Consider the following 72,089-nt stretch of genomic DNA (forward strand, 5'->3'; position numbering starts at 1 on the left):
ACCAACTGGTTTTAAAGTGGGGGAAAACGGCAAGCTCATTCATATACACATGCATGTGCGTACACACACACGCGCACGCACGCACACACACACACACACACACACACAACCGCACATTTGTAGATCTGACTGTGGTAATCAGGGTGTCTCAACGAGTCCCTCTGTTAGGACGAGGGGGATGAGGACAGACAAGAGGAAGAAAGAGAAAGAAATAAAACAACAAAAGACATGCTCCTTCAGTGCAGCAGCAATACTGTAGGTCGCTCTTGTTAGGGCTGGGGACAGTGATTAGGAGAGGCCACAATAAGACCTGCTAGGAAACACATGCCAATTAGGTTACCAGGAGAACCACAGGCCCTCATTGCTATGGGAAACCCACTAGTCTTTGCACCACACAGACCCCCTCACACACACACTGGCACCCATGGCCTCATGCACTACCTTTTTCAACCCTTTGATTACATTATGACATTGGTAAAGGGAGGCCAAAGGGTGGAGAAAATAAGGTAGAGAAGAGGAGAAGACACTGCCGTGCAATGGACAAAATGATTGTGTGAGAGCAAAAGGTTGAGGCAAAAGGAAAAGCAGAAGTTGATGTTAGAGATCAAACGTTGGTTGCTAAGAGGGATAAACTTTGAAAATCCCCCTGCGGATTGAAAGTGTGCCGTCTGGTCAGCCCAACTTTACTGAGACAATGACTGTGGGAGAGAAAACCAGAGAGGGGGGAAACGGAAAAGCCACAAACAGGCTGTGGTGGGATAACAGGGGCGGCACTCCAGGGAGCATTATTAGTGTAGAGAATTACAAGCTCATCCATGGGTGACATGTAAGCCTCAGCTACACACTCAAATGTTTACAACACTGATATTTGCTCAACCGCGATGTTATCGGGCCTCGATGTAATACTCAAAGCTTTTGTTCTGACTTGCACAGATGCAATAACCAAGACGCAGATAGCAGCAGCACAATGTCCTCCGGCACTGTTGTCCTGAGAAGCTGTGACATGACCCAGGCAGAACAGAGAGAAAACTCACTCTGGAATATTTGCACTAATGTGATGATGGCGGAGATGTTGATTAATGTGCACGGTCCCTGTTATTAAATAAACAGGGTGAATACACAAAATATATTGAATAAATTAGAGCGTGAACCGATCTCCTCTGCAACATCCAGCTCATTAGAATGCATGAGGAAAACGATGTTCTGATTGCAACAAGAGTCACTCATTAAGCCATGTTTGTCCTCCGCCACCACTCCCTGCACGCCACCCCCCGCTGCCCCAAAACACTTACCCCTCATGCCTGCCGCACACTCCACACCAAACCCCCCCCCACTGCACACTCTCCTGCTAAAAGCTCCCTGACTTAACATCACCCCTTCCCAATGGACGTCACCAACAAACCACTAACCCTCTTTCACCTCGTTCCCCTTCCTCCCCCTCAGCGCATATCCCTCATTTTCCTCCACCTCCTCGTTCTCCTCTGCTGGGATCTGTGTCATCATTTTAATTAATTTCTAATCAGGCGAGAGTAAACTAATCAGGGGAGGCGTTAAACAATGACAGCTCTGCCTGCTCAGACTCACACTGGGGGCCGGCAGGCTGCTCTGCATGCCGAGAGGAGCTGCACATTGATAAACAACTCGGTGTAGACGGGGCTATCTGCCTCCATCTCCTCTCCCGTACATGTTAATATGGGCCGCAATGCAACGCATATGTGGCTCATTTGCATTTGCAGATTGGGCATGTCGTGAGCTGTTGATTGATACAAGATTAAATTACCACTATTTCACATTTGTAGCCTCTTTTATAAGATCACTTTTAGGTGCATTATGTGGAATCCAAAACCATACGCATTGGAGACTGAATAAACATATCAGTTTATGAACATATGATGGAAATGCATGTAAATGATCAGAATGGACAAATAAATAACCTAACCCTGTCTGAATGGTACAGTATGTATCAGCTTAGAATGGGTTGCACAAAGACTGCAGTTATCTGTAGGCGGCCAGATCCCACCAAGGCTGAGCCATTGTGGAAAACAGACAGAGAGAAAGAGAGAGAGAGAGGAGGGAGAGAGAGAAGGGAGAGAGAGAAAGAGAGAGAGAGCACTTTTGGTCAATACATTAACTGAGACAATGTAACAAGAGAGTGTTGATTAACCTCTTCCAGCCTTACCCTGTGCCTAAAACACCTTAAACCAACATAAGTGAATCATAATTAGAAAATTCTAACTATATGATTGCATGACAATGAAGCTGATGACGGATAACGACAAAAAATGAGTTCGTGACCACCATCACACCGGTTGGTGAAGTGAAATTGTAAAAGTGAATTTTGAATCTGGAATAAGTGTTTGATCAGGGCGAGCCTTCAAGGTGCTTTAGCCTCAGATACGTGTTGCAAACTGACAGATGCAGCCAAGTTACAACTCTTAGCGTTCGTCTCGGTGTTGTGAAGAAAGAGGCTTTCATGTCTCTCTCATCAAAGCTTTGTAACCGGACCTGAATTCTCCTCCTGCCAGCGCCATGGCAACCGATGACCATCGACCTCTGGACCAAAAACCATTGGCATAGTTACATGACACAAGTAAACAGATGGACGCGTGCACTCGGAGATTAGAAATAATCACTCGCACGTACACTAGGTTTATTTATTTTCATCTTTTTAACAAGTTAAAACACAAGAAAAAGAAAGCTGCGGTGAAATCAAAGTTTAAATCAGATGCACGGCTGGAAACGAAGAGGATATTTGAGTGAGAAAAACTACACAGAGAGTGTTTAAAACGATTTTTTCTTCTTTTTTTTTTAAATCACCCCCTCCGCTCCATCACCACCTTCTTCCTTGCCCTCTTTGCCAAGTATTAGATTCCCATGCCAACCGCTTCCATGGGATAGAATAAGGATTGCGGAGGTGGGAAGCTGAAACCCTTCCATAACATGTCAAACAACGCTGGAATCCAAAATGCAAGAGTGAGAGAAAAAGGGTTAGAGGCAGATTTTCTACGGGGAGAAAGAAACTGTCACATCATCAGATTGGTTATTCTAAGTGGAGGGATGTGGGTATGGGGGCGGGAGGGAGGGGCGGGGTGGCAGAGGCTTGGGCTGGCAGAATCTGGCAGCGGTACACGATGGCGGTATTTCCACTAAAATAATCAGCCCCCAGGCAACGGAAGGGGGTGGGGGTGGGGGGTGTATAAGACAGACACTGCGAGGTTAGGGATTGTAGGGCTTGCAGAAGAAGACGGGGTGGGTGAGGGAGAGGGAGGATATAAGGGAGGGAAATAGCATGATGGAGAGAAAGAAAATCTGGGAAGCTAACCAAGGAAATCCTGCTTCTCAGATATGCAGCTGTGGAATTAAAATTGGTGTAAAAACACGAGAACAAAAATATACTTCACACTTCACAAGCCTATTGAAGGGTGGGGGGAGGGAGGGGGGGGATGTGCCACTCTACGCTGGCACTGATACCTCAGGCGCAAGGGGTAAACAGCTATTCTCCTCACTTCACTTCGTCTGGTGCAGTGGTTTCAGGGTGTGAGTGAGTAAGCGTGTGTGAGGGAGGGGGGGGGGGGAGGGGTCTGAGTTCGGTGCCCGCAGGGGTCTCATCAGGCTACAGGGCGAGCTCAAGAGAGAAGACAAGAGACCCTCAAAGATCAAGAAACACAAAATGCCCCATGAAACAATTTCTACACTTTCGCGTCCCCTCAAGCACATCGCAACGAACAGCGAGGCATTGATTCATGATCAAACGACCGTGATCGTCACTCAAATTCAATAATAACAACCTTCACAATCAAAATCGCTCTGAATATACCGTACCTCCACTTCAGGCCAGGATTAGGCCTTTCTGTGCTCACATTTGTGTTGATGTGCTGCATTACGGAACAAAGAACTATCAGAATCGAAAACATCCATGCAAACACACAGATAAACGACAAATCAATTAATTTTAAATGTGGTGAAATAAACTGCACAAACACCACTTTGTGTGATTGCTAAAATATGAATGGTTATTACAAGGATATTCTGCACAGGAGCGCGAGACTCCCTACGGTGTACAATGCACTCCAAGACAGAACAGTCACAAAGAGCAGGAGGTATCCGTACGTACACGCGCACTCTCTCACAGACGCATTAACAGAAACTTAAAAGGACTTGAAAGAATCTTTAAGCTGCATTTCACTCAGCAAAACCAAGCAGCTTCTTTCATGATAGAAGAAGAAAAAAACTCATTAATGACTATGAACTCTGAGAGTAATGTTATCAAATCTAGCCTACTGGAGTGTGACACCACTAAAATAATACAATCATTAAGCATAATGAGTGAGTTAAGAAGTTTCTCTTAATGCATGCATCGGAGTTAATGGTTGCAGCTGAGCATTGTGTTATTTCATCTCTGTAGAGACTTGATCTTAATACAAATCTCTGTGTAATACAGGCCTATTCATGCAGCCTGCCTTTTCCCTCTGGTTCAATTATCATGGCTCCTTTGCAGAGATATTCAATTAAAGAAAAGTCTCCTCGTTTAGTTTTATCAGAAAATAAATTTGGCAATGTATAAATAATAATTTCTCAATGCTTTGTGCACACAGGGTTGTGCATGAAATGAATGTTTTACTTAATCAAAGTAGAAGAAAGTAATATGCAAATAAAAGGGAGATGTGATTATTTTCTGTTATCTATTTTTATACTTTTCTTTTTTTATTCCGACACACTCTTTTTATTAAGATAGTCGTTGAGGCAAAAATAACTCTCAATTACAAGATGAGAGTGGAATATCGTAAATAGAAGGACATTTAAGCGACCATGAAATCATGAAAGGAAAAGCGAAAGACGGACAGCAGCAAATACACCTCATTCAGCGAGCAGCGTTTCCGTTGAGAGTATTCTCTACTGAATTTGTATGCTTTCATTTCATTCCTCTGACATTCTCTCTGTCTGACCATCCAAGTCCTCTCCTGAGACTGATGAGTGGAAGCAGAGTTCCAGAGAGAGCTATCAGGATTAGGATAATTAATATCATCTCATTTCACTGTGATCCTCTCCGCGGCCCGCTGCACACACAAGGACGGGAAGCAGTGAATATTGAAGCAAGAGTATCCAGTCAGCTGTCAATCTAGGCCAAAGTCCCCCCTCACAACACACACACACACACACACACACACACACACACACACACACCTCACACACAAACGCACCCTCCTCAGCGGCTAAATTGCAGTTTGAGAGACGACAGGGGAGAGGCAGCGATGGCAGCGATGGTGGGGGGGCTGCCGGGGCCCGAGGGACGCCATACAATGGAGCGTGCTGCTGACCAGCGTTCAGGTGAAATTGAATTGGAAATCTTCCACGGCTGGTTAGCATAACAAAGGGCCTCGTGGCTTTAGACAAAAGCTGCTTCTCTAATGCACAAAATCAATCTCTCTACGGGCTCGGTGCATTGTTCCCTCCCGCCATACAGGTGTTCCTTCAATGGTCCTTAATCAAAAGTGTCAAAACAAAGTTAAGAGTTATCTCTGTTCCTCCGCAGCTGCTTCGGCAGAGCAGGAACGAGACCAGACGCTCAGGATAGCGAACAGCACACAGTGTGTGTGTAAAGGCAATGGATGCATTCAGCGCGTCCTACGCCGTGATCTGTTGGTGCTAAAGTTGAGCCACTGAGGAAGACTAATCTCATTTCTACCGCAGCCCCGTCCAAATGTGAGCAACTCTCTGATGCGATCACTGAACAAATCTAGACATGAAAAGGAAGAAAACGTTTGACTTACTGCAAGCGGTGATGCAGGGAAGGAATCCGTTTTCAACATCTAGTCTTTACAAATGCAGCCTCACAATTAGTTCTAGTCTCTACCTCCAATGTGAGGCCTGATTGGTTATATTGGTAGTAGCTGCAATTCTCCCTGAAGGTTGTTTAACAATGGTAAAACACGAGTACAACTTTTATGAGTGCGTACTCCTACTTACACAGAACTTAAAGTGCTTTAAAATGACACTGTGAAAAACTATACAAAAACTTGTATTTTTTTATATTTTTTCCATGTTTTTCAGATCAGTCTCCTTAAGCAGGAGCTGTGTGAGAAAGAGGGCTGCATGCGTTATATTGCATGCATCATCTGCTCTCTATGGCAGTGGTTCTCAATATTTTTTCTGTGAAGTACCCCCTAACCAGCCAAAGCATTCTTAGTTGAAAAAAAAGATGTAATACACAGCGCTGTGCCATCAGTGTCATATAGAATATATCAAATTCAGTTTATGAACTTTCACTTATATTGTATTGAATATTTATTAAATAACTATTTTAAAAACATTTTTGAATGGATGTTTCTTTTACATATATATTTTTTAAATCTCACGTACCCCCTGCAGTGCCTTCACGTACCCCATTTGAGAACCACTGATCTATGGAGAGTAGAAGCATTAGGTGGCTGTATGTTTTGATAAGGTGAAAGTCTCTGTTGTCGCTCTGTCTGTGGATTACCACATAAATAACAACATAAATAATCTGTAGACTAATCCCACCTCCTAATAAGTAGCATCATAGACTCAACGCCTCCACTTTGACAGCCGCCAGATGACAATCCATCAGTGCACACTCCCTTCAACATTATACTGCGCCACGTGGTTTAAAATGTCAGCTGTGAGTGGAAGGAAAATCTCTGCATAATACACTTTAAAATGACATATTCATAATTGTGCCAAGGGGATGGTAATGTGGATAAAGCCATCTATCATTTTACATCACTATTAGCCATATGTATTATGACATACTCCATTTTCAGATGTAAATGTCCATTTTCAACTAATACCTGACAAATCCTATCACTGATTTGCAAAAACCCCTGCAAGGAGAGATATTAAAGGGATATTTAACTCAATCAAAACAGTATAACAACTAAAACGGTGCACTCAGTAGAGTGCAGGTCTCCACCAGGTGTGTCTTCATTGGCCACTGCTTTGCTGTGCCAACGAATGAATACAACCCACGATTGGTTAATAACTTGTCTAGACGGCAAGTGCATCGGATGTGTTTTTCACTTGCACACAACAGATGCACTACATATAATCGTACCAAATACAAAGGTAAACTCACCAAGCTGTCTGGCCGCTTAGCAGCGGCTGACAACAGCAGCGAGTGCACTAGTGGTTCCATTAGCTGTTAGCGGTTAGCCAATATCCAAAACAACTGTTTCCACCCCAATGTGTCTCTGGGGGCAGAGCAGCACCTGGGTAGCGGTTAAGAGTAGTAAGTGAGGAGTGAGCAGGCAGTCAATGGCGATATAAATCCGGAAAAAAAGGGGTTTTGAGAATGTTTGAGTTGCTGCAAAGGAGAGATGTAAGAGATCACACCCAAAATATTGTGCAGTTTGCTGCAGCAGAAGGCGAGATTAGCGGTGAGCAAACACACAAGTGCAGACAGACACGGACTCACACAGTCATAGTCACTGTGTATATAATATCATGGCCCAACTCTAACTAGGGCTATTGGTAGGACGTTAGAAAAGTTACTTACGACATTAGCAGCTAAACATGAGTTCCTTTTCTTCAAAGGTTGGCTGAAATTGTCAATGTAATGGCAACCCTGACCATACTGCAATACTGAAAAAAACACCAGAAACAAATTAATCCAACGCTGTTTAGTTTTTTTGAAGCACCACCTGTTTGTCCCAGGCCTGCAGCAACCCACAATCACCCTTCAGTGCTTTACAGCCACAATAAGGCAGAATCCAAAACACACACATTTAAACTAAGCCACAGCTTTTCTCCTCAAAATCGTTTTTTTTTTTGTAACCTTGCGCAGAATGGATAAATCTTAAAATGGCAGCTGCTTATGAACGTGGAAAACCAAGCTTTTTGTTAACGATAACCTGCACAAATATGGTGGAGGATTGTGAAGCACCGCTAAGTTTTTGTGAATAACTTTCTGTGGCTTCTAACTATATCTGTGTTGATTGGTAATTCAGGTGTTGTCATTAAGCTTTATTTATGTTGATCTTGCAAGATAAGTCGTAATATCAGTGCAGCAGGAAGCTGTATGAACATGAACAAATAGCTGCTTTTGCTTCTTCAGTTTTCCAAAGGTGTGATCAGACAGAAAGCAAACAAAATGTGTGCCTGTCCCGGGGCTTTATGAATCTACTCCATAAGAGAAAAGAGAAATTAAAGAAAGAATAGTACCGTGTTTCAATTTGGATACTTCCATGAACACGCTTCTATGTAGAACACCATGTACTTACTTAGACAGTAAGTTCATTTCAACAGGGTAGTGTTGAAATTCTAACTCTAGCACGGCTGTTGTGTGCTTCCCGTAAATGACGATTGCAACATTTTGAACGCTTCTCCTACCTCTTGAGGGCATATTGCAACTGGACGGAGCATTACTGCCAATATTTAACCCTCATTTGATTGTCACCTGCCAAAATATTTGCCGCCTTATAGGGGGGAAAAAAGACACACACGTATAACTTCCATTTGTTTGGGGTGGTGTTAACTACAGCAACCGCAACTCACATTTGCACATGTTTGGTGGTCCCTTGCCTTAAACTGTAAGTAGGCAAGATGGCGACCATTGAGGGGGAGAAGTGTTTCATGCTCACTGTTTGACCGTTATGAGTATACTATCCGAGTAGTCATAGTGCATTACATGTTGCCATACTAGTCAGTGAATAACAAGGCTAAGTGCAGAAGAAAGCAAATTGAGACACTGCATTGGCGTTCCTGTTGAGTGCTGAGATCAGTTTGATGCCGACACAAACACACCAGAGTTACTAATGCAAACTAAGACTGAACACTAAAATAAAATCAAACTGTGAAAAATACGGTTACAGACACCAGGATGTGGAAGATCGCATCATCCAGCTGTGACAGTAAATCTCTGCGTCATGGGAGCTGCCACAGTTTCCCAGGTCAGTTTATGTGGTCGAACGGATGATTCTTCCATTTCTCACCAACTACTTTGGACTGGCACATTCCACCCCATCCGGTGAGGGACGCCTCAGTGCACACTGATATGTGTGGTAGGACTCTCCCCGATGACTGAACATGGAGGGACTACTACGTGGCTTGCAGATATCATAGCAAGTGCATCAACTGTCTCCACCCTGGTGGGCGCAATGTGTGACAAAAGTTAAGTGCACCAAGCCAAGTCTGACACTGGTGAAAATATCACCACTAACTCTCCCCGGGTGGGAGGTGGTTTCTAATTATTTAAGGCCAGTAAGGCACATATTAGGAAAAAAGGAGGGAGTCTGAGCATGTTGAGGCACAGTTGTCCATCCAGCAGCTCCTGTCTGATCTGAGGATGAAGCTTCTACATGTGGAGCAAGCTGTTACGGTGCATCATCATTTGCCATGCCATCATTTTGGAAACTGCCACCGTCGAAGCCGAAGTGGGGGTCAGAACAGCCGCCACAGCCTGTCCGATGTCCTAGACTAGGTCCTAGCCTGTCCTAGGCTGTAGGGACAAAGAAATAGCTCTTGCTGGCAGACGTCTATGAGGATATGAGCAGGTGCAGATTGTTGCTTCTGTCAGCATTGGGATGCCTCTCAGATCTGCCACTGTTGATTTAATGAAAAAAAGTTCCTTAGTGGCGGGCAAATGATCTGGAAAACTGCACTGCTCATCACTGAAGCTCCTCCAAAGGCAAGCAAGCACAGACTGGCAAGCGGCCTGCAGGGTAGCCGCTAACTGGGCCCGCACAGCACAGAGGCAGCTTTGCAGGTGAGAGGTTCGATGGAAGGAAGTAGCCGATCTGGAAGCCGGTATACCCGACACACACCACTGGACGTCTTCATCTACTTCACTTCACATGGTGGCACAGCTGTTATATATATATCGCAAGTGCAGATGAAAGAGAGGCCCGTGGAAGGCACACGGTTGAGGAAAAAATAATTCACGACTGCACATGCGAGCAGGGATAAACCCAATAGCAACAGCTCTGAGAGGGAGAAGCCGAAATAACCGAGATTCTGTGCTTTCTTTATGTAGCCGCACATGGTTATAGAGCATGTGCTTGCTCATGGCGCTCTGCAATGCTCCCGCCTCTGCCTCCCCTTCACGTAAACACTGTTAGTGCCGTTAGCTGCAAGCCGCAGGCTCAGCTATATAAAAGTCACAACACATAGTCAGTGTCATACAAGTGTAATTTTTGTATCTATAAAATGCAACACATTCTATTGTGGGATTGTTGGTAGAAATGTCTGAGATATACTACTTTCTACTTTTATTGTTCGATTTTTCTGTTCCGAATTTTTTCAGGACATGATACAGTTTAGTGCATATATTTACATTAAGAATTTGGACATTGAAATCAAATGGCAGAGGGTATATATAGTGCACTATTTAGGGAATAGGGAGTGATTTCTGGCACAGCATATATATATATATATATATATATATATATATATATATATATATATATATATATATATATATATATATATATATATATACTGTGTATCAGCTACACTCGATTTATGATTAGGTTACTTACTGAGAGGCTTAATGTTGTTCTTTCAATAGTGATATTTTCTGACATAAGAGGCAATGTAACAAATTTAGCAGCTTGTTTATACTTTTGGGAATCCAGGTTTTTCGTAACTGTATAAACCTTTGGTCTAACTCAGTGGTATATGTTTTTTTTCTGAATTTGAATCAGCTATCTAATGCTGATTTCGCCACAATTTTGAACAATGGGCAGAGATCAAGACAACAACAATCTGAAAAAGCTAATGTGGATACACTTTTTTTCATTTTACACATAAACAGCATTTTCAAAAAATTAGCCGGCTTCCATTGCTCTTCTCACCTCCACTATCTGCCGCCAGGCATCCAGCCCTCGGCTCAATCTCTCACAGCCTCTGCTGCTCCGGCCCTTGGGAGGACTCATGCAGACCAGTTGATTAAAAATCACTTAGTGGAGAACACAAACAAAGCTGTCAGCCTTTGGCTTGCCCTTGGGATTGGAGTGAGGGGGAGCATAGGAGGGGTAGAATGAACAAGAAGAGATGAAGGGGAAGAAGAGGAGAAGAGACACTTAGCGGGTTTCAGTTAAATTTGAAAAGTTGACAAATGCCTCAAAGTGGGAACAAGCAAGGATTGTGAAAAACTCATATCATTACCGCATTAAACATCTTTTGTTCTGTACGCCTTAAGCCTCTTGCAATCATGTTTTCTTCTTTATGCCAAGGATGCTTGACTGACATAGAAATTGTGCAGTCAAAAGTAAGAGGTGATTGGGGTGCTGGATGGCTTTATTTGAAGTATTTACTTTAAAATCTGATGGCCATGGTTCATTCCCACTAATGCCAAGAATATGTGTCTTTTGATTTTAGTTACAATTGCCTGAATCTTATCCTAAAGGACCACCCCATTAGCATGCCCATTGAATGCTTTTTTGTTAACGTTGTTTGAGCCTAAAGGAGCTATATTTAGCATTTTGAAAATTAATATAACTAACTATTAGCTATATAAGTAAAGACATTGTAGAGTAATGTATACCTGAGCAGAGAATGAAGTCCTTCTCTCTCTGTGTGTGTTGCAATCCGAGCTCCCCTTTGATGGGCTGGCTACGTATGCTTTTAGTGCATGTTAGTGCACGTGAGCGTGCTCAACGGGTTAGCGCTGTCACAGAAGCGTAGCACGCCCCCTCAGGTTCACCCTCAGCTAAACACTGTTAGCGCTTTCTTGTACCTTTAACCAGTAATGTAAACATTTGATTTGCTTAATTAATTTCAAGATACACTATTGTAGTAACATTACTGAAAGGGACATCCTTAAATCTCTCTTGGTGGTGTGTTCGTGGAAACTGCGACATTGTGGTTAGTTTTGTTGGGAAAATCCAACCCAGGGGACAGTAAATAAACAGAGGCTCATATTGCATTGTAAGTGTCCCTACTCATGTGTACAAAATAAAGTTGAATCTCTGAAGGTTGATTTTTACTGAAATGAAAGAAAATCCTGTTGATGTGGGTCAGTCCACTCATAGCCTTAAACATGTTTTATGTGGCTCAATTTACCCACTGGCTGATGTTTCCAAGTTACAAATAGGTCAGGACACATCCGATTTGTGCACATAAAAATCATATAATCTGGTATTTCCATGAAAAGGGCTGCAGGGAGCTAACAACGTTTTTTCTTGCTTAACTAATCGCTCGTTCCACAAAATGTCAAATAGCTTGTTTTGTCCAACCAACAGTGAAAAACTCAAAGATACTCATTTTATAATGATATAAAAAAATGTAGATAAAAAATTACTTTAATTATTAATACATTATCACAATAGTTGTTTATTAATTGTCTCACAATTACTGAACTATTTAATTAATCAACTCCTCAGGTTATTCATTTCAACAATAATTAAATCTGTGATCGAGGTTCTGCCACCAACAGCGGAAACAATCAGTCAATATTTAAATTAGTGGAGCAGTAAAATATTGACAGCTAGTTTGATAGTAGATTAGTTGTTTGTCATTTTAAAGCAAAAATGCCAAACATTCTGTACTTCCTGTTTTTTTAGTTGTGAAGATTTTTTCCTTTTCTTTGCCTTTTGTGATCATAAACGGGACATCTGTAGGCTTTTGGTCGGACAAAAGCAGTTTAGAGCTTACATTTTATGGACAAAACAATGATTTGATTAAGACAATATCATTAAATTAAGCAATAATGAAAATAATTGTTAGTTGCAGTTGAACATCACACATAAGTAGCACATGAAGTTGGCTCCATGGTCATTACTGTGCGAGTCAGTCAGAGGTTCCCCGCTGCAGAACCACATGAGGCAGAAGCAGATCAGTTGGTGAGAAACTAGATGTGTCAACACATGATGACCGTTACTGGTCTGATCGTATTGTGACACCCATGACAGCTGTAATTAGTGAGCACATGTGAGAACACACACACACACACACACACACACACACACACACACACACACACACACACACACACACACATAGACATAGTGTTGTGCATACACAGTCACATACATGTGCAAAAGACACACACAGACACAGCTGCCACTGACAAGGGTGGAGCAGCACGGCTCCAACGGTCTACTGGCCTTCACTACCAGATGGTAGTCACCACTGATTCTCTTGGCGCGCACACACACACACACACACACACACACACACACACGCACACACGCACACGCACACACACGCACACACGCACGCACACACGCGCGCACAGAAACGACAATGTGATACGACACACACATTTCTTGTGTGCAAGTCCTTAGTAATACTCACAATAAGCCCAGAATATTCTGGTGCAACATGTTTGACAAACTCTGTAACACAAACTGATCGCAACTGCAAAAACCTTCACCTCTACAGCTCACACTTTGCTGACGTTACTGAAATAATTATTACTTGATTGATTCGCACTATACCACAATAAGGACAGGGCCACACAGGAATACCTAAATCCGGCCAGCATAAACATCCTCAGCATATGTGAGTAAGGTGAGAAGTGTCTCTGGGGAGGAAAGTTGAAAGACAAATTGCGCATACACCGTAAAAGAGAGAAGTACAGACAGACAATGAAAGAGAGATAACAGGTATATGAAGAGAGGAAATAGGAAACAATGAATATGGAAGTCTCATAGGATGCAGAAGCAAAGTCACCCCCTCGGTATCCCCACTGGGGCTTTTAAGGGTCAACTGAGAACTAAGAGGCACATTGGTGTTCAGTACATTGCCTTTGCAGACGACTGGAGAAAGGATGGCAGAGACACAACCTTGTTTGGTGAATTATACATACATTCACGTACACACACAGGTTATACGCTCTCTCGTGTCGACCCCTGTCTCCGCTGTTGTGAGTCTTCCATCTTATTTTTGCTGACCTGTATGTGGAAGGGCTGACAGAGGTGAGCACACAATCTCCCAGCGCCCAAGCACAGAGAATTGAATCACCCCTGGGATGACCTCCTCGGAGCAGCGCCTCGCCTATCTGCACCCAGTGCTATCGAGGGGACCGTTTAGGGCAGACGGTGACCCTGGCGTGACCCCCAGGTCCGTGGCTCCTCTGCCTCGGCTGCCGGGCAACATGACAACCTATACAAGGCCCTGTCAAACACATGATTGACATGTCCCCGCCCATCTCAAACAACATTCACACCCGCCCCGACAAATTACCCCAAAACCCAGACAGACAACCATATCTTGGCTCCCTATTTGCTCTCTTGTCGTCTTCCATATGTTGCATGCATGTACACTCCATTCTGTCTGACACAACGGATTAATTGTGTGAAATAATGTAAAGCTGGCTGATGCTGCAGGTGATGAGAGCTGCATGTTATTTTCTACTGGCAGTAGAAGCTGAACCAAGGCCACAAGACTGGCTCAGTTTAAATGGGAGACCAGGTTATGTGGTGACGAAATCAGAACAAATGCACTGTCTGTGATTTAGTCACTTTTTGTTTTGTATTCCTTTTGTGATAGATTTACTGCTGCAGGGCAGTCTGATCACGCACCACTCTTCATAAACCACAATGTCTCCCATGCTTTTGCCGTACCTGCGGTGGAGAATGGCACACACACATACACACACACACACACACACACACGTACACACATACACACACACACACACACACACACACAGCAAATCACACATACAGAAAACCCACACACACAAACACAAAGAAAGAAAAAGAGCTACAGTACTCCCTACATCAACAGTGGCCTAGATAAACACAATACATACAAAAGAGTCACCCCATGAAAATAACCCTCCATCTGAGCATCACTGCACTTATCTACTCATAAACATAGGGATAAATCAATTCAGTGAGAAACACACATTTTTTTCTCTCATTTTAAATTACAGCTGCGGTACTAAAACTAGCATGATAGCATAGGTCAAATTCACTAACCTCTTCTCTCCATGGCAACAGTCTGCCTCATACAAAACAAAAAAAGGCTCAGTGCGGTTTGTTGAAGTCATTGTGAGACGTTTTTCCATGACCTGTGAACGTGTGTGTCATGAGTGTGTTGATGCGTCTTTGCATGTGTTCCACAAGGACGCAAAGCATGCGTAGATGTAGATGTGTATATGTACATGTGTATAGGTTTGTATGAAGGTATATCTGCCTATCAGTGTTTGAGAGTGCATATGTGTGTGTGTGTGTGTGTGTGTGTGTGTGTGTGTGATGACAACCCTGTTATCATAGCGTCTGCATTAGCATTGCAGCGTTTCACCGCTTTGTTTTACTCTGACCTGTATAATCAGTGTCACATTAGCAACACAACAAATCAAACGCTGCGAGTTCCCCCTGCAACCTCTCGCACACGCGCACACACACGCAAACACACACACACACACATACACACCGCATGTCCTCCTTCACGCTCCCAGCTGGCCACCACACTGTGTCAAACAGATGCTAATTAATATGAAAACTAATACCTATTACACAACATACAAAGATCCCAAACCACAAATTTAATTAATTTTTATTCAGAAGCAAAGAGATGAAATGAATTAGGAAAACTTCTTCCTGTTCGCATCACAGCTAATACAGCGTATATCCGTGAAGGTGGTTAGATTTAAGTGTATTTTAAGGTATATAAAAACAAGATCCAGCTATTTACATATTCCAGTTAAAATATCACACTATGATCACAGTTGTTAAATTAAACCTTTTCTCCCATTTTCTACTACAGTAAATGTTTCTTCTTTAACTGCTATACTATAAAAACAATGTAATATACTGAAAATAAAATTATTAGTTGATCAAAAACTACTTCGATAAGGGAATATATGTTTCATCTTATAATTTGTAAGGATTTTGTCTGACGGTGAACTGAATATTTTAGGTTTTGGAGTGCAATGCAACTGGACTGGACCTGGAGAAAGTGTAGGTATTTGTACCTATTTTCTGATATTTACACACAAACACAAAAAGATTAATTGATTAATCGAGAAAATTATTTGCAGGTCAACTAATAATGAAAATTATAGCTAGTTGCAGCCCAATAATATACTAAGAATTAAAATCTTCTTCAAGCATTTTGTTTCTTAAAGGTGAAAGAAAAAAGAGAAAATACATTTTCACTCATAAAACGCATTGTTTTTTTTGTCACTTTGCCCAGTTTCACTTGAAGCCAAGGTCTTAAAATGTACGTTAGCTTGGTATCAGGCACTTCACAGACATCAGGTTTAGTTTTTTTCGAACAACATCATGTCTTTTTCACCGTTTAGAACTGAAATGACAAAATTAAAAAAGGAGTTTTCCGTTAAACAAGGTTATTAAACAATTAAACTGGTTTTGGGTGGCTCATAGGAAGGGTGAGGTATTTCATTTGAAAAGATTTGAAAAATAATTGAGACACATGAAAAGCTGTACAGTAAGAGTAGTAAAACATAACGTCCGAGTTCACAATTAAAACGATAAAGTACGTATTGCCCTTATGCATCAGCAGCAGGACCGACTCTTGTTCTTTTTTCCTGATACACAAAGAGGAAAGTCAGCATCCGCTCAGCTCCTTCTACTGTAAACCCTCCAGTGTTGAAAGAAAAGGAGAAGAAAGGAGAAAAGAGGAAGGAAGAAATTGAGAAGAGGGGAGAAAAACAGAGGAAGGAAGGGAGAGAAGACAGACGGAGACAGATGGGCAAAAAGACGAGTGCGGAAAGACAGACGGGAAGAGGGAGCTGAAAGGAGAAGGAGAGGAGATGGAGGGATAGATTGAGCGAGGAGAAGGAGGCGTACTGTAGGAGATCCAGCTGACATTAGCGGGTGAGTTTATGAGATGTGATGATTAGCCAAATCCTGCTAATCAATGACACATTCACATGGGTTCCTGCTCTGTTGCTAAACACTAATTGGTCTATTCTGCGGCAAATAGGGAGATGCTGTTTCCCACTTCACTGTGAGCAATGCAAGCTGACACGGGGGCACATGTGAGTGCACACACAAACACGCACACACACACAAACACGCACACACACACAAACACACGCGCACACACACACACACACACGTGTCGAACGTTACTTGCATGCACATACTGTACATCTGTAGTAGATTCTGGTACATAAAAGGTCAAATTGAGACTGATTCAATTTGAGAGGAGATGAGGAGGAGAGGATCCTGCTCGACTCGCTCTAACAATAAGGAGAGAATGGGATCCTAGAGCGGGCCAGTTGAACCAGCAGAGGGAGGGGGGGTGGCTGGAGACGGAGCCCTAAATTCAATTTCACTTTGTTGAGTATTTAGATAATGTCTCCTAATGTAATGCCAGGCTGTGAGTGGATCCACAGTATAGCAGCAGCAGTCGTTAATCACTATGCAGCAGCAGCGCCACCACTGTCCGAGGACGGGCACTGCATTACCCAGCTGCAGGCGGGCACCATGCACCTGCAGACTGGATACAGGGACTGGACCTGGACCTGTATTGGAGCACAAGTCTAAATGTTATGTTTTTCTATTCAATCATCCACGGAACCGACAAATTACTAATATATACTGTATTACAGTTTAATATATAACTTGTGCAATCACATTTACATGTAATTCATTACTGTCACTACTATATGTAGTATATGACCAATAAATATTATAACTTAATTTAAGTTCCTGAAAAACATACATGTTTTGTTTACATTAGTGCATCAATAAGTCAAATGAATATTTATGTCAATCAAATAATCCATTAGGTTTTTTAAAAAAATCTTCCCAATTCCAACCTTTCCAGTGCTTTTTTCTGTTTTATATCAATGAAAGCTAACTCCTATTTTTGAGGTTTGAATGGTCAGTCGGACATAATAAGCAGCTTTGGAAAATGGAACAGTTATTTTAATTTTATTGATTAAAACGTTAAAATAATTTTAAAAAATGTACTCCCTTGGAGAATGCTATTGTCATAATATTTTCACATACAGAGCTCTCAGTCTTTCTCAACCAGTACGCACGCCCACGCACACATACAACACATCCACACCAACAACACGATGAGTGCGGTCAATGCGGGTGTATTCCTCTTTCGGTGAGTGCCAGTGGTTAACAGTGCTTTAAGTTGAAGAGGAGGACAAGAGGAGGGTTCACTTAAACACATGACTGTTACTACCTAAATATTAGTCCAGGGACTCTCTCTCTCTCTCTCTCTCTCTCTCTCTCTCTCTCTCTCTCTCTCTCTCTCTCTCTCTCTCTCTCTCTCTCTCTCTGAGTGTGTCTCAGTATGTGATAGTGTGTCTGTGTACGCGTGTGTGTGTGTGTGTGTGTGTGTGTGGATGTAATTATGTGCAGAGGAGAGGCTGTTTGGGGTAAATAGAGTTGCAATTATTCTTTTAACCTGTTAGATTGTCAGCCCCACTAACACATAGGCCTAGAGGAGACAGGACCAGACAGACAGACAGATAAGTCTGCATTTAGAGACAAATAGTGGCACGCACTTAACTCAAAACTAAATGCCTACATTTCCCTATGACATTTATAACCAGAAATGTGATTTTTATTTTTCAGAATGAATAGGTTCTAATGATGTCTGCAAAAGAGACACTAACGTGTGCAATGTAATCATGTTGTTGTTTTATTTCTTTATTTAAAGTGACAATAAGTGTAGCACCTGTGGCCCTGAAGAGATTAAAGTGAAAAACGATGAATGAATTGATTTATGTGACGACATATTTTGTTGATGTTGCTTGTGTTTGTATTTCAAAACCTCTCGGATGTACAAGGAGTGTTTAAAATAAGTGATTTGATTGCTGTGTGTCAAGACATGATATCACTGAATTGATTTAATTTGCGATACACTCGCTGTTGACAGCTGTTTGACTGAGCTGAAGTGTAATGCTCCATCAGCAGCAAATAGAGTAACCCATTCAACATCACTACTGCTATATAAGAGACAGGAAGTATATTGTATTTTCCCCCAATACTTTCTAAATGGTCTCATAGCTAAAACGATGAATAGCTTTTGAATTATTACATCTTCCTGCAAAATATTCAGGAGGAGGAGAGTGTAACTCAGACCTATTTTTTTAATATACTCATTTTATCAGGTAAGTAAATAGGAAACTTATAAACCAGATGCTTTAAAATGTACAGATTGCTAAACAAAAAAAAGAAATGCACATTAATATCCACTACTACCTGATCAATTTGATAATCTAAAATTAATTTTAAAGAAATATTACAGCCATATTTTCCCCTCTTACTCTTTTTTGCTATATTTTGCACATACACACACAAATTGACACACACACACACACACACACACACACACACACACACACACACACACACACACACACCGCAGGCGTATAATGTTATCGGCCCAGATCACCAACTCAGCAGATCGCAACCGCATGTCACCTACGATAATTCAGCGCATACACTCACACACACACACACACACACACACACACACACACACACACACACACACACACACACACACACACACACACACACACACACACACACAGATGCAGAGTTTGGTGCCCCTCGTCAATAGGACGTTAAGGGTTTTGGCACTAATGACCAGTGTAGAGATAAGAGAGGAGAGGTTAATGTGTTGCTGTGGGTGATCAAGATAAGACCGATCCCTTTAAGCCAGCGGACAATGAGACAGTGAGAAGAGGAGAGAGGATACAAAAACTAGAGTTAAAAGGTAGAGAGAAAAAATATATGGAAATAAGCAAAAGCCTAGTAGACTACATGGTTTGTTTCAGACTCACCGCCACATGGAGGCTATTGTTCATCTCATTTGATATAGGAATAACTGAATTCAATCCATCAGGGCTGCACACATAAATATGCACACAGCACAGCAGAGCACTAAACACTAAAAACTCAATAGCCACCACCGACCAATCCAGTTTTTCACTGAATGGTCATCAGTGCAACTCAAAAGACAAACCAAATATACGACCCTGTGTAGCATTTAAGAGGGGCTTCATTTCGGAAGTCTTTGTGCAGCCATGTGTGTATAAATACAACATATATATCACTGGTGACTTGTTTGTTCAAAGTATTCCTAAGATTAGGGGGTGGACACAATGTATTGTGATTATTATGTTTAAGTACAAGTTCAGCCTCAACACTCAATGCATGCATTGTATCTACATTGTATAAATGCACTATATCCCCCCCCCCCCCCCCCCACACACACACACACACACACACACACACGCACGCACGCACACACACACACATTCATACCTGTGAGTGAATGTAACATAAAATCCCCCCCACCCCCCGTCCATCTGTGCCGCCGGCTGGGTCGGCTGACATTTGGACACTTGTCAATCATCTCTTTCAATAGCCAAGCGGCAGGAAAAATGGAGTCGGGGGGTCAGCAACTCAGAGTATCGCCATGGCAACAACTGCACTGAAGTTCATAGCCTGCTGGGACTGCAGTTCTAAGTGTGTGTGTGTGTGAGAATGTCCATTTTTGTTTCTGGTTTGAGTGTGTGTGTGTGCCTTCTTGTGTGTCCAATTGTTCCCCATCAGCCAGAGGCAAATACTCCTCCCATTTTAGCTCTCACCTTGCAACCTCACATGCAGCTTTAGCCTTTTCTCCCCCTTCCCGCTCTCCCTTTTTTTTCTTTTTCTACCTTCCTCCCCTAACCAGCGGGTCAAGGAACAAGGCCCTGCAGGAAGTACAGCATCCCAAAAAAAAGAGAGTACTTAACCTTTCCCCACCCCGGCCTCTCCCTCTCTTTCCCCTCAGCCTCTCTCGGTTTTGCTCTTCCTTGCTGGTGTGTGTTTCATTGTGATCCTCCATTTGCACCGGCTCTCTAATTGTTTTCTCATCTTCAATAGTTGTGCTTTCATCTGTTTGCCAGCGCCGCATTTGGTCTTTGTTGTTGAGGCAGTGAAAACGTGCATGTGTTATCCCATCCTGTGGTTCACATGTACAAGCGGCCCTGTGTTCAGCCAAAGCACAAGAAAACAGGATGATTGAGCACAAACACAGCCACAACAAACTATGTGGAGTCTGCGCCACTGGTGGTCGGTTTATGGGATGAATACGAAGGATAATTTGTGTTCTCAGTCAGGGAAAATAGCTCAGATTGAGCCTCCGAGGACAATCCACTGACCCGTTTACCGAACACTTATCGCAGAGAGGTTCACCAGCACTATTCATCCTCCTGGAGCTTTAGCAGACACACGCGAGCAGGCAACTAGTCCCTCCTATACCCAGACGATAATGACAGCACGATGTGCAGTGACAGCAGCCACACAGATATGAATTTAATACAATGCTCCAAATGGCATGAAAACCTTTCGCTCTGGGAATAAACGCCTCTCGTGAAAATGTTGACATACACATTTACACAGCAGCTTATTGCAGATTTTTAGGGATTTGATGATAGTTTCGTTAAAAGGGCCGGACGCCAAACTTCTGTTGCATTATATTTGAGCACAATTGTTTCTTTTTGGCACAACAAAAAAATGCCTTTTGAAAAAACAAAGCACTGGCCTACAGATTTAAAAAATACAAATTAAAAAGTACATAGGTTGCGACATGTATGTTAATTTTGTGTCCTTCCTCGTACTGTAAGTAAAGCATTTTATGAGTAAAATCTACTGCTAATAGCTGTTTGATGTGGATTAACATGCTTCATTACCCCAATGTACCAACACTGCCAGAGTCATTACAGAGCACACACACACACACACACACACACACACACACACACACATGCACAGAAATAAACGCTCCATGACACAGACACCAACACTGCTCCATCCAAATCTCCCCCTGACAACGCATGCAACACACATTCGTCCAACACTCTCCCTCTTCCCAGTCCCATCAACGGACAAGGCCTGACTGGAATGGCGTAATTCTGGGGGATAATTCATGGATCATTTTGGGATAATCTCCAGCAAACCATTCGGAGTGCTGCCACCCAGTTTGCCCGCAGCCTGATTACCAGGCTCCCAATGCCAGCCACTTGTAGTGACCAGCACCGCCAGCAACCACTTTGCTGCATGCAAACAAACAAAACAAACAAGGACCTCCAGCAGGAAAACATCCAGCTCTGCTTGCAGATACAAAATACTGCAGGTTAATGAAAAGAAACACGCGAAGGACTGAGGCAAACAAATCCAAAACACCAATGTAAAGGCATCTTGTCATATGCAAAAGCATACGTATGGAGAGCATACACACCGAGCATCCTCCATGCATGACAGCTGAGGGGATTTTCATTATGTGTGATTGCCATCTTGTGGTAGGAGTAACTAGACGATTAAAAATAAATGTATAACCTTTACTGTGCCATGCAATTACATATTAAATTCCAGTTTTAGCCAAGGCCAAAACATAAAGACAATTTCTACATCTTTCTTTTAAGGACTTCAGACCAAGAGATTAAGCAAGTGACATTAGAATTTAAAACAGAAATGTATTCACTAAAGCATTAAAAACAGCAGTCACACTAACCACTTACATGATACCTTAATGTTAAGATTATATCATTACATTGGTAGGATCAATTAATTTGCATAAACATTGTGCGCACACAGGCAAGGTGCTGCACCTCTGGTTCATATGTTGATCAATACTGACATCTAGTGGCTCAACCTAAAGACTGCGCATGGATCATGGGTTTGAACCTGAGTAAATACCACCACCTCTTGGCCAACACACCCCTGTAACAACTAGTAAAGAAAGGCTAAACGCGTCTATTACACAATTATTTGTTTCAGTATAACACATATTTTTTTCAGTACATTTGAATATTCTCATATAAATCATAACCTTGAAAAGAACTCAGATACAAAGTGATGTTAACTCTCCTGTAACACTTGCACATGTTGACCGCTGCTAAACTACTTTGGACAATATTGCACTTGAAATGTACATTTCCCTCTCTACTGTGTGCACACATGCAGATCAAATGTTCCCTGTCTGTGCAGGAGCATGCAAACTCCCCCGAGACGCTGTAAGAGACTCACACAAACACAGTTCAAGTCCACCCAAATAAAGTGCCATTTCAGGTTTACTCACCATAGTTCAGACATCTATCTCTTAGGCAGTAACATCAAAGCAAACGTGTTTACAGTTTCAGTTTTTGAATTCAAGTCATTAACAGCATCTCCCTCTACTGTCACACAACTTTGTCCAGGATATAGTATCAAAAGCATTTGACAAAAAAGGATAAAAATCAAGGAAGTCAAGGTTTTCCCGTAGCATCCAGAAGAAAGGGTGTCTCCAGCCTCACAGTTTGTAAAAAATAAAAATCACTCCTCAATGAAATGGTGAAACTGTAACAGCTGCTTAAAGCAGATGCAGGAAGCAGGGTCCATCTGCAGTCCATCACTCCACAGAGCACTTAAGTCCAGCACTTTTTTTTTTAGTCCCACTGTTTGAGAATGTCAGACAGAAAGATTCGCTTCTTTAAGAGTGTGTCGACTCAGCTGAGGATCATCTCACGGAAGCAGCTGTGACCTGTTCGATTACAGATGATGGCAGTGAGCGATCCAAACTGATGCGTCGAAGGGGCGTGAGAGCTCACCTGTTTTGCTCAGCCACCCATCCTGTCTCCAGGCGGTGAAAGCACTCCTGTCAGTTTTATACCACCGGTCTCCTCTCTCATCTTCCCCCCTCGCCTGTTAGACATTCACTGATTTGCTCTGCTCCATCTCTGCACTTGACCAATCCCCTCTATCAGCTCCACCGCTCTCAACTCTACACAGATTTGCACTGTGCAACCTATTCCACTTTTAAGATACTCTCACTCACTTGCCTTCTCCACCCACTGCTGCCAAACCAGTCACCTGTAGACTTAGAAGTACTCAAAGCCATTTCCCAATCTCCCGCCCTCCTCGCCTCATTCTTATCTTGTCTATCTACCCTTTTCCCATCATTTCCCACCCCAACTCGGTTTTCACTCCTATCCACTTTTAGTCCTTTCACTTCCTCTAATAAGTCCTCAGCCTCTACCCAACCATTACCAATTTTCTCTGACCCACTATTTGCTATTAGCCCCTCGTCTTCCTCCTCCCCTTCCTCTTATCCCTCCACTCTCCATCCTTGTCTCTGCCTATCCTCCTTATATATCCTCAGCCTTAGCTTTGCCTTCTCCCCATCTCCAGCAGCATGAATATATTATTATCTACACAATGGGGCCCTGCTTATTGTTTATGAATTACCAGCCTTGCGGCCAAACAAAGCCTATTTTCATAAGAAACCTCCATTTCATTTCAGCTCCAATTAGATTGGGGGCTAAAGAATAGGAGTCCTCAGGCCTCAGCCCCTAAGGATGGCAGGTCCATTCAGCTTCATTCAATAGGGCCTTATTGCTTTCCCATACAAAAGAGCACGTGGACGGGCTTTCAGACTGAAACACCAACCAAAAATGACTGGGAGACAGTACTGTACAATAACAAATCTTTAAAGAAAAGACACTGAGTGCTTATCCTCCCATCCATCAATTCATCCCTCACTCTTCGCTTTCTTCTTCTCCTCTGTTCATATATTGTAAGACCTGGACATTAATGACAGACAGTTGAAAGAGAAAGGGAGAGAAAGAAAGAGAAGAAGAAAGAGGCAGAGCAGCTCAGTTTTTCACAATACATGTCAAGTCTAAATGATCACAGGCTGCTGAATAGACAGATGGAAGGGAAAAGAGGTGAGTCGTATGTATGTGTGTGTACAGCTGATTGATTCTTTGCTTTGAAAAGAGAGAGAAAGGAGTGAACGAAAGAGAGAAGAAGACCTTGATGCTTTTTCTGAGCTCCACAATGGTCGGGGAGTCTGAGCCGTATTGTGGAGCACCCACAGTGACAAGCTGTCACTCCATCCTGGGAGGAAGAAAGAGGCAGCGGAAGTGAAGAGGGTCTGGGCCAGGTCAGAACACTGATAATAAACGTCTGCCTCTTCAATTCAAAAGTTTCTCACCAACCAGACCCTTGACAGGAAGAAGAACGCTCTCAAGTTTGCCACGGGGTAGCGGAAGTAGAAAGAAAGGAAAGTTAGTGTGCTAATGTGCCTCCACCTGGGAAGAAGATCAGATCTAGAAGCCAAGAGAGCCAGGTAAACTTCCCAGTAGCAAGGCAGTGGCTCTTTCCATTCTCTGCTTTCTTTGGGACCGAGAGGCTGTCGGCCAGCCAAACACTGTGAGAGAGGCAGGCCGACCGGGTCAGAGCATGACACCGCTGGCATGGCTTTATCTGAGGAGATCTGCTTCACGGGATGAGTGTGAATTGTGCCTTTGTTTTGATGAAGTAATATTCAACGTGAAACAAAAGGAAACTGTGTTCATTACCAGTGAGTGGACAAGGTGAGAATCACAGTGAAAAGGTTGACATCTGTGCTTATTCATCCAACAGCAGCAGAATGGGTTCATCTCCCTCCACAAAGCTCGGCGCGATTATCCTGGTTCACAAAAGATTTCAATAGGTTGGTTGCTTCAAAAAGAGGTGGCACACACAAACTCAGACAACCGAACACAACAAATTATTATTTTTGTTAAGTCAACGACAAGATGCAACCAATATCATTGCCATGAAAACCTACTTTCTGCCCTTTTAAGTTTATTTCAAAATGCCACCACTTTCATGTTTCAACGTGACCACAAAACATGTATTCACGTCGGTCTAACCGTGCCAGCGTACGCCTTCAGCACAGCAGCGATTGGGGAGTGATGATACGAAAACGTAACAACTTACTAACTAGCTAGCGGGGGCCGAGATAGGACGCATGAAACATGAGAAATAGCTTAATTTAGTCATCGCCTCTAATTCCAAATATTACAAGAAAAAATGCAGAGGCTGCTGAAGTGAAAGCACTGTCAGGAGATACGCTAATAGCACTGAACATCCGAGCACAATAGTATCACACACAAAATAAACATAAAAAATAAAAACATAAACATGAGCCCGGAAATATTAGCAACAGAATAAACACACTTGTTAACAGACGAGCAGAAATGCTACTTGGGCCGCAGCAGCATTAGCATTTGAACTGTTAGCATATCACGTTTAAAGAGTGCAGCGGCAACATGGCAGACGGAAACTGTACTCAAACCAAACAGACCGCCTTTTTGCGAAGGGGGCGTTGGATACTAGTGGCGGTGTATCACACGTGGGTGGAGTTGTACAGCTAATTCACAGCCTGAAAAGTTTGGTAAAAAAAATAAAAATAAATAAGAAGAAAACATGTTATACGCACATTACCATTATAAATAACTTCTACTTTTGATGACAAACACTCCTTACCTGAGCCGTGAAATGTCTTGTTTCCTCACCAGTGGAACCGCACCAGTCGCATATTATTACTTTTAGTACCACAGCTGCCCTCACACACTACATATTGTTGCATATGCATTCAATTGGGACATACTACGTTGTCATAAAATTGCCAAATCTGCAAAATAGGCTACGTTCATGACAAGCCATATGGTATTAACTGCCATTTGAAGTTGCTCTCACTTTGTTGTTGATTACAGTAAGCAATATACTGTATGATAAGTATTAATAATAATTAGGCTGACAGGCATAACATTAGTTTATGTTGAGAAAAATTGCCTTGTATAAGTCATGTATAACCAAATCTCAGGTGGGATTTGGGGTTCTGAGGCCCGAGGACAGTGTATCCAGCCATGTTGCTTTTGAGTGAGTGCGTCTTTGTCTGAGAGACTAAGAGAGCAGAGTCTCCTTGTTGGAGCAGATTCAGCAGCAACTCAAAGTCATTCTTGTAAGAACACGTTTATTTCTCCCAATGGACAAAGGCTCATCTTTTAGCAGTATTTACATTATACAGTACAACTTCAATATCTGTACAATTCCCTAGGATCCCTAGAAAGAAAGTCAATCCGCAAAGTGGTCAAACAGTAAAAAGGACAATAAATGGCAAACAATAATATAAAAACACAATCTTCCCTTCCTCCTGTGTTAGGAAAAGATCAAAAATCAATTCATACAAAATAAATAACACAAGAGAGGTTCTGAAATGGTATAGTTCAAGTTCAGACTTGTCTAAGACCGTTGTGACCATTAAAGTACCATATATCACCATTAAAGTACCATATATCACCATTAAAGTACCATATATGTAGCATTGGACAGCGGACCGTTAAATGATTGTAGACAGAGGGAGAGGACTTCTCTCCACTTGTCTTCCAGCCACGCTGAACACCGCCGAAGACACCGATGATAGATGTTGAAGTTGTGGACACACTCAGGGTCAAAGTGTGTAATCTCCTCACCATCCTCGTTGGTGTTGGAATGTTACCGTGGTGGTAGACGGGCGACCCTGTTTAGCATCACGTCGCAGTAACGGCGCTCCTCGTGGAGCAAACACACACATCCATCTCAAACAAGCACACAATTACCTGCTGACAGATTCACTCGTCCTCTCACTCACAACCAACCTTAAATTATGTTTGTGATTGTGTGGACTTCACTCACTCTCTCTCACATACACACGGAGAGCAAGGCCACACATGTTCATGCTTTCTTTCTCTTTTTAAGCTTCAGGTGGAGATCGTGCACAAGACCCTCAGAGGTTTGTCTCATCCCATGTTGGGTCATTCATGCTCTTTAACACCCTCTTCACAACTTTTTCCAGATCCTTCCGCGCTCTTTGCTCTTCCTCCAGTGACCTCTTCATTTTCTTATTATCCTGTGTGGAAAAACAGTCTTATCATTCATGTCATTCACCCAAATAATGGGAAACACATTGATGTTTCAATCTTCGTATGTGCCAGAGAACAGAGAACGACTCCAAATGCATTTAAATTCTAAAAACATTATGCCTACTCTTCACCATTACAGCTCATTTGAACTGAGTAATATATATGATAAATCACACCATCATGCTTCTTACATCCCATTCATAAACATTCACCTGTTTCAGCTCCTGAACCTCATCCCTCAGGCCGTACACCACGTCCACCAGACTCCTTGAAGATATGTACAAGTTAGCACATCAGTGATGACCACAAGGCTGGCTAATAGAGGATAGGCTCATACTTTTCAAGTCCATATTAAAACAGCCTTTACATAACAAAGGCTGTGAATTTGGTCCCCCATCGCTTACATTTGATTCACATGAGGAATGGATCACTTCCCAAGTAGTAACATAAAACAAAGTTGAAAAGATGAATGGAGTTTGCCGTCTTGGTTCGGACTACAGAGTATTGTTTTATAATCCTTTTAAGCACAGGCTCAACTCATAACCATCAGCTACACTATAGTGAATGTTTTCAATATGTCTGTTCCGCACAGCATGATTGGTTGATGCCTTTATTCACGCTGAAAAACGCTGAAAAAAAATGTCCTCTTTTTTGAGCGTTTGCATGAAAGTCATGACAAAAAACGTTTGGGGAAAAAATTAATTGATGTCTGAAAATAGTCCCAGACAAATGCATGATTTACTCCTGTTTAAGTGATGTTTGCAAAAAATATACAGTGCCCAGCTGATTTAAAAAATGACTGAGCTTTTAAAAACATGAAGTTGTACACTTGTGACAAATGAACAAATCGGCTTTGGGCATCGTTGGTTCTGGACTTTACGAAATGTTAATAACGTGAATCAGGCAGATGAGAAGCACGAGAAAGAGATGTTTCTATTATCTTACTTTTCTTCTACAGTACTTTGTCCATTGCGACGGGGATCTTCCACCAGGATCTTCCTCTCACCGGGGATGATCACATGCAGCCCCGATTCCCTTTGCGGCCCTGTTTCAAAACACAAGAGCACTCAACACTCGGTACTGTTCTGTCTCCTTAAATCGAGTCAGTGCAGAAGTCCTCACTGGAGCGAGTTACAGTCAGCATCAAAGAGAACCAAGCAGACCGAAATGTGGTAGTAGTGTGTTAGTCATGCACAGAGGAGACATCAGACAAGAGCCAGACAAAAGTGAATAGGAAACAAGAGGCTGTGGAGACATCTGGCAACAACATTTCATTCATTCACATTTCTTTGTCAATCAGAAATGAATGATGACCCCACCATGTACACACTAAACACAACCAGATTTGCTGTTCTCACAAATCAACCAGAATGCCAGCGTCTATCAAATGACAGATTTATTCAAAACTCATAATACAGTGTATTGGGACTTGAACACTTCAGCAAAGTAGAACAAATACACTGAAGGCGCTGTTTGCAGGTAAGACATGGTCACATGTGAACTGAATACAGCATCAGAGCACACAGAGGGCGCTGTTGGTCGTAGACAGTTGGTCTCTTCTCACCCTGCCTGTTTGACTTCTTAAACCACAGAATACACCCGTCACAAAGTATAGCACATGATATAAGGACAGTGATATTCTTACTCAAATACTCATAGAAGGTAGAATGGACTTTATTTTCTTGCTCCATGACAACTAATATGTACAGAAAGGGAGACTATGTGCTCTTATATTTCAAGTCCACTCTGACAGTCTTCTGAGATTGAATGAGTAGCTCACGTAGAAATGTTCCTGTATAATCACGGTCTCTTGTTTCTATTTTTTTTTTTTTACCCTCAATGCTTTCAAAACACCAAAGGAGAGCATTTACACTACGAATGAGCATTTACTTTACAGTAACACTGAATACTCAAGGCTACCTTTAGGACTATATCATACACACTCTAGGCAGACGACAAAAAGTACAGATATTAACAGATTCTATCCCCCACCCCCACTGGCCCGTTACATGATTGTGCAAAATAATTCGAACACTTCATGTTATAATTTTCAGTGTAAACTTTGATACAGAGCAATAAAATTGTAAAATAGAAAATAAATGATTCTTCCAGGGATCATTTTGTAAACATTGACATACAGAAATAAAATGTAAATAAATTAAGAAAACAAACACCTGTAAACAAAATAATGAATACAACAAAGGAATCATTACAGAAACAGTAAATAGTACTGTAACATGGACCGATATATTCCATCTGTCACCCACATTGCTTGCTGTAAGAGGAGATACACTCTACTGTAAGTGGATGCCAACCTGTACTTGTAATACCAACACTGGAAAAATACTTCTTCATAAAAATAGTCATTAATGCAAGAGATAGCATGGGAAGCCTCACAAGCCAGACACCACTAAGGCATGTCTGGCGTATGAGGCCGCAGCATAGGTGCAAGTGTTGTGACACAAAGGGGTGTTTGTTGTTACATTAAGCTAACTTGGTCAAATTGTCAGAGTTTAGTAACAGCTACACCAGTTCAACAATTTGGGAAAATAGGCTTATTTGTTTTATCGAGTATGATGAGAAGATTGATGCCACTCTTATGTATGTACAGCAAATATGAAGCTAGAGCTAGCTACAGTTGCTTTGGTTAGCTTAGCTTAGCGTAAAGACCGGAAGCAGAGGAGCCGAGCTAATTTTAAGTAATTTGTTGTTCTCTTGGTACATAACTAGAAGATTGAAACATGAAATTAGATTACACTCATTTGCTTAATTTTCACTGTATAATCATTCCCGCTTGGTCTCTTTCGTCACTTTTATTCATTTCATAATTAATTTCTTAATTAATCACATTGATTTTTTTGTTCTTATTTATCTTGGTGGGTTTTTGACTCTTACATACACAGGGATAACAAAGGTGTATCGTATACAGTGAGCTCGAGAGGTGCTGATAGCTGCACACATCCAGACTAACTGTTTCCCGTTTCCACTCTAAATGCTGAGCTACGTTAATCTGCTCCTGGCTGCAGGGTTGTTTTAAATGGACAGATCTGTGGGTGATACTGATCTTCTCAACGAACTCTCAGAAAAAAAGTGAATAAGTGTTGTTCCAAAATATTAAACTATTCCTTTAACTAGGAGTCATTAAGCAAAAGGCATTTGATTTGTATTACAGTACTGTAGCTGAGTTAACAGTAGTTTACACAGTGGTTAACAGTGTATTCGTGTCAAGCTGGTATGTTCTGCCTGGTTGAAATTAATCTTTGTATCTTGTCAACACACTAACTTGAGGTTTCAAACTAAATATAAATGCAACCCTGTAGAACCACTGACAGACCGCAACATTACTGGATGGAAGATCAGACGTTTAAGGATGATACTTAAGGGACTACACAATCCAGTGAAATCTCAAAATGAATGACTTAAAGTGTCATTTTACCAAAAATCTAAAACAAACGACTTTCTCATTCTGTGACAGAGAAAGTAATCCAGGTGACTAACTGAGATATCTGCATCCACACCAATACAAGGAATTCAGTTTCTGGTGCTCACAGGATAGAAGAAATACACTTCCAAAAGGACGTGTTGGTAAAGCCGTTAACAGTTTTGGTAGTGACAATTTCAAACTAGTTTGAATTAAACTGTTGACATTGAGATCTTTGGATTGTCCAGAGTCATGGGGAAAGACACAATGGTGTGTAAATACCATTTTTCAAAGCTGGGAGCACCACAAACTAGATTGTATTCAAATCTCAGAGAAAATAGGCAAATAATAGTGTATTTTTGCTAAACTGACCCTTTAAATTCACCATCTTATCCTAGCTCTTATCCTTTCACAAACTATAACATTTTGCAAATAATTCGTAGTATTTAGTAGCTTTTGGTCGTGTGGTACGTTAAATCTAAACCTGCTTAGTAACATGTATAAAGATAAAAAAATGATGAAAACAGCAATGTTATTAAGAATTTGGAAGTTTCATTTGCATGCCGCTATATTATCAGGCAGCAGGGGCATGTGTGCCTGAACCTGTGCGTGTGTGTATGGCATCTGTGCTATATTTGAGCATACATGCTCTGGAAACACATACTGGAGAGAAGTAGTACTTGGTAAATTGAATACACTTGTCGTTCCTGAATTACATCTGAATATCAGACAGGAAAAGCTCAGTCCCCATCTGTCCCTCCAATAGTTATCCCTCCCATATATTCCACTCCAACACCCCTTTACTCCCTGCTGAGAGTCTGCCACATGTATGGTCAAACAAGGGGAGTGGTCACATTCAAGATAAATTAACAAGAATTACCAAACACTTACTGCATGACAACTACACAAAGAGAGGAGGCACATAAAAGGGAAAGTGGTAAAGGCAACAGGGAGATGCTTAAAACATCTGGAAATAAATAAACCAAATAAGTTAACAAAAGAATTAACAAATATATAATAGAAAATAAATAGATAAATTAAAAAAATGAAGTTCCTTTGAATACATTGACGTAAAAGAGGTAAGCGCGCTGTACGTTACATTACAGTACAGCGTGGCAGTACTGTACGTCCTTTAGTTCTGGTGAGAGATGCAGCTCTTACGCGGTACTGAACCCATCCTGTAACTGTGGGTGGTCCAGATGGAGTCATAGTCAGAGTCCTCCGAAAGGTCAGAGGACAACTCTGGCCTTGACACGCTGCTACGGCGGCCTGGCGAGTCCGTACAGGACCGGTCCGCGTCGGCCAGCACGTGGTTGTGCATCAGGTCGGTGCCTTGCCAGGCTGGTCGGAGCGGGGCGAAGATTGGTCGGTGACGTTGCGAATGTAGAAGTAGGAAATGGGAGAGGAAAAGCGGAATGGTGGTGCAGAAGGAGGAGGTAGCATATGTAGCACGCAACAAATGATCGATCATAAAACAAAATAATAATAAAAACAATGAGAGATGCAGGATGGAGAAAGCAAAGAATTATGAGAAAAAGAAGGAACTCCAGGAAAATCAGATCAATGCCAAAAAGTGAGGAGTGGAGGAGAGACAGACAGAAGGAGAAGATACTGTTAGAAAGATCAGTTCAGAATACCAGTGTTAAAGAAAGGCTTTGAGTTAAAGAATACAGGTAGTGCAGTAACAAAGACTGCAAGCACCAGTATGAACCGCTCTTCTTTTGTGCATGCACATACTCTATAGAAGTAAGAGTTGGTGTTTTCTTACTGGAGTTAAGGGTCTGCCTGGTTTTAGCGCTGGTGCAGTATGCCTCAATAACCTTTAGGATCTGAGCATCTTCTTCTAGAGCAGCTGTACCTGAGGAAGAGAAAGTGAAGGGGAAATCATCAATTTACATGCTCATGCCCCTCAATCCCCTGGAAGCACAAATAACAGCGTCGACAAACATTTAAAGAATAGTTTGACATTTTAGGAAGTACAGTTCTTCTATTTCTTGCCAAGAGTGAGATGAGAAGATCAATAACACCCTCATACCTGTCCATGTTTAACGGACATATACATATCAGTATATTTTTCCAAAAAGTGTTCCATTGATATGAAAAAATAAAATACATTTGGTATATTTGTTAAGTTAAACACAAACTCTGGAAAGAAATAAGAAATATGTTAAACATACTCTTCCTCAAAGCAAATTCCTCCTCAGACTGTTTCCTCTCAGGCTTGCGCTTGGGAAGGAGTTTCTTCACACTCTTAGGACTTTTACTAAGATCCTGAAAATAGACAGACGTGAGACAATTATATGACAGTTAACACAAGAACATATAAAGAAGTCATAACTACACAACAACACGGGCCCTCACCTCCTTGTAGCAGAGGGCTGCAGAGGGTCGTAAAGGGGGTGCGGGCCGCAGGCAGCTCAGGCTCCAGGGCTTGGGGGTGTTGGGTGGTTCCAGTGGGCCCCACATCATGGTGCTGTGAGACGACCCATGGGAGGAAGGGTGAGGCAGGGTGTGGTAGGTGGGGGCCACTGTCATGCCCCTCCCCTCAGAATGCCGGGACGGGGTCAGAGGGTGAGATGGGAGCTGAGGCGGGAAACACAAGGGATTGTGTCATCACATTTATCACAAAAACTTCTGCTCCTCTACCAAACGTTTTCTCTTGAATGCTTAATTAACACCCAGTAGATGCATCACCGTATTCTGCGTTTAGTGTGTACTTTTCAGAGAGAAACTCTGAGTCAGTGGTAGAAAACTAGGCAGGGGTGCATCTCCAATAGAGTGGCAGCGTAGTTATAGCCAACTGTTTCTCAAAACTGTATAATATTCAGTCTGTTTGAGAAACGCAGTGCTTAGAAGCCAAGATGTCTAAACCCCAGCCACATCCTGGGTGCTGTGACTCTAGTTGGCCTCTACTCCCATTTGAAGGTGCCCAAAATACCTCTCCAAGGAAGCCTACTTCAGCATGTGGCACCTCCCTGTTTTTTTTTGTTTTTTTTCCTCATTTCCTTTGGCTCCGATTTTAAATAAATTAAAAAAATCAAACAATAAATTCAAAAGTGAAATTGTCTTGCTCTTCAAAGTATTCTTTCATTGTTTGAGCCATCACATGCAAATTATTGTCGCGGGGTTGTTGTTATTTTTCACTGTCTATGACTTTACATGAAAGATCAGAAAGGAATGTTATGTTTACGGTACATGTAACACATTGCTACACATTTACTGTATTCATACACATGTGCATATCCTTGTTCTGTGTACTACAGTATTGTACAGTATTGACTTTTCCCAGAAAACATATATATTCCGTTGAAATCGTAATGTAAAGAGCTCAGTGCGATATATATTAGCCTTCAGCTTGTAAAACTGACATTCTTGTATCGTACAGTAAGCAGTCAGTGTAACAAGAAAGTAGAATAAAAACAAAACAGAGATTTGTAAATGAGAAACATTTCCAGTGTTCACTGCCATGATGAAACACGGTGAGTTTGTACCTTTTGCAGACATACAATAGAGTGTTGATGTTCCATAAAACAGTTTATAGAATGTTAATACTGTTTGTTTTTTTTAATTGCAGAAGTGATTGTGAAAAACTGCAATAAGCATAAAATCATACAAGAACATTACATCCCCTTTAACTTAATAGATTTTAAATTATTTTTCAGACAGCTACCATCGTGCAGCCACCTACATGCAAATGCCCTATTGTCGATAACACGATCATTATTGTTGATTGTTTATACAAGGAAAAAGCTGAATGTTGATTACTACGTATTCGTATTCACTTCATTAAATTCAATTGTGCAATTCAGCCATTCTAGTGAGAGAAATAAGCCACTTCACACAGGGCCGTCCAGTAATTGTAGATGATTGCTGGGCATTATGCGAGCCGGGCTGATAAAAAATCTGTGAGAAATCAACATATATAATCACAGTGTTCACACCACGTTGGGTTCAAATGAACAGAAAGAAAACCATCTGTATGTGGGAATGTAATCATTGGCTTCTGACCGTGTGGCAGGGAACAGTGAGTGGTTTGTGGCTGGGTCCTGTGGATGCAGTGTGCTTGATCTGTCTGCTCAGGTGCTCCACCCAGTCCTGCAGGTCCTGCTGGTTGGTGCACACCACCTGGAGACGGTCAAACATTGTACCTGCAGGGACGGAGACAATCGATTAGAAGGTGTGTTGTGTAAAAAATAAAAATAAAATGACACCCTTGCTCGTCACACTTACTCTTCCCGTTGAGCTCAAAGGCGTTTTTATGTGCTTCACAGTCTTCTAGTTTGGTCACTGTCATGCTGGCCAGGGGCAATTTGCCCTGTAACAGAGAAATGACCGTTCATCCACTTTATCAAGGTTTAAAACTAGACAGAGGGATACATATCTAAATCGCCCCTCCTTGAGGAGATTCGGGTTTATCTGACAAAAGGTTTACTACTGACCTGGAAGATGAAGCCACTCATTCTGGGGCTCGCAGACAACATGAGGAGGACGTGGGGGAAGAGCATGAGGTAACGCTCACTCTTCTCCTGACGAATAAAAATGAGATGGAAATAAGTGTTAATGCAAGAAGGCCAGTTCAGATGAACGATTTGACATCGTACCACACATTATTTAGAACTTGTTTTCCACAAAGTGCACCTTTAATGTGACATTGACAACCACCGCAAACTCCAGGCCATCGGTGCAGTACGCATTCTTACTTACAAACGTACGTATATTATAATAGGCGCGTTTGTTTCCCCCACATCTTCTCAAAAGGCTCTCAAGCTCATTTAATCACCTCGTAAAGTTAGCTGCAACAGTAATATGAGCAAAGAACAGATCGACCACGGCAAGTTCAAAGTAATTTGCTCAGAAGTCTATAAAGTTATACAACTATTACTCAGATTCATTGATAACTCATATAATTTGATTTTGTATGCAGTAGTAGCACAGAAAAGATGTACGATTTTTACCTTTTACAAATTTGTAGGGTTGCTTTCACTCAAAATAATTCCTTATTGTCAATCTTTGACATGAACTAGTCCACCTTTAATAATTCATGCAGTCACTGAAAAATCTCTTGTGTTAAGCAAATGACATTACATTGTTTAACTACAATATACATCTTTGAGTTTAGTGGAGCTACTATTGAATGTATTGAATACCTGGAAATGTCCCTTTTGATGAATCTTTTAAAGAGCGGTGTTTTCCAGTCCACGGTCTTGTGGAGTAATTTACTTACGATTAGTGCATTCAAACTGGAAAGCACTTTTATCGCTATTGATGTTTCTGTCCACTTAAGATGCCACAGTTAAGAGATTAATTTTGCTCTTCTCCGTCACAGAGAACTCTAACTGAGACTACTAATGATTTCTGGGTTGATCCGTGCCCTTAATATTATTGATTTTGCTTTGTTGAGTTTACCAAAGCAGTGGTTAACTGTTATAAAGCGAAGATGTATAATTGTGATTATGTTAATATAATTCTTACTAAACTATAAAAGCTCCTTTGATGAAATCTAAAGACTTGTTGCATGTTGTTGCATTACATTTCTACACTTAAAATAACTGATGTGTGCTTATTAGAAAGACGTTTGTTGCATTCATATTACACACTCTTGTTTGATAAACTTGATGTAATTTTCCAAAAACATTGAATATTTATGATGATAGGAAAGGGTTTAACCCAAATGTGCTACAGCGTAAAAAAAACTGATGTAAATGTATTAATTGACTCTAAAATACTTATATTTATAATGATTAATTTAAAGTTTCAGTCAGCAGTGTGCATCCTATCAGCATAACAGAGTAGCAGGTTCGGCAGAATTGAGTGGAGACGCTATTTTTAGATGGCGTTGGTACCTCTGAGCCAGGACTCTGGACTAAGACCTGGCTCATGTAGAGCACGGAGCCGAGGGTCCTGATGTCATCACCCTCCCACAGCCGGATGGACTCGCTGAGAATCTGCAGCTCGAGCTCCTTACGCTTCCGCACCTCCTGGCACTGAGCCTGACACAACGGAAACAAACAGGCTGTTAAAGACCTGCTATTAATTCATTTATTGAGTCTGGTTTTAAATCTGGTTATTTGCTACATTGGACAGGGGAGGAAGTGAGATTCTTCTTACAGACAGATTTTTGAAAGACGCCATGCACTTCTGAATGTCTGGCCGGTCAGGGTGACTCTCCTGAAAAAACAAAAAGAAACATGTTGGCTGTGAACCACACATCAGAACACAAGTGCTCAAGACACATGTTTAGATACACACCTCCATGTGCCGCTCAAGCTCTTTCAGTAAGTTGGGGTATTTATCGAGTCTCATAAAGGGTTTACTGAGGCCTGTGGTTAGGGTGAGAATCCCAGGACTGACGGCTCCTCGGCCCTCCATAAACTCGCCCAACACTTCACTGCAAGAGGACGGACAGACAGAAACAGGGATGCAAAATACATTATTAATTTAATCACCATGACAAACCGTCATGTCAGACCTCTGATTAAAGCGCACACACGTTGCCAACAGGTATGCAACGTGCTACAACGCGCTCACTTGCTGCCTTTGTCTTTGCAATGTGAAGAAATTAACTTTGATGGACAAAGTTATAAAGGCAGCTGGATACGAGTCAAATTGTGTTTTTCCAACATGGGGGAAAAACTACGACAGTATGTGTGGAAAACAGTTCTGGCAAAGGATAAATAGCCAAATCACCTTTACAGCACCACAAACTACATCCTCCAAAATTATCATAAATTGTCATAAAGTTGTGATCATAAGGCCTCAAAGGCAGTGTATTGTGCTTCACAATAATAGTCCCTGAATACTTACATTAGAATAATAGATAGTAATAAAAAAAAAGATGCATCCCAGCTCAACCTCTATCAGGTGAATTATAAAGTATCCCCTTCAGTCGGCTCAGGTCCGAACAGAGTCCCGTTTTCAGGCAAATATGAAAGGTTTTGCTGCTCTTTTTCCAATGTAGCTACCCATTCACTGGTGGAGGGAGCATCACGCTCCAGTCAGAGCCGGTGTAATCGTTCTCTATTTGTGATTGTTGGGGTTAACTACTCGTTTAAGTAGCTAACCCCAACACTTACAAATAGAGAACGATAACACCTGTCCTAGTAGGTAACCCAACTGTCTTTGGGTTACTTTTGGCTTGGGGATCTTTTTGTAAATTATATTTATGCATGTCAGGAACGGGAAGGTTTTGCACGTGTATGTTTTCAGTTGGGTTAAAGATTTGGACCATACGCTACAGTAATTAGCTTTTAACCTGCGAACAAATGTTTATTTCACTCCCTCTCCTTCAGCTGTATTCAATTGTGTTGATAACGAAAAGCTGCCTGCCGAGTATGCACTTTCTCTTCCTAGTTACAGCTCCAACATGTAAAATAAAGATAAACTTCAGCAATATAACCAGACCCCTCTTCCTTTTCTAATACACGCTGTAACACAAAACCCCTGCTCTTCTCCCTTGTGAACTGCATGAAAACAGGTTGAAAACACAGTCAAATAAAACCTCATGTAGTTGATGTGCAGACGTACCTGTGTTGAGTTAGCAAACTCACTGCAGACGGGTGGTTGGAGCAGTAACCAACATAAAGAGCCTTCATCTGTGGCATCAGGTTGAGGAAGAAGCCTCCCACCCTTTGCTGGCCCTCTGGAAGCCTGAAGACAAAAAAGGTCACACAAGAAAAAAAAATCTCATACACAGACAAGAAAACAGAAGAAGTATATGGAATGTGCATCTGTGCTTTAGACCAAAAGTGCTACAATATATGACAAATTCCTTCGTCTATGGTGTACCAACATCCCTGTAGTACATCCAGCCCAACACTAGATGTCCCTCTACTTATTATGCAACAATGAGGCTGCTGCTGCTGCATTGAGGCTGTGTGTGTGTGGGAGGGACTAACTTGGTGCACTCCTCCAGCGATTGGACGAGCATCTGCTGGAAGGTGCTGATCTCTTCAAGGTTTCCCAGAATCAGAGCCACTTCTGAGCTGCACAGTCTGCAGGAAAAAGACACGATGGGAAAAACATGTGTTGTTAGGGAAGTGTATAATGTAATTGATCCAGGGTTCCTGTTGTACAACAATCATGCGAGAATAACCGGGTTCTGGTTCCAGCAAGCTGGATGTGTAAATGAGTCATACTTGTCAATGCTCTGAAGAGGGCGAAGGTAGTTGGTCAGGAGGCTCTGAAGGTCCTTGGAATATTCTGTCTCCGTTTCTAAAATGTTCTGCAACACCTACAATAGAAACAGAAAAAAAACAGCTGACAATTGGAAAGCTCTGTTCATTATTAGTAATTTCTTCAGGAATTAGTTTCATTGTCGTGTGTCACACATGTTTTGTTATAAATCCACACATAACATTATAACACGCACATGTTACAATGTAAACGTGTCTTTGGTCCAATTCCCTTCGCTTAGTATCCAACTGTGATGACAGTTTTACAAACATGTAAAAATAAGGAAAATAAGACAGACTTCAAATAACTGTTGAGTTGCGTCCTTACCAGGTTATAGTACGTCTTGCTGATGGCAGAGGTGTCAAAGCCTTTAGGGGGGCTCTTAAGAGTGCCAGACTTGGGGGACACTTGTTTGTCTGCAGCCAGAGACAAAAGAAATTAATTAGGGCGCATACGTCTTACCGAGCATTATATCTGATGAGACAGGAAAAAAAAAAAAAATCAATGAAAACAAAGCCTTAATTTATTTATTCATGAAATATAAAATTTTGTACAAAGGTGGACCAATTGGCATTAATATCATAAATGTATCATAACGTTTTTCCCAAATTATGTGAGGATGAGTTCTGAAATGATATTACAATCAGTTAAAAAATCTCAACCATTATCCTGAGAAAAAGGCACACAACAAATGGTGATTTTCACTTTAGAGATGAATCTCACCATTGGAACATTCAAGTGTTTGTTCCAACTGCTATGCCAAATATAATTGGCTGCGTAAAGATATATTTACGGCTATTGGCAATAAATAGCAAATTCCCTGGAAGAAAAGTGGATTGTGGCTGTCAGTTTACTGCACTGTATGCTTATGTGTATTGTATGCGTGTTAAAATTTGCACATACAATGATATCAATTGAGAAAAAAATAATAACAACAGCTCAATAATACATTGCTTCAGCAGCACCGTTTTGTCCTCTTTTCCACTTAATCTCAGCATTTCATGTATCCCATGTGCAATATAAGAGCTCTAAACGCTCAGACACTAAAAACTATCTCCTGGTTCACTCGTCTTATCCACATGGTTTTGCTCACATGAACCGTATAATGTACTCTATACCGTTTGTTCTTACACTCACCAAATATGATCATTAAACTGTTGAAGCAAATAAATAAAATGTCATTCAAACAGAGGACCGATCTTAAGCTGCCCCCTCTCACCAAAGTGGCACATTGACCTGTTTTACAAGCGGGGAAACACCAGAGCGCAGCAGATGTGGGGCTGCGTTACTGTTGTACGGCCAGATGGACTGACAATGGCCACTGTGATGGGCGTACTGGTTGTGAAAACGTCCGTTAAGAAAATTATTCAATCTTTCAAGCTGCTCTGTGATCATTCACAGACACACACAGGGGGGGAGGCTATTTACAATTGATGTAGGTTCAAGGGGAAATTGAAACAAGAAGAATATCATGTGATGAATCCCTACACGACTGCGTTAAGGTTGAAATGGCCGACAGAGGTGGGTGAGGTACCTACCAGACCCCTTGATCTCGCGGACATAGTTGCTAGGAAACCAGCCAGTCCTGCCGTTCAACATCCCCTCCCACCAGCCGCCGTCCTCCTGGCGAATCACGCCGATGAGGTCACCCTTGTCAAAGGTGAGCTCATCTTCGTTGTTCGGCTGGAAGTTGAAACGCGCCCTCACCAGCAGCTGCTGTCCACTGTTTTCTGACATGTCCTGAAGAACGTGGGAGGAGTGTCACCAAGGAGGGAGAGAGAGAAAGGAAAGTGAGCAGAAACAGACAGGAGATGAAACGCTATATAAAGAGATGTGAAGCGAGTATTATCATATCGGAACTGATCAAATTGATTGATTGTTGGCTTGACTGAGTGACAGACAGCAGGCGGGATGAACAGCATCACAAATAAACAAACTACTATGGATGTGGATTTAGGACACGCTGGTTTAAGGCACCTTGTTCATCTTGATTATGTGCATTCAAGAAACTCTTAGTTGATTTTCAATCTCATTTCCAGAAACAACTGAAAACACGTGTGTGGTTATGCAAGACCTTTAACTATCATGTTTTTGTGTTATAACTAGGGTTGTGTACCGAAAACCTATACAACCGGTGCCTAGCAGACCGAAACGCAACGCAGATTTCAGCGCCTGAGCCGATTGAAATACTTTTTTTACACTACTCCGTCCTGGCAGCAGCAACGATAGCCTACCGCTTGTATAGCTACAGTAGCTAGCTAGCATCACATTTTCAAATCATTTTAACAGAGAAAATGACGAAAGGTAAACGGTCAAAAGTATGGCTGTATTTCGCAAAAAAAGATTTGAACAACCCGACGTGCAGCAAATGCAACAAAACAATTGCGTGTACGTCACATATTGTTCACAGTTTGAAGTTAAAAAGTTTGAAGCTGTAGTTTGAAGTCAAGTGTTTTGTATTTATTTATATTCATAGTATACTTTAAACAGTTAATATAGTGTACAATTTGAAGAAAATAATTTGCATTGGCAATAAAAAAGGCTTTCTTTAATGTCTTTAATGTTTTGTTTTTTTAAGGTATCGGTTCAGGCACCAGTATCATTTTAAAAGTATTGTTTTAGCACCAGTATCATTTTAAAAGTATTGTTTTAGCACCAGTATCATTTTAAAAATATTGTTTTAGCACCAGTATCATTTTAAAAGTATTGTTTTAGCACCAGTATCATTTTAAAAGTATTGTTTTAGCACCAGTATCATTTTAAAAATATTGTTTTAGCACCGGTATCGGGAAAAACCCAAACGATACCCAATCCCTAGTTATAACAATTGGCCAACACAATATAAAGCGTGAACTGAAATATCAAGACACAGTCTCATCACAAACTGTCCATTAAAAGCTTCACAAAGGCAGTATTGTATTTGACAGTTGGTAATTGGTATTGTGTGGGTTTCTTTCAGCGACTCTGATCTATTGTATCCCCGTACTGTGCTGTTAGTGAGTGTTGACCTTACCAGACTGCGAAACTGGTTCTGCAGCAGCTTGGAGGACCGGCCCAGTGAAGCCTGAGAGGACAGCGACTCAAAAGACTTAATGCGAAGGGCTGAAGAGTGTCGGGCGCACACCGAGTCACTGCCCACGCCGATATCTGGACCGAGAGAGAAGACATAAATACACCAAGACCTGGTTTCTGCAGTCAGCTCCCACACACTCATGACTCCTCGCCTTGTCTTTCATAAAAACACACAAACTCACACACATTGCATCTATTTTGACTCACCTGCAGTCACTTTATTCAGGGAAACCAGGCTGCTCAGCACCTTTGAGAAGTTCAGCCCGAGCAGCAGGTCACTGGCCTCAAACGGCTGTGGGGGAGAAAAACATGAGCCAGAGAGCCATCAGCATTTCTCTTTTTAAAGCTAATCGCTAATTCCAGCACAGTAGGGCTGTGTTGTCACTTGGCCACACTGCAAGCGCTGAGCAGTCAATCAACAAGCCTTCTTATCCTCGACAGAAGTAGTGGTCGAAACGAACAAGCTACCGTACTGGCTGAGTTATGTGCACTACCAAAGTTCCCTTCATACAAGAGCATCAAAAGATATGGTCTGCTATATTCTGTATTTTTATTATTGCCAACCAATCCCATGAAAATACCATAACTATCAAGGAATGTATACTACTGACAAGTGTTTCAAGTATACGTGAACGAGAACATGCATTAAAACGAAGTGTAATGTACAATGGATGACATGTTTCTTTATTACAATGAACATGGTCACTGTAGTTTATCTTAAGGTAATCCAACGCACACCAGCCAGTGCACTAAATGCTCACTACTGCACTAAATGTGCATTAGTCCGCAGCTGAAAATATTCCCCAAAAAATGCTCGTTGAGTTTGGCTAAATGTGTCCCCAAGTTAAAAAATGTCGAGCACCGCAAGTTGGCATTGAACGTCTGGTCAGACGGATGTATCTGACGTTCAATTATTAAGGTAATTACGGTATGAGATTTTCATGGTATAATAACCATCATAGAAAATATCACGGTTTCAAGGCATACAAGGCGTACACTATTATTGTTATTACTATCATCCGTTACAGTGACCCATAAAGGAAAAAGAACAGAATATCTTACATAACTAAAGCATATCATTTGACATGTTAGCAGCACTATAGCGTGTTAAATTAACTACTAAATGAAAAAGCTGTGAAATTTTAAATTAATGTCCTTTGATTAGTTACAATTAACATATACTGCCTATACACACTTTCTGTGCCTTTGACTCACACACACAAACTCACTTATGGCAGTTTTTTTTTTCTTCAATTGCGTAGTATAGTATGATAACTGTCCATTTTAATTCAGTGGAAAACTGTTCCAACCCTAAATAGTTACTGACAGATTTTATACAGCTGCTTGTGCCTAAATAACCTTTTTCCGTTTGAGATGTTGGGCTTCTGTTGTTAAACGAGAAAAGGTGTGGGCAGAAAGACATGTTTATATTTCCTAAAGTTAAGAGTAATTCTGGTATCGGCAGATAAACTCAAGTACTGCATCGGCTCGAGTATCAAGACAACTCCAAATGATACCCAGCTCTATGTCAGAGTAAGGTTCCCTAAAAACTGCAGGACCCATCCGTTTCAGAAAATGACTTTGCCTATTTATTTATTTTAAATCACAATAATTTTGCATCCACGTCATATGGTCTAGGTATGAAAAGATTCCCATGTTCAGGACATTTTAATATCACTCTATTACAGTTATGATGGACTGTGGCTGTTTGCTTGCTTTCAGGCACTTCCACATTACGAACCGCTAAGTCGGATATATTGGAGCTTTCAGAAAAGTCAAAGAGGTTCTTACAACTCGGGTGTTGATTTAAAAGTTGGAAACTTGTAATGACAATTACATAACAGGGCATGGGTGTCACAGGGTAGGGAAGTCAGAAAGCATCGAGATACAGACTGATGCATTGATGCCTCTCTTTCTTTTTTTAAATGGGATTTGTTGACAAAAATGCAGCCAGCCTTCTCCCTTAATTGCAGTAAAAGTGCACGGTCTGTGTCAACGTCAGTGTGACCCTCACTAGCCTCTCGGTTGCTATGAATGGCAGTGATTGTATCTCTGTTGATGACTGTAGCCGTCCTCTCTCTTCCTGTGTAACAGCTTCATGTGATTGGTTACTCTCGCTTCAGTTATACTGAGGCTGAGTGGCTGTGAGATATGAGTCTCTTTCATCTTCCGCTCTGATTGCAGATACGTCCTCAGGGAATATGTGAATGTGTGTTTGCAAGAGCGTGCTTGTGTGTGTATTTGAGTGTGTGTCTATGCACAAACTACTGGAAGGCTTGCTCTCCTTCAGGAGCATTCATGTGAAAGCGTCCTCTTCCTCACCTGTCAATACATCCACTGGGACTGAAACTGCAAGTAACATTCAGTATTTGTACTTAACTTTTCTTCAAGTCATTCTAACAGATCCTCAATTAGCTAAAAAGTTACCAGTCAACAAAAGCACGACGGATGATGTATATCATACATTTATGCATGACAGGCTTCGACATGTCCGCCGGGCCTCAGCATCACATTCAGGTAATGATCCCTCTGAGTGGGCGGAGACAGTCCTGCTCCACCTCTCTGTGACTCAGAAAGCTGCCACAAAGTGCTGAACTGCTCCCATGATTGAGTCACAGGAGTGTTTACCGGCACAGTGTACTACAGCTACTACGACATGTACGCTGCGGTTAACGGGACATGGTTATTTATATCCGACTTCTTAGGAAGAGATTAGTTCAATATTCTGAACTCTGTTGAAATATTAATGCCTATGGGTACTCCACTGTCTCCAGTGAGGAAGTTAAGAATACATACAGGATGTATTTAGACAGACACTGGATAGGCATAAAGCGATGGGGTTAAAGTGTTGACTTTGAATGGTAACTGAGGGTGTTCACATCCATACAGAGTGGACAGCATTGGAACCAATGTCCCAATTTTAGAACAATGATCCTAAACATACAGACAAGGCAGCCAAGCAGTTAAAAAACAAACAATGGGATATTCTTCACAGGCCAAGTAAGTCAGCAGACCCCAATTCAACTGATCATGAGTTTCAGTTGCTGATGACAAAAACCACACAGACAAGCAAGAAATTAAGATTATAGCCCAACTGATACTGCACTTTTAGGGTAAATATGGATATTTGAGAATTCTAAAAGCGACCTGGCCAGTTTATCGGTAAAGCTCTGGTGAAGACGGCTGCGTCCTGCTGCTGATGTCTACGGGTCGCATAGCCACTGACTGCAAACGGTTTGCAAATAATAAGAAATATGCTGATATATATACACCAAAGGAAATCAACGTTTCAGCGCACACAAGGATACTAGGACAGATACTACATCATCCGATTGATCGGTTGGTCAGTGACAGTTTTGATAACCGTTCGGCGATTTCTCTTTATTTTACTATTTTTAACAGTTAATCAATAAAAAATGATACATGTATATATATATATACATGTATCATTTTTTATTGAATATATCATGATTTATTGAATATATATATATATATATATATATATATATATATATATATATATATATATATATATACATCACTATACGTCTACTAACTACGGTATCTATACAACACAACAGCCTTATCTTGTCTATATTTTTTAAAGGCAATGGATTAAAAATCTCCCATTATTCCAGAAAGATGGATCTGTGATTATTGTCAGTGTAGACACGGGTTAGGTTACTATTTCAGAGGGAGCAGTGGGGTCATGGGAACTGTAATGATCACTTCCTGCGGTCAAGACATTAGGGGTTACAGGTCAGTAACGGCAGCTGCCCGAGTGCGAGACGTGCTCGTGACTGTCTCCTCTGCATGAGGCGTCCAAATTAGATCTAAAAGCGATCAATCCAGTTGAAATATCCAGACGATACCCGGCTTAACTCCATTAAAAAGAGGCAGGTCAGGACTGCAAAAGCACAGTTGTCTGTCTGACAGGCTTTCTCATGTTAGCGGCCACTGCTCTAATCTGCAGCCGCAGCTACCTGGGGTCAGAGCCAGCGGAGCTTTGGGCTCTGGAGAAGGTCCATCTTTGCTCCACAGATGGTGAGCGGGAGGATGGCCATGTCCCAAAACTACTGTAATCCGGCTGTGTCCGGGTTACACACACACACATACACACACAAAAGAAAAGTAATGTATTTGAACACAAGGAGGTAACGTATCTCAGCATGGCATAAAAGAGTGTTTATGGAGGGAATTGGAGTATTCTTAATCAATAAAAAGTGCAGATTATCGCAGTGTCGCTGACAGAACCTGTCCCTGTAGTGAGCTAAGAACAAACGGAGGCCTTTCCCCAATGAAGGATGTCCTTTTCTCCCCTGCCAACTAAAGTGTTACAAAAGGGCATGTCTCACACACTTAATATGACAGCTCTCTGTCTCACCCAATCTCAGCCTCTCCCTCAGTGGCTGCACACTCAGTAGGCAGAGGCAACACAGAGGAACACTGAGTTGTATTGTGGAACCGGGGTGGTTCAATGACCCCTCTGTGGACTGGCCAACACACAGCCTTAAACAACGAGCTGCCCTCCATTTGCCACAGCAGCCATAACTTCAACTAACCCAAATATGTCCAAACAGAGCAGACATGTTTGAACTGTACACCTTATAATAATTAGGCTGTAATTACCACAGTTGAGCATAACCATGTTAATGTATTGTTCTTATCTGTAGTAAATTGGTTCTTTTAAAAACAACCCCCCCAAAAAAAATGTTTATACAAGGGCTATAGTGTCAACTGTGACAACAAAGCCACGCACGAGCCTCGAGGACAAAGCTCTGCATGAATTACAGAGCGTCAACACGACCCCGCCGCCTCTCGGCCCGATGGAGCAGGACGTGTGAGCAGGCGACAGTGTAGCGGTACATCAGCTGCTCGAGGCTACCATCTACCATCATGTTGCAAACGCACCGCCACCGACCGGGACGAGCAAGGAGCGGGACGATGGGCGATTGTTCTCCGTTTGTGGCTTCACTCCTCCTCCCTCTCTGTCAGGGGCAGCGACCGTCCACCCCACGAGCCCATTGTTTATTGTGTCGGTGCCTCCTCTGAAAAACGTGCACTTTCAAACGGCGCAGCTCGGTGGTTTGATATGCGGACGGGCGCGGTGTAAACACGAGAAGAAGAAGAAAGCCCCGAGCTGAGGAGGGACTTACCTCGACGCGAAACGACGTGCAGCCCTTCAGGAACTCCTTTATGTTGCTCAGGCACTCGCCGTCGTTCTTCGGGTCTTGGTAAATCTGGAAAGACGGAAACGCTGGTTAGAAGCGACGCGTCCAGCTCACGCTGCGCGTGTCCTGCTCCTCACACTGCGGACAACCTGTGAGTTTATCAGCGCTATGAACATGTACATTATCCTGTGTGTGTGTGCGCGCGTGTGTGTTTGTGTTTACGTGTGTGTGTGTAAGTGTTTGCAGCGGGCCTGACACTCCGGGAGGCTGATCCCGCAGCGGGGAAGTGGAGGAGGCTGTGGTATTGGATCGAGGGAAATGACGTTGGCAAATAGGGCTCCCCGCCGATGTTGGTGTGGCCTATGGGCGCACTGGTTTATTGTATCACAGACTGGGAGAGAAGAAAATGTTGAGAGAAAAAATAATAATCATAATAAGGCTCAGGGGTTGGAGCAAATACTAGAAAGACCTTTCATTATAAGGTAATACAATTCAAACAAGTGCAAACTGAGTATATTAGCAATGGTGGAAAGTAACTACATACATTTAGTCCAATGCTGTACTTAAGTAACATTTGGAGGTACTTGTGCTTCACTTGAGTATTTGTATTTACTGCTAGCTTTAAACTTCTACTGCTCTAAATTCATATTGCAGTTTTAACTCCACTATGTTGATCTAATTACTTTAGTTAGTTTACAGGTTCAGATGAGGCATATCCTACTAAATGTAATCAACAAATGCATTATAATGTAATATAGATTTAGATACAACTTTATTGATCCTCTGCAATTAGCTCCCCATTCATTGGCTTCAATATTAAAATGATGTACACATTAAAGCATCAGTCATTATAATGGCGTTATCTGGTATGTTTTTCATTTCAGTTTTGCTTATATTTTTCCATATGTCTACCTCTTGCTACTGATAAGTGCTTGTTGTCTAACTGTGTCTAGGGCAGATATTAGTCTAGGAGGTTTGGATGTAACATTGAGTGATTCATTACAGACTTAAGCAATCAGTTTGTTTTAAAATATGAACACATGTTGCCTCAGGTCCACAATCCTCACATAGCCTTTCATCTCTCCATGAAGGAAATGTAACTGGGAGGAATCCAAAAGACGAGAGATGCAAGTGAGGGTGGCAAAGAGGCCTGTTATAGCCAATTGGAAATAAATATGTTACAGTATTTATCAACTCTGATTTATAAAGCACTTTTACCCTAATTGCAACAGACAATCGGCCCAGCTGTGGCCCACATACAGTGTGGCTCAGCCAAAACAGAACATGCCACATCTGGACCAGACACTGGCACAATATTACTAGCCAGGAAACGACTAGCACAGGGATCTTAGATCATTATTACAGAAGCTCAACATGTAAATGTTTGGGGGGGAAGTGTGGAGCATGGGGAAGATGTTAAGTATTATTTGGAGTAATAACTGGTAGTAGTATTTATTTAGAGCGCAATGAAGAAATCAGCCATTGTCAGTTTATCACATATGTATCATATTAGTGTTTACGTTGGCTGATAAGTAACAAGGGCAGATATGCCAAATATGTGTTTGAGGTTAATTTGAGAAGTGTCGCCAATGTATAGTTTGTCCACTAGAGGGCAATGATAAGTACAGTTTTCCTCTATAAATGTTTCTCTCAGTACATTTATCAGTCAAAATTGTTTTTCCAGCACATTAATGGGATCATTATCAAATACATGTGTCTATGTTATGTGTTTAGGTAGAATATTGGCCCATTTATCACTATTGGATTATTACAGAGTACCTCAATTGTTGGATCATATGACCATGTTGTTGTGGGCTGGGACAGAGGCATTTAATCAATTTTTTCAAGTTTTTACATCTTTGCAGTTATGTCTCAATATATTGTTAAAAAACCTATACCAAATCATGTAATTCAGATCTGCAATATATTGGATGATTCTCCCACATTGATTTGGATTTAATCCATCAGTACTAGGCACCTATTTCATTTGTGGATTGTTTCAAACACATGTATTTCAAAGAGGCCACCATTCAGCCTCACATCCTCTCCTGTGTGCACGACAGTGAAACATACTTTGGTTTTGGTATCAGAATTTCAACAGCCCACTATCGGTAAAAGAGGGAGAAAATGGAGGTGCACTTTGCCATTTAACAGCCAGGATTTCTCCTTTGCTTATGTGGAGGAAAACATTGCCTCCCTTAGGTAGCTGTCTCAACTGTACAGACACAAACACTGCGCTGTTTCTTTAAATGGGGAGAGGGTCCATCTCTTGTCTGTGTGCCTTTGCAGTCAATGGCGGCCCACTCTTATTATTATTGCTGTGATCTGTGTGCAGATAGATGGTCATCTCTGGCCGATCAAGTGTCAAAACGCAGTGACATACAAGCCACATCGCCCTGGAATAACAGGACATTTAAAACAGGGGCTTCACGCGGCAACGCCGATTTGTTGAGCGTTTTAAACCTCCATCAAAAAGCACACTGAACGAGGCCTCCATTACTATTATTAAGACCACGGTGGCTCTAATAGCTCCTAGCATTGGATCTGTCAATTCTCTATTAAAGGCAGATCAATACGCGGTGGAAACCGCGGCCTTTCTCCGTGCACGCGCTGACATGCGTGTTATGTGCAGCCGTATAACATAGCGTTGTTTTCGCAGACAATACCCCGGGCTGCCGTGACCTACAAAAGAGATCGCCTCACGGACCACTGGGCAGAGAGAGAGAGAAGCCAGACAGCGGACCGCGTCGGGTTCACGGATCTGGGCAGCGCACAGACGCGCCGACGGGGCGGGCGGTTGGTTATGCAGCGGGGAGGGGAGGACGGGAGGAGGGGGTGTATATGGATGGTGCCCTTACTTTCTCCGTGGAGCCCGGGCTGAGCCGCTCCAGCAGCCTGCACAACACCACCCCATCTTTCAGGGAGGTCTGCAGAAACGCTTCGGGATCCGAGATGGTCTTCTTCGGCGACTCCAGCACCCCGAGCGTAATCAACCACGTAACCGTCTGTTCCGCCGAATTCATGTCCAGTCACAACAGATCCTTATCCAACAAAAAAGCGGCTGCGTTTTGGGGGGTATCTGAACGGTTACGCTGTCATCTGTGTGTTAGAACAGACACATAATCAGTCCCCCCACCCCACCACTACACACACACAAAAAATGATGCATGAGATCTCGATGAGAGAGAGAGAGAGAGAGAGAGAGAGAGAGAGAGAGAGAGAGAGAGAGGCTGCGGGAAACCCTCTACCTCTGGTGGATGCGGATGACGGCTGGCTGGTGGAAATTCAGCAGGTCTGGTTTCCTCCCTTGAATGGTGTGTTTTTCCCCTCTCTAACCTGGCAAGCTGTCAAGTGCGGTTCAGTGTGATGCGTTGAGGCGGTGGACTGCATACATGCGCATCGCAGCCGCCAGCCAGCCTCATCCATTGGATGACATCACACATGAGGGACAAGCCAGTCCAAGCAGTTAGTGCACTTCAGCGTGACATGAATAGGCTTTTCTGAGCGCGCCTTTGCATATCCTGCCCTTTTTCTATCCGTTTTATGACAACCATCTGCCGTTATCTGTGGTGTTTTGGACAGGCGTCCATTCAAAGGCCAGATATAGAACAAGGAGCGGTAATATGCATAATGTGTTTACATGTGGCTACATTTTAATGACATCATTTAACAAATGCTAACAAAAATAATCAGGGGAGATGGATTTGAGCACTGAACCTTGATACCTTTACCTCTCAGTGATCTCATCACTGTTATTATTATTATCATTATTTATAGAATTATTTCTAATGGTTTTTACAACCTGATAACTCTGATGAGTCAGAAGAGCTTAAAAAACAACCAATTATTTGGAAAAAATATATAAAATGATGTTCTCTTCAACGTTTATTTTATCTTTTGCCCTTTCCTTGTGAAATACAGCATTCTTTACATCTTCAGCAAAATCCTTTAAATAAAACAATTAGTAGCAAAAGATTGTGGCAACTGAGGTTATAACCTGTGATGTGAGGTCCCAAGTATACTTTACTTTATTTTATGAGCAAATAACTGCTAATAAATGCTGTCTTTTGTACAATTTTTATCTTTTATGATAATAAGCACGATATCTTTGGGTTTTGGGCCGTTGGAAAAAACAAGCAATAATAAATACATCAATTAGGGTTTGGTGAAACTGCGATCAGCATTATTTTTACTTTTTAAATAATGAATCATGTAAATAATCTGCAGATTGATCAATAATGAAAATAATTGTTTATCTGGACCTCTGGACGTATCATATTGTCCACATATAGTCTGTGTGCATCTCAGTGTATGTTGAGGAAGTGTTCAACCAGAATAGATAATCCAGGCCTCTCATTGTGTTTGTTCTGAGGCAAAAGGAAAAAATAAAATATATTGATACATATCACAGCAATGCAGGAACTGACAGTGTAGAAGAATAACACGTCCCTCCTCACTTTGGCCACAGGGTGGGGCTCTGTGCTCACTGCATACCCATCATACTCATGCAGTGTTGCAGGATGCTGCAGGGTCAAAGGGCACCTCTGGGTGGCCTGTACCTCGAGGCCATCTGATCAATCTTCAACCGTGCAGGATGCAGACACACAACTTTACAGGTGTGTGTTTGAGATAGAAGTAAAAACTGAGTTTGAAGATCGGTGTGGTCCGAGCAAGGGCGCCCCCACAAACACACGCTTCGGATCTAAATATGGTTTCCAGTTATAATTACCAATGATTTAATCAATTTACCACCATGAAAATGATGTGAAGGTGCAACTGTTGCTACCACTTTCTGATACAAGGATGTACATAAGGTTTTTTTGATGGCATTTTTTTTAATTTACTAATGCTTTATAAATAACTTACAAGCCATTAACAAGAACACATTTTGAGTTGTCAGGGCCAGTGTTTATTTTCCTCTCACAGGACACTCGTTATGTCTTTTTAGCTCTTAAGTTCATCCGTAAGACCCTCTGTAATAGAGGGCTGCTTATAAGCCTGCAGAACATTTGCTGAACAAACTTTTTAACACTTAGATTGGTGTAAAACATATTTGTAATGACTTTATTAACAATTATAACTGTAGACAATTTGGATTCTTCGATAGTGAGAAACCACAGAGTATTTATGAATGGTTGTCACAACTTGGTAACCCCAAAGTTGTTATTATTAAAGAACTATGACTATATATGCCTGTCTATAAAGCATGAGTAAATGTTTTAACCATTAACAAGTCATAAATAAGAGTTTGTGTAGGGTGTCTAATTAGAAAGTGTGACCAGATTGTCTACCTTTCTCTCTTTACCTGCAGGACTCTGGAATGTAACCAAAGCAAGCTGCAGGGACAGAACACGTAGCTGGAGCCCACTCGTTCTCTACCTACATCTTCCTATCGGCGACATCCATTCAGAGAGAGAGGCAGAAAGGCGGGCGGAGAGCGTGTGTTGTCAAGAAGGCTGACTCTTGAGGCCAGCCGTGTTCCAAACAGGCAGCGTCAAGGGATGCTGTTGTGCCTTTGAGGTCCTGTCGTCATGGGTCTGTAACCAAGGGTGCTACTGTGTCTGTGGAGCCCCAGGCATTTCCGATCCCTCCATTCCCAGTTCATCCCCTCCATTTCTGTTCCACAGGAGAAAAAAACGCTGTTGCTTCTCTCCGCTCTTTGCTTTCTAGTTTTGTGAGCAAGCGCGAGAGAATCGAAAGCTTCACAGACAGAATGAGAGTGGCTGTAATATCAGGGCGACACGCTGTGAGTCAATCAGTTCAAAGGATGGATCAGACAGACAGACATACGTGCGCTTTATTAGGTACACCGTTGCTATTTAATGCGATCCAATAAAACTGTTCTGCCCTTCAGTCTACCTTCATGATGCCTATAGCATTCTTGGTGCTGTTGAACAGGACTGTATTATATTCAGAGGTGTTTATAATATTCAGATCTCCCCATGTCAGTAAACAGGGAGAACAAACCTCTCTTACGATCATGTATTAGAAAGAAGAGCATACAACAAAGAACCAGCCAATGTTTGGTATTTTTGCTTAAAGAATATGGTTTTAGAGTTTATCTAGATTGTTGTCGGTTAATTTATCGTTGATCGACTTATTGATCAATCAATAAAGCTCTCAATTTTCTACCACAGTGCTTACACACTGGCACCTGCTTCTCACAGCACATCCCTCTATTGAAAAAAGGAAGCACTCTGCCAGTGAGCGCAGATATTATAAAGAAGGAAACAAGTGTTCCCTCTCACATTGTCATTAGTGCATGACGACAGAAATATTCAAATACTGAGAAATCTGACAACAATAACCTTTGTGTCTCTCCTAAAACAACATTAATGGTTTTCTTTAATTACTATTTCATTCACTGCTTATAAAGGAGGTAACGTCCCAAACTTGTGATTGGCTTATTCATGTTTTTTTTAATTCATGTTTGTTTATGCTGCGTTACTTAATAAGCAATTAAATGTATTGACTTAGCGTCTTTGTGTCATTTCTTTTCTGTGACAAACTAATTGACTAATTAAAAGAGAAAGACTTACCCACTGGCAATGACAACAGGGCAACATCTGTTTCCATTGCTCTTGTGAGGGAATGGCTGACCACTTCCTTGAGTCAATGCACAAGAAACAGAGTAAATGAAACTTCTCTTTAAAACACGGAAACAAAAATGTGTGCACCCACACAAACACACATTGGTGGACTGAACTAAGAATAATGAATCAATGCAGGGAAGTTAGGTTAAATGAACTCATAACAAAAGATAAGGAGGTCACAAACTCTCATGTATTGCAGTATGTGAGTGTACAGCACTCCTTCCTCTGATGTCTTTAAGGATGGATGTCCTAAATTAAATTAAAAAGTGTCGTAAACACAAACACAAAGTATTCATCTTGCCTCCTTAACGAGTGTTTGTCTCTTGAATACTGAGTTTCTACATCTGGACTACCAGCTATCCAATGGGACTGCCCCTGTGTTCAGTCTTTGACAAGTGCCATAAGCAAACGAGGGACACGGTGGTTTCAGGGGTGTGCGGGGCAAATTTCAGATATGATCAAACTTTAAAAAAAATACCCATCCCTCCCCTCTGTTTCTCTAAAGAATATGTTTCTCTTGTAGAGAATATGTGGTTGTAAGGAACGCAATGTTCCCCCAAATCAATGCAGTCAATGCTCTAAAATATCAAGCTCTTTCTATCCGTCTTCTCTTTCTATCCGCCTCCTCTCCCCCAGAGCCATCTAAGTCAGGGAGACAGCTCATATTTTATCTTGACAAGGCACGATCCATGCAATCCAGAGCCACTTCACAGGCCAAAATGTATTACCCAGAATAATGGATGCACTAGACAAGCATACAAGGCCAAGATGCAGGAAGAGGATATGATAAGATGTTGTCATTGGCCCACAATATGCTCTCAGTCTCTGAACGGTTATACAGTTTACAGTTTGAGTATTTATGGCATTACTGAATCACACACTGTACTCTTTACTTCAGAGGAAAGGGACACAATACAAACAGTGAAACCTACAAACAAAACAGTCACCCAGGAACATGCTTGTTTACAAAACCAACTCAACTTTATACACTCAGTGAAACTGATTGAGCAATACTGTTCTCACCTTGCTGTGCCTTATTTTATATATTTTCTTATACAATTAGCATTTATAGCACTTGTTTTTGTATTCTTAATTCTAATTTTACGTTTTACCTTAAGCCTTACGTTTTAAGTTATTGTAATTCTGTGTGGAAGGAGGACCTAGCAAAGTAAGTGTTTCATTGTACGAAGTAACTGTCTGTTAAGTGTGCATATGACAATAAACATCTTGAATCTTGAATCATAAAGTGTGGTTTTGTTTTCTCTTGCCCATGTATATGTGTCCATGTGGGCTAGGCTGCACAAACTACAAATAAAAAATACTTTAACGCATGTTTAAGGCCCCATAATTCATAGCGGTGTTTAGCTGCTCTGACTCTCTCATTCACCGGTGACCGTCCACGCCGCCGCTGCGAGCTCCGAGTCGTGATGTCCCCGCGTGAGCTGCTGCGTGTCATCGTGACGTCCCCCGGCCGGCCCGCCTCCATCGCGCTCCGTCTCCCCCGGTGACACGGACCAGACACTCTCCGGCAGCGAGGAGCCGGTGTGCGAGCGTCACGGAGGGGCACCGCATCCGCAGCTCTTATTAACGCGAGTCCTCACTGGCATGGACACCGGAGGAGAGCGATGAACATCAGGAACCATGCCTACTGTCCTCGCTGGCAAAGGGAAACTTTCCATCGGCTGTTTTCTACTCAGATGCGCGTATTCTCAGGTGAGAGGGAGCATGGACTGAGGATTATAGCCGATTTGATGCTTGAGGTGCATGTTTAAAGTCACCACATTGTACATGGAGAATACCTGCAGGTAATTCGTAAAGAAATTAAACTACTGAAATAAAATAAGAGGATAATTCCGGCAGAGGTGTGCATGTTGTGCTCCTATCTTCATAAAGATTCAGTTTACAGATTCAAATTGTTTCAGGTTTCACTTTAAGGCACTCAACACAGATGGAAGTCTGACTAGAAACTGGAAATAGCTGGAAATAACTTCAGTAATTGCTGATACTTTGAGAATGTAACAGGTGGTGCACTCTAGTTGGCTTGTACGATGCTTGTTATGATGGCTTGTGGTTTGTTTGGCCCTGGGGGAGTTTACTCATCAGGGTATTGCACCAGAGCTGTAGCCTGTGGTGCTGCTGGTATATGGACATGTGAAACATATTGCACATGATAGTATCCATTCTAATGGGCGTGTAAGTGCAAACTGAGGAAGCAGGCCTGGTTTTTTCTTGTGCAACGTCACAAGGATGGTAAAATACTGGCTGTCTGTGTTTATGTTTTTCATTTAGCGCTTGCGGCCCCATAACTGCCTTGTGGCTGTAATAATCAGACAGTTTTCACACACACACACACACACACACACACACACACACACACACACACACACACACACACACACACACACAGTTTTACATCCGCGGGCTTAAGAGTACAGCCACTGAGACATTGACCTTAGTGAGTCATGCATGCAAGAAGAGGCAGTTTCATACACTCACACATGCACGCTGCACTACACACACACACATTTTCTGCTGTGCATACTTATGCTGCACAGATGGCACAGAAGACAGAGTAAGGCATAAGAGAAAAAAAAGCAAATCACCTAAATGAAATGGGATATGACGTATAAAGGAAATGTTCGAGATAATAAAGATAAAATGTAAGTGTTCAGCGGATGAGGTCCACATAGAAATACAGAAATTCAGAACAAGAAAAAAGTCAACAGAAAACCAAACAAATATAGTGAGTGTGATGAGTATTATGAATGAGGAACTGAAGGAAACAATATTTTTGGGTACAAATAAAAAATCTGTTTTCAAACAAAACTCCCAGTCAGAAGGAAACAAAAAGAAATAAAATGGAAAGCACCTCCACAGTTGCATACAGTAATGTAGAGTATATTGATCAAAGCTGGAGCAGCATGGGTCCCTGCATGCTTTTGTGCCAACAAGGTGAAGACAAGGTGGGGAGAGACGTGGAGGAGGGAGAGCAGGGTTGCCTCACGCGGGTGGAAACAGAAAGTTGCTTTCAACAGAATCAGCATCCGTCTGATCATCTGCAGCTGTGATTTCTAAGATATGAGTCATCAACAACCCCATCTCAACTCTCACAATTACTGTGTGTGTGTGTGTGTGTGTGTGTGTGTGTGTGTGTGTGTGTGTGTGTGTGTGTGTGTGTGTGTGTGTGTGTGTGTATGAGGTTTACAGTAAAGTGTGACATTGAGTTGTGAATGTTGAAGCAAAAAGGCGGGAAGCAGAGTGCGGAAAGTGTGTGTGTGTGTGTGTGTGTGTGTGTGTGTGTGTGTGTGTGTGTGTGTGTGTGCGTGTGCATGTGTGTTCTTTGTGAGAGAGACTGAAAGTTCACATCTTGAGCTACGACGCGTGAAAGATATGAATGAGGCTATGAGCCGTGTGTCTATGTCTATGTGCACAGCTATATTTGCTGTTGAACTTGCGTAGGACTAGATTTTAGATGAGACACCTTCATTTAGATGCCACAATATGGTGTGTGTGCTTTCTCCATGTGCTTGTCTCATTACTGGACTTGTGTCTGTTGTTCTGACGTGTCACCAAACTCCCTCTGATCCACTGTGAGTCTTAACTTCCTGTGGGTTTCTCCTCATTGACATCACCTCCTTTCCTCTGTTTGCACAGGTAACAAGAAGCCAACACAACAGCTGTGCCAAATATATTCTGGAGGTAAATCATTACTTTTTTTTCATTATTAAAAGTAATAGTCATAACAGTATTAATAATCGACAAACATTTGCAATAATTCAGATTCATCCCTCATTAAATGTCATATTGTGGGTTATATATTTTTGGAATTTGCACGTAATTATATCTTATCTTCGTTTGATCCGTTTTGGACTAATATGAGACAACATTGGGAAAAATGTCTTGATCTTCATATTAAAATAAATTCAAACACTAAAAAGCTGCAGATTGTAGATGCTGGACTCAGTAAATTCATCTTGTTTACAATGCCATAAAAAAGAAAAAAGCAGTAAACCCCTTACATTGGAGAGCAGGAACCCAATAAAAGAGATGATTGATTATCTAATACTAGTCGCAGACACTATGAATAAATTAATCAAGGTTTTTTTCCGAGGTACCGAGGTGGTCCTGAGGTTTCTACCTATTTTTCCTGTTATGGTGGAGGTTTTAAAATGCAGAGGATGTGTCATGTGTATGGGTCCTGTCACCAGTGTGGGGCAGATAGGGGGAGCGGAGGAGGAGATTAGAGATACGAACATGCGGTGGAGAAGGAAGATAGCAACACATAATGCTCCACCTGGGAAACCTTGTTGTTGTTGAAGGAGGGAAGGGGTGAGAGCTGGTGCTGTGTCCTTGGTGACTGCAGGAGAGATAACCAAGTGAAAGGATGAGCAGAGAGAGGAAACACTTTCCCTCCGGGGCTTACTGTAGAGCATGACAGGAGTGAGGAGGAGGAAGAGGAGGAGGAAGAAAAGCAGACTCACCTGCCAGGTTCATAAAAGATGTGTCATCTAATAAGCGTCTTTGCATTTGATAGAATGAAACTGGGAACATTCCTTCTGGTAGACTCGAGGTAAAGAAATGATTTGCTATTTTGTGATTATTTTGTGATTATGTTGTGATTATTTTGTGATTATTTTGTGATTATGTTGTGATTATTTTGTGATTATTTTGTGATTATTTGATTTCTTGCAGAGAGTTAGGTGAGCTACAGCCAGCAGCTGGTTAGCTTAGCATAAAATCCTTAGCATACAAACTTGAAACAGGGGGAGCAGCTAGCTTAGCTCTCTCTGAAGGTACCACAATCTGCCAACTAGGCTAAATTACCGCTAAACTCAGTAATTAACATGTTGTATTTAAGCGTTTTAAAAATGCCTGTAAAAAATGGCCGTGGGGGTCATGTAGACTTCTTCTTGACTTTTGCTTCTCCAAGCTGTGTTAAGTGACTACTGGCTGACTGAAGCTTCATATTTAGCAAACACAGACATGAGAGTAGGTGTGTGAATACACACCCACTCTTCCATGACATCCGAGCAGATAAAACGTGACCTTTTCAAGATCTAGCTCACTGTTTTTCACTGTCGTCCCTCGCCCGGTGATCGTCACACGCATGTGCATTACACACTGAACCCCCGTGCTTCCACATCAGGACACAGCGGAGGACCACGGTCATGCTAACATTTTCCAAAATCAGGCCATTTTGTCAGCATCCATGAGGTCTGGTTTGTCTGAGTGGGACTGCGGGCAATCCAATCAACAGAGATTATAATCAGAGCAAAAGCAAAGATGCACTATGGAGGCAGAGCTCTCTCCATGTGGGTGCGTTCCTCTTGAGTACCGTGCATGGAGAACAAATAAGAAACAGGATACATGTTCATAATAGGCCAGGTGTACAATCATATGCAATTATCACTTAAGTCTTCCCTCATGGTGAGCAGTGATACAAGCGTGTCACTGAACTGTGAGCATTCGCCACATGTATTTGAAATATAAAATACTGCGTAATTTGTAATTCATCATGTTTTAGTAAATACTGTTTTGTTAAGTCAAAATGGCTCAGAATATTCACTCCTCTGACAAGCCTGCCTCATCCTCTTTCTTTTTTACTTGTTATTGTTTATGTCAGATGAATATCTATTCAAAAACACATATAGACAGTGACACTGACTAAGACATGGCAGACATGGCTTTTTGGTGAATATCTAATCAGGTGCGGAAATGTTGCTGTTGTACCAGCTATAGGTGAGATATCATCTACTTGTGCAGGGTGGGTGCATTCATATGTTAACTAAACTGTGTCCCATTGTTGAATACGGTTGCAGCCAACAATTATTTTCATCTTTAATGAATGCATTGTTTATTTTATTAATGATTCATTAATCTTTTAGTGTGTAACCCCTCACCCCCCAAAAAAAAGATAATATCACAAGTTAATTCGGCATGAACTGATGGCTTGAAATTTAATGTTTTCCCTAAATGTATTCAATTAACTTTGATAAGTAATTAAGAAATGCAATCAAATCTTTAAAGTCAAGAGATTGTAACCAGCAAACCCATATTTATCTTTCATAAATGAGGAAAATTAATAATCACCCAATTAGTCTTTGAATAACTTTCTGTTAAAAGACCACTTGGTATGTAGTACATAACCCCCCTTTTTCGTTGGCCATTATAACTGCTGTGATGTTTGTCACAGCAGTGAACAACACGTAAATTGCTTCACATACAAATAGAACCAGGATCTTTAATTTGCTCACTTAGTGAACACAAAAACATTCACTTTTCAAAAGAGAAAAGAGCTGTGAAACATTAAAAAAAAAGATCATAAAAATATAACAGATACTTGAAATACCTTAAAATAGATACAGCTGGAGATAAAGAAAAAAGATTGCACAGAAATCTTGACACAGCTGCAACGTGCTCACTCTCACACAACACACACCTCATGTTCTACAAACAACACTACACACTGAGACTAACCCTTATTTATAGCGTGTCACACTCCCCCTGGTGGGGAGGAACCGTGCTGATAACGAGTCAGCTGTAAAATGAGGCTCTCTGAACTCTATGTGTGTAAATCTAAAATGGAGAGATAAGCTGCTCCGAAAGGAAAGAAAATTAAAAAGTCCTCTGTTGCACAGGACATGACCCAGCAAGCCTTCGGGGGTGACCAGGCCCAACGACTCCTCTACAGCTCTAAGTTATGTGTGAGTATTGTTTATATGTTTGTTGTTTATCTTTGATAATTAGAGGGGGACGTTACAGACTTTGCATATTACAGTCTGTTTACAGGTCTTGGAGAGTATTACTGTGCATGTGAAAATTATATGAAACCGTGTGTGGCTCCACAGGGGAATCTGATAAACTGCCTCAAATAATGTCACTTGAGGCAATTTATCAGACTCGGTTTGGTCTGAAGGCTTCATGTATGAAAATAAATAAAAAATCTGAAGGTGTGGAGTTACAAAGAAGTGAACTTACCAGACCTCTGGAGACCGCTCCTCATCTCGAGGCTAGCAGCTCAAGACAGCGTTACCAGTATATCACACCCGCATCTCAGAAGCAAACTGTCAATCAAGTTCCATTCTGGGTAATGTGGGCGCCGGGTTTTGAAGAAGAATGTGTGGAGTAAAGAGGATGATATCTCTGGTTGTGCGGCATCAATATTTATCTCTTTTTTTTTAACTGTCCATCGTGAGTCTAATAATATTTTACTGTCGTGCAAAGCTAAATCTGAGTGCTTTTTTAAACATGCAAATACAGAATTTTGCTCAAAATCTTTTGTTCTCTTTCTCTCCAAGGACGCAAAGCTACCGACTGCACCACAAAGGCAAAGTAAGTGTTCACCGACTGTTTGCTTGTCCGATGTGTGCAATACTTTACAGTCGGTTAATATATGGTTTGTTGCCTGATTTTAAATATGTTTTCTCTCTCTTCCTCTGTGAGGTCGGGGGAATGTTCCGCTGCGAATGACCCGTCACCCTCGCGTGGCACCTCACAAATCGTAAGTGGGTAATGAGGAAATATGATCCACTGAAGGTCATCAAACATAGACAATATAATATATCACACACATAATTTATGTCTTCTTCTCAACAACTGTTGTAAAATTAGGTAGAAATCATGAACATCATCGTTTGCACAGCTACAGGCAAAGGCATTAAGGAGATTGAAGGGTAATAGACATATAGAATCAGTCAACACAGCGTTTCAGGCTACATAACAAAGGTCAGGTCAAAGGTCAGTCAACATTCCTGAAAGCTTTCAGTTGAGACCGATGTGCTCCTGGTTGTTTTCGCTTTACATCCTCTTTTTACTGTGAAACACATGTTCAGAGTTGTAAGCCAACTGAAACTTCTTCCGTGTGCCAAGTAGGAAACTACGGTGGCTGGCGGGGAAATGCAAATGATCCAGAGCCAGTGTTTGGTTTGTCTGTTTAGGGCTACTGTAGAAACATGAAGAGGACTCGCTTCCTATGTAGATATAAAAGGCTCATTCTAAGGTAACAGAAACACCACAATTCTTATTTTTAGCTATTTATACACAAAAGAAAACATGCTTTTTTAATTAATATTATATTCCGTCGCTGCCAATAGATTCCTCTGAATGCTACACACTGGCCCCAAAGCAAAAAGTTTAGGGCAAAATGAAACCTGGCCATTTCAATAAAACTACAGTTTAACTGGAGAAAAAGAACACCCTTACAAAAGAAAGCTGCAGCTTCACAGCAAGCTGCCAACACCTCTCTCCCCCTGCTCCAATGAATGGCATTTCACTTTCTCAACCTCACATTACTGGAACCTTCCACCTACCCGGGTGAGCACAGGGTGAGCCAACCAGAGCAGGCGTCCAGATCAGGAAAAATAATACAAGGTTTCTAAGTAGCTTCTGCCATCCCAATGTATCCATGAGCACTCATTACATTCCAATGAGCTCTGCAATTATACTGCAGAGTACCTGACCTATCTCAGTGCCCAGCCCCTCCCTGCTCAGAGGACACAATTAGGCAAACCTGTTTACACTCTCCTTGAAGGCAACCTTTTCACAATGACAATCACATATGTTGTTATTGTGTGTTTGATATTGATGAAAATTAACATCTTCAAGAAGACTTCAAAAGTGTTGAAAACTATGGATGCACCAATCTGATACGATGGATTTGTATCAGCGCTAGAACTGTCCTTCAATTAATTAACTATGTCAGGTATCGGCCATGATGTGACCAATCCACATTAGAAACAGGTTCTTTGTCAATGTGATTATACAATTCACAACATTGCCAGGCATTGTGTTATTGTACAGGAAAAGTATCCCCATGTCTCACACAGTGATTTATGTTGATTTTAAATTTGTGAAAAAGAGAGCGCTGGTATCAGATCAATAATCGGTATTGGCTGAGTGGAGGTGGGCTCAGAATCAGTACTGGGGGAGAAAAGGTTGGATCAGTGCATCTCTGTTGAAAACTCTAGCGATTAAATGTACAACATTGCGTGTGTTTTTCTTTGCTCACAGCATGCTTGCTGATGACCTGAAGCTGAGCAGTGATGAGGATGACACTCAAAGGGTAGGTGACTCTCAGGGGGCTTTGAAGATAATATTTATATATTAACCATTTAATACTATTAGTATTCTTTTTAAGGAAGATTTTTAAAAAAAAGTAGATCTTATAAATGTGGAGCATGCACAAAGACTGAGTTGGCTGTTTCAATTAGGTAGCTTGTGGCAGTTTTTTCTCAGTGTATAGTTCATTTTGATAAATAGGTTTTTGAAAGTATATCAAAGAATAACTTAATATGTAACTGATGTTGTTTTTGTATATGCATTACTGGAAGATGCATCTTTTGTAAGATAGCAATGTCTTCTAGTTCCATGTGGGAAGGGCCAAATGTCTGGCATGACAGAGACATAATGACTGTAACGAATTCAGTAATTAGTTTGACCGAAGCTGTTTTTCAGGTAGTGTTTCATAGTGTACGCACACAGCTCAACTGCCACGCACTTAAGAACTGTTTGTGTACTTGCAACTAAGGATGATAAGACTTGAAGACAGCAGAGGTAACACATTGAGTGTAAGAAGCTGTTCACTACGCTGCTGATGATACGTTTCTTTGTTTGTTTTGGTGTGTGTCCCTGAAGGCAACTCATGGGTCAGCTTCCTGGGATGGACACAGGTACTTGATTACAAATGTCATGTGGCAATATTGTGTGTTTGTCTGTAAATGTCAGTTAAATTGTGTGATTAACAACAGTATCTGTCTGCCCGTGTGTGTGTGTGTGTGTGTGTGTGTGTGTGCTCCACTATGTACGTACGTTGACCCCACTCTGATGTATGTGTGTGTGTTGACTGACAGCCTGTCAGCACAGCGAGCGCACACACATGGCAGGCGAGTGAGACATTCCAGCTCGGACTCTTCGGGCTCAAACTCCACAGTTGAATCGTGCAGCAGCAGTCTTTCCTCCCGGAGCCCCGGCCAGAGCCCAGACGTTCACCCTGACCCTGCATCGCCTGCCAACGCACAGCCACCATGCAACAGCAAGGAGGTACCAATGCTGAGCCACATCCTCCTCTTCCTCTGCTCTTAATCTTCTCCGACCATGCCTGCATGTATGTCTCTCCCTCTGGTTGTGTGCCCTCGGGTGATTTCTCGACAGGGAGTGGTGGCCTCGAGGCAGTTGACGGCAGGTATGGAGAGGGACAGAGGAATGAGGAATGACTGTGAGTTGGAGAGGAAGAGGAGGGGCAGAGCTAGCTTTGGGAATTAGTGCCTGGGTGTCATGTCAACCGCCCCAGTCTTAAAGAGGAAAGCCCTCGGGAGGTGGAAGTCATCAAGACTCGATCTCATGTTGACATCTACAACTAGAGTTACCTTTGCTTTCCAAACAACAGTGCAAACAAAGGATGCGGACTACTTGCATATCATTTTTTTAGAAAAGTATTGTATGGGTGACTTAGCGATGGTAGGTATGATGGACTTTTGGAGGCGTGGGACATTATGGGGGTTGAGACGTGAGCTATGTGGGGACTGAAGGGGAAACCTGCTCCTCTTTTATGAATGGAAAGCCCTGTACAACATAGTGGACTACATTACTAAACATGCACTACGTCGGGCCCCTATAGAGAGGGAGAGAGTGGAGTGTTTGGGGGTGGGGGCAGGAGAGGGGTGGGGGGTGCTCACCATGTGTTTTTCATTTACGTGGACTGTTTAAATGTCTCCCAAGGAAGAGATGGGGGTTGGAGTTATGGAAGCAGCGAATCCAGAGTTCCAGGTAGTGAGAGAAAGAGGGAGGGCCAGAAAAGAAGGAGGGAGAGCAGTCGAGACGGTACAAGAGATGCAGTGTCTTCTTTGGAAAGAGGGCGAGGGATGTGGGGAGGGGGGTCACTGTTTGACTTGAGGAGTAGAGGTTTAATTTAGTTCCTGGTCAGCGACGAGAGAAAAACGGGAACGTGAGCGAGAGAAAGAAGTTTGCTCTCCAGCCGTGAGTATCCTCTTTGTTTTTTTGGGGGGGGTTTTCTTTGTTTTTTTAAGTAGAAATTCCTGCGTTTTCTTGTGTTTGTCTCATTTTTGGTTGCCAAGCCAGTTGTTAAGTAAACATTAGGTGATTCATTTGGCATAATTGGATGGGGGTTGAGCTACTGTAAGCACATATGTGAACTGTGAGACGGTGACCATGTAGAAAGTAGGCTATTAAAAGGAGGGTAAAATGTCAGTTGGAATTTTTAGTGAACCCACACTTTTTAGACATGAGTCATAATCCAGAGTCGCGTTTTTTGCAGTTTGAATTGTTTTAACAGCAGCTGGGTCAGCAATGTGTTATTTATTATGCATTTTAAATGGTTCTTTTGTGGTTTATGATGTTTGTCATTCCTCCCATGGTTAAAGGGCTGTGCTTGTTATCTCTGAACTAACATATCTAAAGACATGTGTACAGTGGTGGAATGTAACAAAGTGCATGTACTCATGTCCTGTATGTAAGTACAATTTGGACATACTTGTACTTTACTTGAGTATTTCCTTTTTCTGCTAGTTCACTACTAAGTTATTCTTCTTATTGAGATGTTTCAACTTGACCACCTTTTAAATTATGATACATACTGTATGTTTCCTGCATACATATAACATCCTTCTTATTAAGTCACTTTCAAATATTTTTCTTTCAAATATGAGAATAGAGTCGTACCTATACTAGGAACTAAATGTAGTCAGAATGGTGTTTAAACAATCTGGGCTGTTTTGAACTGAGACTCAACTCCGCACCTGTCTCCAAGACATTGGAGGTGTGCATTAAGCGTCACAAAGATTCACTTTAAGTTCATGTAGCTTTATGATTAATATTTTTTTTCTCTCTTCTTCTGTGCTTTCTTAAGACTGATCACCCCTCTGCGGCCCAGTGGCAGTTGGATAAATGGCTGAAGAAGTCCCGGAGAAAATCTTCCAGCAGTGACCAAGTGCCCTCCCAGAGCCTTCCAGGACGTCCTCCCTCTCCCCACACCCAAAGAGCCCCATCTCCAGCCAGGTCCTGGGACAGCAATCAGGAATACAGCCCTAGCCAAAGCCCTATTCCCAGCCCACAGTTCAATTTCAGCCACCACACCAGCCACCTACCTAGCCCTGGTTATAGCTTCTGCCCGAGCCCCAGCCCATTCCCCAGCACATGCCCAAGTCCCAGCCCAAGCCCTGGGCACAGCCCGATACCCAGTCCGGTTCCAAGTGTTTGCCCCAGTCCGTGCGGGAGCCCGAAAGCCAGCCGTAGCCCTAGCCCTATACTTAGAGACCTTCCAAGAAGCCCCAGTCCAGACCCACCTACTCTTTCCAGGGTTCGGCACTGCCCTGAGGTTCAGAGAACACAACCTAGCCACACGACCAATCCCCACAGGACAAAAAATAGGTCATGGATTACCCCATTGCCTAATACCGATCCCAAGAGCAAGCCTACAAACAGCACTCATCTTCGGCCAACTCACCAGCACAGGCCCAAGACTCGACCCACACAGGACCGAGTCCAAAGCAAACCAAAGGCTTCTACTGTTTTAAACTCTAACCAGACTCAAAGCCATAAATCTAGACCCACGTCTAACTTTCATCCTAGTTCTAAACAGCTCTCTGAGGCTCCCAAACACACTTCACATTTTGAGCAAATCCAGAGTAGCAGATCCAACCACAACTCCAACCACAAGGCCAAGCCTTCATTTCAGTCTAGCTCACAACGTAGCCCAAAAACATCAAAGCACTTAGTTCCCAGTAGTCGTGAAACCAACTCTAGTCATAGTTCTCAATCCCAATCTACCCCTAAAGCTGCAACTAATCATAATACTGGGTTGAGCTTGAGATCAAACAATAGCCTTAAACCTAGGGCCAAGTCTTCGGAGGCTACAGCCCCAACTCCTGTACATGTTAATCATACTATAACAACACGGAAGAAACCCCAGTCCAAGGGACAGGAGGTAGACCTCAGAGGAGATCATCTGACCCTAGCTGAGGGGAGAGAACACGAGAGAAAAGAGGACAGATCTCGGAAAAAACAACAAGGGAAACAGGAGAGAAAGAAAGACAAGAGGCTGGCGGAAGAGCAGCTACATAGACGTCCCTGGATCCATAGTTCGGCAGAAGAAGAAGAGGAGGAGGAGGAGGAGGAGGAAGGAGTGATAGAGAGGCAGAGTAGGAGAGAGGATACAGCAAGAGGGGAAAACAGGAGAGGGAGGGACCAGCAACTTAGGCGTGAATGGCAAACAGTCCAGGTCAAACAAGGACTGCTGACCAGCACTGAGCGACACCGCCTTGAAGACGACTCCCACCATCAGGGCAGGAAAAAAAAGGGAGGGAGAAGTGAGCAGGAGAGAGAGTTACAGCAAGAGCCATCACCTCCTCCGTCGCGTTCCCCAACTCCTCACAGGCCATCCGCCTCGCCCTCTATCTCCTCGTCTCCAAATTCAGATTCTGAGTCTGAATATCAGGCTCCGATCACCAAAGTTCCAGCAGACTCCACCTCTTACAAGAGACTCCCCAAGAGAGGGCAGCAAAGTCTGGGCAGGCCCGACGCCAACAGGCCGAAGGTTGTGCACCCCAGAGGACCCACCTCAGGTCATCCAAGTGAGGAGCAGCAGAGTGAGGGGAAGCAAAAACTCTACACCCTGGTCCCATTCGGGCGAGGTGAACAAACTACAGCGCCTTCCCAGCGAGGGCTGAGGAATCTAGTGGTGCAGATAGACCTCTGTCTTCTCAAAAGGGTCCCGGACAGAACTACTAGTTCCACTGTTAAAAAAACCACCTCCTCTTCCTCCCCTTCATCTACCAGGGACAAGCAAAGAGAGGCCATGAAACACCTGTTTGTCCCTGACACTGTGACGAAAGACAGCAAAAGGAAACGCAAGGTAGACAACGCGTATATTTGCCTTGATGTGTCTCTGTGCACGCTTTCATGCATGAATATGTCAGCATTGATAAAGGCTTGTTCTTCAAAGCATGTGTGTTTGTGTGTGACCAGTTGGAGAATGGAGTGTCACACAGAGAAAGCAAGAGGAGTATTCCTCAGGCAAATGACCTCTCAGGCCACACAGAGTCTGTATCTCACACAGCTGAGTGCAACTTTGTGACGGAGACCATGCACAACGGGTAAAAGAACACCGAACACACCACTTAGTCTCACAGACCCAAGTGTGATCATACCGTTTGCACAAATACAATACGTGTATTGTACGTATGTGGGTGTGTGTACTTGCAGGTACTTGGAGGAGTACTTGGACAGCAAGAGGCCGTTGTCTCCCCTGTCTCCTCTGTCCGACAGCCCAGAGTCCACCAAGCCTCTCCCCAAAACAAAGACTACAGAGCAGCACCACGTCCACAAGAACAGAGACAAGAATAGAGATTCTGCTATAAAGGTGTAACAGAGAAGTACTTGTTTAAATCATCCAAACTTTATTTCTCGCAGCCTTTTTGGTTTATTTCACCTCTTGTTCTTCACCTGTCCACTCCACAGCCCAAGATGGAGGTGGAATTTGAAAAAATGGCAAGACAGCCCCAACCGCCGTCCGAGTCCTGGGGCCTTGCAGGACACAGGGGGGTCGTGCCGAACAATGACACGTGAGCCACACTGTTTCATGTTTGCCTGATACGGACTGACCGGACACCGGTGTGTTGTGAAATACTGGTGACAAAGACATTGCGACTGCACAGCACTTATTTTTCTGTATTTCTGTGCATCTTAGTCCGCACCATGCTGAGTACTACTTACATGAAGCTAAAAGGATGAAGCACCGTGCAGACGCAATGGTGAGTCATTGATCTTAGTCTGAATATAAATTACAGACAGTGAAGCAAAACTGGGATGTTGTACAATGATTGTAGACCCCAGGAAGAATAGCTGCTGCTTTGGCTACAGCTATTAGTTATCCTATTACATTTAATTACATGGAAATTGAAGAAATACTCCGCCTTTTTGGAAAACACAACCATTTGCTTTAAGACTTGGAGTAAAATGTGAAGTTGAGCAACATTTCAATGTCAATGTGTTCAGTAAGCAAGCACACAAACAGCTTTATGTACACAATTTGTCTTCAGGGAAGGTACAAAGTACCTCACACAGAAACATAAAGAAACCATATGTATGAACTATATACAGTGTATTTCAATGCTATGTCTTGGTCAACCAGGAGGCCTGTGTCAAGTGACTTAAGCAAGTCAGAGAGGTATTTAATAAGGCCATTTGCGGCTTTAAAATGGAGAAGTAAAAACACTGAATTTTGGGAGACCAGCAAGGAGGATGCTGCATTAGTCTAAAACACAAAAGATACATTCATGGATACGTTTTTGCATCTTCTTGAGAATTTTCTTCTTTTTTAATGGTAAATGGCAGTAATGCTGGTTAAGGGCTAACATAGAATAAATGATAACACCGAGAATTCTTGAGCGATGTGGTATATTTACAGGGAGAGAGATGCCGAATAACATATTCCCTCGCCAAGAAAGTCATAAAGAGATTGGTCCAGGACGTGTTTAGCCGAGCTTCACACAAAGACTGGGAGCAGAGGGAAACGACTAACGACTAACTAACTAATGTCTTATCGACATTATCTTTCTGGCCAGCAAGCTAGCCACGGGTACATCTAAGAACCCCCATGGGTTTTGTTTGAAATGACAAAAAATAAGAGTTACTGAGTGATTCAGTCACATAGTGTTTCCAAAAATCCAAACATAATTTCTTTAGCTGTTATCCAACAGTGGGTTGCATCTTTAAATATATTTTGTGCCCCCACAGATCTGCAATCGGCTAAAAATTAGAAATATTTTCCCAGGGAGAAACCAATATTTAACCTAATATTTCCACTGTGGCATCCACTCGTTGGTCTGGCATGACTGAAGCTGGCAAATGAAGGTGAAGAGCGGAGCCTCACATTTGTTATGAGACACCTTTGATGGAGCGATAAGTTAACTGAGAGTTTCTATGCTAAACACCTCCTGGATAAAACATTCTCCTACAAAGAGCTAAAGACATTCTCAGCTAATTCCTACTTGTTTTAGACACTTGAGGCTATGAAACTATGCCTTTCATATTCTCTCCCATCCTGACCTATGTTGGATGTCTTATATCCAGGTGGATAAGCTGGGGAAGGCTGTGAATTACGTCGACGCCGCCCTCTCTTTCATGGAATGTGGGAAAGCAATGGAGGAAGGGCCACTAGAAGCCAAGTCTCCTTATACCATGTACTCAGAGACAGTGGAGCTAATTAGGTGAATTGCTCATTCATGCAAAAACAGATACAAGTCATTACCATTTGAGAAACAAACATACACTCTCAGACATACACATACATGAGCTGCAGCTCAATTGGTAACAGCCCTGTTTCTTAAGGTACGCAATGAGGCTGAAGAGCCACTCCGGCCCCGGAGCGAGACAGGAAGACAAACAGCTGGCGGTTCTGTGGTGCGTATGTCATTTCCTCTGTTTACGCCACATCTATCATCACATTGAAGGACCTGCTTTTTGACAATGATTTGTGACTCGTCTGAGTCTCTTTGTGTTGTCAACAGTTTCCGATGCCTTGCCCTCCTTTACTGGCAAATGTTTCGTTTAAAGAAGGACCATGCATTTAAGTATTCCAAAGTTCTGCTGGACTACTTTAAGGTATATCTAAAAACAGGTCAAAATCAAGACTTTTACACATACAGATTTCTGGAATTGTTTTGGTAAAATGTAAACATCTGGGTAATTTACGGTGTCATTACAGAGTTCTCCCAAAGTGCCTTCTACACCACCCTGTTGGAGTGACTCTGGGAAGTAGGTGGATAATGATTATATTACATGATCTCTGTTTGATTCATTTGCTTTCATTCCAGCCACCAAATGCTCATTGATCACTACCACGCTGTTGTACATGTATTTTCCCCACAAGGAGCACAGAAGGACCCCCTTCTTCCCTCTCACCCGATGCAAAACACCTTGGACGGGGTTCACACGGGGCCAGCGCCTTCCCCTCGCTCATAAGCATTCCCCAACGAATCCACCAGATGGCAGCAAACCACCTGAACATTACCAACAGTGTCCTGTACAGCTACGAGTACTGGGAAGTGGCAGACAACCTCGCAAAGGAGAATAAAGGTATAGAAGCTCCTTTGAGCTGCACAGATTTACATAAAAAAATAAGCCACATGTGTAAAATGGACGTTTGTGAACACCCATGATAGTCGGAATATTTTGAGATTAATCTTCATTTTTTCATTACAGAGTTCTTCAACTACTTGAATACTTTGTCTGGGCCATTGACTCTTCACAGTAGCATCGCTCATGCTGTCCAATACACCAGACAGGCTCTTCAGTGGATACGCATTAGTGCCAAACTTAACTAAAAAGGAGAGGGTTTACAATAATCTGTCTCACTTTGAAGAAAACAAAACTCTGGATCTCTATGCAGCCGATACTTCTGAGCTGGTTGGAGTTGGTTGAAATCCGTGGAGCCTGACGATCCTCATAGGATGTCGCAGCGCTCACTGTGTGCAAAGCCTTCTGAAGGAGCACTCTTTGAACTTGTCACTGATGAACTACCTGCAGCTTCTTCCTCCTCATTGGATTAAATTGAAGAGTCTATGGATTTGAAGTCTGTAATCATTTGCCAAATGTCCCGCGTTGACAGAAACAGGACTCTCTTACAATGCAGCTTTCTTTGGAAGAAACCATTACCCAGCAGACTGTTTCTCTCGGGCCAAAACAGGAGAAGATGCACACAAAAAAGAGACCAGTCAAATCATATTCCACTTTCTACAAAGTAGGAAACTTGTCTGTATCTTTTCTAATGAAGGTTTTAATTATTTTATTTTTTTTAAATATCTTGTGTTTTCACTTTTACATGTTTTTACTGTGCAATATTTGATGGATTATCTGTTTTTAGAACAAACATGAAAAAAATAAAATGTTGAGTGAGTCTAGTTGCTGACATTCAAGGTTCCTCTTATGAAAACAAATATCTGTCTCCCTATTTTGAATGTCAGATTGTGTTATTTATTGAATAATGAGGTCACGAACGTCTTGGTAAATTAAATCTCTTAGGTCTGGTTCAGGAGTTTGCATTT

At 42.1% G+C, this 72,089-nt stretch overlaps 2 protein-coding genes across 3 annotated transcripts; one reads left to right on the forward strand and one right to left on the reverse strand.

Moving 5' to 3' along the window:
• Window positions 1-26,665: 26,665 nt before the first annotated feature.
• Window positions 26,666-50,460, reverse strand: arhgef7a (Rho guanine nucleotide exchange factor (GEF) 7a; the record flags this gene model as incomplete). Of its 2 annotated transcripts, XM_079231084.1 has the most annotated exons (21): window positions 26,666-27,588; window positions 27,814-27,868; window positions 28,547-28,646; window positions 32,791-32,880; window positions 33,200-33,293; window positions 33,384-33,605; window positions 35,031-35,170; window positions 35,253-35,337; window positions 35,462-35,548; window positions 36,866-37,012; window positions 37,131-37,190; window positions 37,272-37,410; window positions 38,547-38,669; window positions 38,918-39,013; window positions 39,158-39,252; window positions 39,522-39,610; window positions 40,733-40,934; window positions 42,208-42,341; window positions 42,474-42,558; window positions 47,423-47,506; window positions 50,296-50,460. In XM_079231084.1, 21 exons carry the CDS (start codon window positions 50,458-50,460, stop codon window positions 27,466-27,468), a joined length of 2,415 nt encoding a protein of 804 aa, XP_079087210.1. The 2 variants fall into 2 exon arrangements, with proteins under 2 accessions (XP_079087210.1, XP_079087211.1); XM_079231085.1 differs by lacking the exons at window positions 26,666-27,588; window positions 27,814-27,868; window positions 28,547-28,646 and adding an exon at window positions 32,155-32,363.
• Window positions 50,461-55,671: 5,211 nt separating this feature from the next.
• aff3 (AF4/FMR2 family, member 3) lies at window positions 55,672-71,941 on the forward strand (the record flags this gene model as incomplete). Its single annotated transcript, XM_079230660.1, has 19 exons — window positions 55,672-55,743; window positions 57,685-57,729; window positions 60,669-60,728; window positions 61,329-61,362; window positions 61,474-61,531; window positions 63,040-63,091; window positions 63,664-63,698; window positions 63,879-64,068; window positions 65,894-67,897; window positions 68,011-68,138; window positions 68,248-68,404; window positions 68,503-68,606; window positions 68,732-68,795; window positions 70,117-70,253; window positions 70,375-70,446; window positions 70,554-70,647; window positions 70,751-70,800; window positions 70,916-71,121; window positions 71,248-71,941. 19 exons carry the CDS (start codon window positions 55,672-55,674, stop codon window positions 71,367-71,369), a joined length of 3,684 nt encoding a protein of 1,227 aa, XP_079086786.1. The 3' UTR covers window positions 71,370-71,941.
• Between the last annotated feature and the right edge of the window lie 148 nt (window positions 71,942-72,089).

This window comes from Taurulus bubalis (genome assembly GCF_910589615.1).
Source record: "Taurulus bubalis genome assembly, chromosome: 15".
In the NCBI taxonomy this organism is placed as follows: domain Eukaryota; kingdom Metazoa; phylum Chordata; class Actinopteri; order Perciformes; family Cottidae; genus Taurulus; species Taurulus bubalis.